The 60948-nt window shown below is 41.8% G+C and overlaps 2 protein-coding genes across 2 annotated transcripts in view; both read right to left on the bottom strand.

The window, feature by feature from the left end:
* Positions 1-2551: 2551 nt before the first annotated feature.
* On the bottom strand, positions 2552-32171 carry LOC105006898 (heterogeneous nuclear ribonucleoprotein L-like). The gene is made up of 13 exons (XM_010865628.5): positions 31791-32171; positions 16286-16404; positions 15271-15508; positions 13165-13250; positions 12876-12972; positions 12683-12755; positions 7914-7985; positions 6779-6993; positions 6469-6590; positions 6142-6343; positions 5731-5788; positions 5289-5387; positions 2552-4169 (listed from the first exon to the last, which is right to left on the bottom strand). The coding sequence occupies exons 1-13, from the start codon at positions 31986-31988 to the stop codon at positions 4114-4116; spliced, it is 1635 nt and encodes a 544-aa protein (XP_010863930.3). The 5' UTR covers positions 31989-32171; the 3' UTR covers positions 2552-4113.
* A 9772-nt stretch (positions 32172-41943) lies between these two features.
* galm (galactose mutarotase) overlaps positions 41944-60948 on the bottom strand; it is a 24328-nt gene continuing 5323 nt past the window's right edge. Inside the window, exons 3-7 of the mRNA XM_013134184.4 lie at positions 60277-60483; positions 59679-59760; positions 55118-55259; positions 54842-55016; positions 41944-42936 (exon numbers count right to left, since the gene is read on the bottom strand). Of these exons, the coding sequence (XP_012989638.1) occupies positions 42859-42936; positions 54842-55016; positions 55118-55259; positions 59679-59760; positions 60277-60483 (684 nt within the window). The 3' untranslated portion in view covers positions 41944-42858. The remainder of the gene's footprint in view (positions 42937-54841; positions 55017-55117; positions 55260-59678; positions 59761-60276; positions 60484-60948) is intronic.

Below are 60948 nucleotides of genomic sequence, written 5' to 3'. Positions count from 1 at the left end.
TGTACATATACGCTGTACATACACGCTGTACCTACACACTGTAAATACACACTGTACCTACACACTGTACCTACACGCTGTACCTACACAATGTACCTACACACTGTACCTATACATTGTACCTATACACTGTACCTATACACTGTACATATACACTGTACATACACGCTGTACCTACACACTGTAAATACACACTGTACCTACACACTGTACCTACACACTGTACCTACACGCTGTACCTACACACTGTACCTACACACTGTACCTACACACTGTACATATACACTGTACCTACACGCTGTACCTACATACTGTACCTACACACTGTACCTACACACTGTACATATACACTGTACCTACACACTGTACCTACACACTGTACATATACACTTTACCTACACACTGTACCTACACACTGTACCTACACACTGTACATATACACTGTACCTACACACTGTACCTACACACTGTACCTACACACTGTACCTACACACTGTACATATACACTGTACCTACACACTGTACCTACACACTGTACATATACACTGTACCTACACACTGTACCTACACGCTGTACCTACACACTGTACCTACACGCTGTACCTACACACTGTACCTACACGCTGTAAATACACACTGTACCTACACACTGTACCTACACACTGTACCTACACGCTGTACCTACACACTGTACCTACACACTGTAAATACACACTGTACCTACACACTGTAAATACACACTGTAAATACACACTGTACCTACACGCTGTACCTACACACTGTACCTACACGCTGTACCTACACACTGTACCTACACACTGTAAATACACACTGTACCTACACACTGTACCTACACACTGTACCTACACACTGTAAATACACACTGTACCTACACACTGTAAATACACACTGTACCTACACACTGTACCTACACGCTGTACCTACACACTGTACCTACACACTGTACCTACACACTGTAAATACACACTGTACCTACACACTGTAAATACACACTGTACCTACACACTGTACCTACACACTGTACCTACACAATGTACCTATACACTGTACCTACACACTGTACCTACACACTGAAGAAAGCAGCAACGCCGAAATGTTTGCGTAGACTACCCCGATCCTTTAAAAAAAGAGAAACGAAAGAAGTTCTATGCAACATGTTTTTCTGCTCAGCTAAACAGTTTCACCATGTGACAAGGTCTTAGCCAGAGGTCACTGGTCAGCAACACTGAACTGGTGACATGTGACTCTGGCGGATGGCTCAAGGCGGGATTCACAGCTGCGCTCAAATATCCCCACACAGAGTTTACTAGACCTGAGATGGACTGTGATATATTAACCGAATCAGTGGCACTGTGACAACACACACTCTCAGGATACAGGAAACACAGCGGACTTCACGCACGCACACACATTACGTGTGTGTGTGTGTGACAGCTAGCTAGGAGGCCAGGACAGCTAGCTAGGAGATCCCTCTACCGTCACAGGAAAAAATGGCACATTATGGCTCTCCTGAAGGACTTTTTCACTGTGTGCAACATATTCTTCTGCAGGTCCAACGTGCCATACAGAACGAGTGGTTTTCAGGTACAGAGACTCTGAGTTAACAGGCAGTTTACAGGATCACATTTGAGGATATTATCGCAGTGGAATGGTTACTGGGAAGGACATAAATAAAAATAAAAAGATCCCTGGTGTGTCTATAGGCTGAGGGGCACCTGTTTACAGAGATAACTCTGGCTCACCTAGAAAACTAGGCCACAAAGAGCTGGAGGACATCTGGGCTAATTTTGACTTTCTCATTAGAGTTCTGTCTGTGCACCAGCGTGTCAGGTCGTTCCAGCTGATACCTTCATCCTAAAACCTTGCTCTTGGCTCATATAACCTATATCACTATTAATACTACTATGGAGTGTTGACCATAAGACCCAGTGGTGATAAAAACATCCCTCTACATCCACAATATGGAAATTAGCCTGTGACATGCACTCTATTCTACAGAGTGATGAGGAGGAGGCTAAATAAAGAAAATCAGGAAACTAGAAAAGGCCCCAGCAGAGAAGTACCCTCCGAGACTCAGGCCAGGCTAATCTGTGCCACAGCACTCTATTCTTAGAGTGTTGCAGCAGCTTCAGAAATACGAGAGACCCACACAGGGACAGCAGCAGGTCGCTGTAAATTTAGAGGGTCACTACAGAGACCAGTAAGCCAGCCCCCCCACCCAGCGGATTACGGGGAGCCGGGGAGGTGTGGCGTGGTGCCAGGGAGGTGTGGTGCGGAGCCGGGGAGGTGTGGCGTGGAGCCGGGGAGGTGTGGCGTGGAGCCGGGGAGGTGTGGCGTGGAGCCAGGGAGGTGTGGCGTGGAGCCGGGGAGGTGTGGCGCGTGCAGCAAAGCTACTGTAGTTCAGAGGTGTTTCAGTGTCCGCCCACTTGTGTTTTGTCCGAGATACATTCATGTGCAAATATTTTCTGATGTTTGTTGTATATGAATTGGGAGTATTCAAAGTTCATATGGCTGGAGACTGAACAATGGCTAGTGAGCATGAAGATTTTATTCCAGTGACTGTCTATGGCACAGAGCACCAAACTCCACAAAACCCAGCACAAAGCAATAAACACAAGGGCACTGAATGACCAGTCAGACATGGACATTATGGGCACCATCCACCTGAACATGCGCATAGTGAGATTTTAAGAGCCTTCTTGTCTTACATTTGTTTATTCTTGGCCTAACTTCAGGCATTATGCTGAACAATTGTGGGCTCATAGGATGTACATAGACCTGAAGACTACTGAATGTTTAATGAATGCCATGCTCTCAGGATGCATCCAGAACCAACTGACCTGTGATCCTGTGCCTAGATAAACTTTCCCTGCAGTGACAAACAGGATTGTGGTTTGAATTACATTTACAGTATTGTAAAACAATATAAGCTTCCAGGAACTGTACCAGAATTGACCCCTACCTTGGTGGCAAATATTAAAAACTGCTACTGTACTCACTTAAAATAAAACTTCAAGTACAGTGTGTGTATATATTAGCTCTTTATAAAGTACTAGAGTTACCCATGAAATTATGTGTTAAAATGTGCTTTCCTTATTTTGTTGTGCAAAGCATTTTGTACAATCATGTCATCTGTTACCCTCTTTGGCAAGGCTGTTCCCAAATAACCTTAGTTAGTTTGAGGGATTAGAAAATTAGAAAATTTCCATGACATTATTTTTCATATCAGACTAAGAGCTACTCTAAGAGTCATGTACAATGATTCTGGATAGAGACAAACTGTGAACATGAGACATGTTGCCATTCCACTAAACATCAAAACAGTCTGAATGTGCAAAACTACTGACACTGAACCAGGTGAGTCATGATACTAACACTGAACCCAGAAACTGACAGTACAGACAAACTACACAGATCCTCCGTGTGTAAAGAACTTACAAATACAGTGTTTACAACGCATAATTAAACGGTCCACTTCAAAGCAACCCTCCTGCTGACAACGTCCCCACATAAGATTTATATTACCCCCCCATCTGACCCCTTTATAGCAGAACTTCAAATTCAGTTCTATACACATTTACATTACAGTGCGCTTTCATATTTGTATTGACACATTTCACTAGTAGGGACTAAGATATTGCCGCTCAACTGTATTTAAGCAGCACTTAAATATAGTGACCATCTTGAATAGTCTTCACCAGTATGGGCATATTGGATGTCTTGAGCCTTAACATAGTCCTCTCATTCTGTCCACAACAAGTCTTTTCAGTGGTCACCTGTTATGGTACCACTCTCAGGCCCAATGGATGCTGGGAAGAGAGAAGCTGTTGTCTCTGTTTTCATTTCTAATGGTCTCTCTCTATAGAACGACAACAAAAGAGAGAACTTAAAATAAGAGTGCAAGAGAACGTGTTCAGCAATCTCCAGTGTATAATACTACAGTGTCTCAGTAGTCTTCTCCATTTCAAGGGGAGACAATGTGGACAAGGGCCCTCTTTCGCAGTATCTTGTTAGCTCAGCTGTCCTCTTTTTTCTCTCTCTCTCCCTCCCTCGTTTCTGGTCAGTCCTGCTAGTGCCCTGATCCTGAGGTCTTCAGAGGTGAGAGGATGTAGAGAAGCACAGTTTCAGAGTGTAGGGGTTAGAGCCATCTGGAAAGGATACAAGACACATTGGGTTACACACACACACACACACACGTTCGTAGAATCTCTCCACATTAACACACATCATACGGCAAGCCGGCACATGTACGCCCTGCTGGGAACACGGACAGGGCTACTGCTGAACACAGCAACCTAATATCCGGTCCGGGAAGAGACAGAGTTTGCAGCAGATGGTGTACAGGCGTCTGTCCTAGTGTGGTCTCTGTCTCATGACAGGAAAGCAAGCACACACAAACAGATACACACATATACACACATACTTAATCTCCATCTCTGATAGGGACTGACTCCAAAGAGCCAGGTTGAAACAATGTGAAAATCAACCACCTGCTGCTAGAACAGCCAGCATTCACAGGTTTCTCCCACGTTGGATTTTAGAACATGTCCCTCATGCTATTTAACGTAGGAAAAAAAAATAGATTGGCAATAAGAAACGCTATTTCAGTAAAGAAAAGGGACCGATTAAAATGATGAGGCCCTAGTTCAGATTTAAATGTGTTTCATTAAAAAGGATTCAGGGGGATACATAATTTTAGCAAGCCTTTAGTTCTTCATGTTAGCAGGTATAAATCCAAATGTTGAGACAGTTCATCTGACTGTATAGTATGTGACATAGTTCTCAAAAGGTGTTCCATGCTAGTGTGCAGGTTATCTTATTTGGTATTCTGCTAGTGTGCAGGTTATCTTATTTGGTATTCTGCTAGTGTGCAGGTTATCTTATTTGGTATTCTGCTAGTGTGCAGGTTATCTTATTTGGTATTCTGCTAGTGTGCAGGTCATCTTATTTGGTATTCTGCTAGTGTGCAGGTCATCTTATTTGGTATTCTGCTAGTGTGCAGGTTATCTTATTTGGTATTCTGCTAGTGTGCAGGTCATCTTATTTGGTATTCTGCTAGTGTGCAGGTTATCTTATTTGGTATTCTGCTAGTGTGCAGGTTATCTTATTTGGTATTCTGCTAGTGTGCAGGTCATCTTATTTGGTATTCTGCTAGTGTGCAGGTTATCTTATTTGGTATTCTGCTAGTGTGCAGGTTATCTTATTTGGTATTCTGCTAGTGTGCAGGTCATCTTATTTGGTATTCTGCCAGTGTGCAGGTCACTTACTTGGTATTCTGATCTGGTAGTGGTTTAGGACGGTCAAGACCTCGACTGCATGTGTCTTGGAGTCAAACTCTAACAACCCAGATATGGTTTTGGAGGACGCTGATGAGAGAAGGACAACTTGAGTACGCGTGTAGATTTAAATCAACTGAAATTAGATGTGTAAATAGAAACATTTCCGCATAAAGTCATTCTAGTTTTATGGCAACCGAACCTCTTCTTAAAAAAACCTTTACTTATCTTAGATTCATTTAGTCAATTTTAAGATTGTGACACAAGCATCCTGCACCAGTAACTGCCACTTCCAAACCGCCAAGACGAAAAAATATTTTGTAATCTTTTATGAGGAAAACAAAACACATGCAGAACCAATACGTCCATTGTGCTTCCGTTGTTCTTTAGCTAAATACACACAAAGTGAATAAATAATAAAAGCCAAACTTACGCTTTGCATCAAACATCTTGAACTTGGTGAAACCTGGCACATCATGTTCTGAGCATAACTGTAAGAAGAAAAAAAGAACAAAACAACAGTCAACAGTTGACAGATGGTTATGGGAAAATAGAGATTTTTGATCATCTCAACCAGATACCCGAAATCCAGCAGGCTAACTGAAATATAGCCGAGGGGGGTATGTGATAGCACGCAGGAGATTGAATGTTAAACCCTCAAAAAACCCTCCCCCAGGTCTGGAAGAGCAGTTGTAGCAGTGCAGTCATACAGGATGGAGGCTAGCTAAACAAACCTTCCAATGCTACATATATCCTATCCACGTAGCCTTGACGCTCAACCCAGACGGCCGGCCATGGTCATACCCCAGTCCCTACTCTCCCACAGACCCAATAAGAGCCCTACCCTCAGTAACTGGTCCTCCGAGATGCAGGGGGGGACGTTGTAGTAGTGAAGGACACAGGAGGGTGGCTGGATGATATTCTTGGAGGCTTGGCCCTGGCTAGTGAAGCGGTTATTCCTGGTCATGGCAAAGTCCTTGTAGCTGCTGCTGCCGTCCTCCAGCTCAAACACCTGGCTAGGGATGACAGCGTGCTGCTTGGAAACACTGGAGAGAGGGAGAGATGAAAAAGATAAGGAGAGATGCGAAAGACAGAGAAAGAGTTCTAAGACACTAGATGGAATAACAATTATTCTGAGGTTGAATGCGGTGCATCTATAGAGGAGATTTACCAGACGTTGAGCCTTTTGCCAAAGACCTTGATGCTGTTGAGGTGAGTGATGGCCCTGTCTACAGCATACTCATCCCCCATCTCTACCAGAGCAGTACCTGGGACACTCTTCATGAACTTCACCTGCCACATTTACAGATTCACAGTCATAATGCATAGCCAACCACAAACACCTTCAGCAGCACCTACTTCAAATGGAATAATACCAACCAACAGAAACAAATTAATCAAAGATTAATCACTTTCTCGTAAACAATCAAAAACAAAGACCCAGACATGGCTGCCCCCCAGCGGTCCATCTCCCTGCTGACCTTCTCGATGTTGCCATAGAGACAAAAGAGGTTGAAGATGCGCGTGCAGTTCATCTTGGTGGGGTGCAGGCCGCTCACCATGGCGACAGAGCTGGAGGCGTGGTTGTTGTAGGCGGAGCTCTGGGGCAGTGGGTAGGACACTACTTCAGGGACATCGTGGGAGCTCAGCTTGTACCTGCTGTTCCCCGGCAGAGGCAGCAGGGGGCAGTGTGACCCTGCAATACATCAACAAAAAAAAAATACTTGCATCTTATATGATATTTCTACACTATTTCATTTTCATTTTAGTTAATTAACTCTTTTCCAAAGAGACTTACAGTTGTGAGGGCATACATTCTCACAGTTTTTTCAATAAAATATTTTTGTATTGCCCCCCATGGGAATCCCAAAACTCTGATGTTGCAAGTGCAAAGCTCAACCAACTCAATGAGGTCAAAGCAACAATCTGAAACATACGATAATGGTCTTTTTGTGTAAGAGGTCTTAAAAAAAAAAAAAAGTTTTGGTGGGATGGTACTGTACTTCCTGTCAACTGCATGATGTCACAAGGCGGATTTGGTTATTATACACAGAAGACTGTTCAAGTATTCATTGTCACCCAATCGAGTCGGTATATGTAAACTATCTTCACATAGGTTTCCTAATGGCCACACAATCAGACAGAGCATCTCAAGGGCCAAAGGAGGTTCAGGGAATCAATTAATATATATATATATTAAAATAATGACTAAAAGCCTTGCACAGGGACATTAAACCTGGCTTGTGTTCAGAAGGCACTAATCAAAATAAAACAATTTGAAAGAGAGGTCCGCTACTACTTTCGTGCCCCTTCCAGCCCTTCTGAACCAAACCCAGATGGTGAAAGGAGCGTGGCGTGGGTTACATACAGCAAGCCTCTTGAGACAAAGCAGGTTCCCCTATCACCTTCAAATAGGGCAGGGAATCTACACCCTCCATCTGAGGCAATGGCATAGGGGAGGAGGTAGGGTTTCTCCTGAGGAGTGGGGAGTGTGGACAGAGGGTGGATACTTAAGAAGTCTGTGTGCCGTGGAGATGAAAGAGGTAGCTATGGTTGGCACCCTGAGTGACACATTGGGTGGTGTTTTGGATCTGGTGCTGATGGGGGGGGTTTTACCGTATCCATTGTCTCCATAAGAGGAGGGGTGCTCCCCCAGTATGGCCTGTCTCTGCCGGCCCTTCCCACGCTCTGAAACGGGAACACATTTACAGCACAGGGAGAAGGTATGAGGAAACACATGGAAATAGGACATATTCAACTGCAGACACGGCGATAAAAAAGGTCATTGTGGACAACAAACTGGTAATTGTGGATAACAGAAACACTGTGGGATTACAGGGAAACCCTTCCTCACTTGATTTCGTACATTACATGTTCAGGTAGAAAGAGCGATACAGCCACTACAAGGCATACAGCACAATGATGAATAATCCCAGCTACATGAGGAATATTTTTTTACTGGTAACATGGTGATAAAAATATCCTAACAGGTAGTAACAGCTGTCATAACTTGTCATAACCAGTCGCAATATCATCATAACACTGCTATGACACTCACCCGTGACAAAGATGCCAAATAAAGGCTGTATGCCGTTATTAATCTAGAACATGGAATATCACATCAATGATTCAAGGGAATCAAGCAAAATTAACGTCTACAAATATAACCCCCACCCCCTAAAAAAACATGTCAACATTATTGGTGCCCTTGTTTTCAGTACGTTGAGGAGCCCTTGTGAAAAGAACGGCACAGAGAATTTTCCTATACCATCTGATGGGTACAGATCCTACCCCAATGACCTGTAGCTGATGACTGGGCTGAAGGCAGGAGCAGGAGATGTCCTCAGCTACAGAGCTCTGGGACAGGTCCATATCTGACCTCAACGTATTTTCAGTGACAATGATAACCCCATGTCACTTCCTGAATAAACATTCTATTACCAAGTATGGTTAAATGGTATGGTTTGTCTTGCATAGTAGGTTTTCTGGGCTATGTGACTTTGACTTAGTGGTCAAAAACAACCAAACAATAACAATGTACACTACTATGACAACACTAAGAGAGGTTGTGAGACATTATGTCAGCTGTTATTAGTTGTTACGGCATGACAGTCATAACATGTTAAGACGCTATGCTTCATATAGTGTTCTGCAAAAAATTATATTAACCAACATACATTAGACAAGGCCCCATGCAATAATCTGCATAATAAAGAATACAATGCATCAACAGCAGTACCTTCACCACACATTCTGAACAGTAGTACTATTACACAAACAGAAAATCAGATTCCAATACATGTCCTAAGTACTGTTAACTACACAATACCAGTTTACTTCATAAAATACAATTCTTCAGCAATATAGAGACAAGGAACAGTAGGGAGAATATTTAGAAAGAAACAACATTGTAAACAGGGGGAAAAACATTTAAAAATTACAAAAATATGTGAAGAAACAGTACCTGAATACCATCACTAGCGTGAACAGTCAGCAACCCTCTCACTGAGGTCTTGGCTTTACTGGCACAGGTTGTCTCTTTGAGTGCACAACATCAACCTGTGTTACATCATCATACAGTCAGTTCACATCTGTCACAGAATCACAGGGAGAGACATGGAGACACAGTGTGGACAAAGAGCAGCCGCAGTTCCATTTCCCACATGAGCAGTTCCAACACAAAGAGCAGTTCCTAACACAGTTGAACTGATCAAGAACACTTTGACTAATCAAAGCTCCTGTCCATCTACATGGAAGCCAATTATATCATTTTATAATAGCTTACCTATACAACTGAAAAGCCTGGATATAAGTTAGATAACAATGTCCTTTTTCAGTAGGAAATCCCCCAATACATTACACACTGTAGCTTATAGTAGCCCATTTCTAACTATAGTGGCCATGGCACATTGCAAGCCGCCTCGAAGTAGAGTGGAGCAAACACAGCAGAGTGCAAGATTTTTCATCATATAATGGGCAGAACTGGCGGACTTTGGAGAGCATATAATGGAGGCAAAAATCTGATTTGTGAATGTAAGAGATGTTTGACTCTGTTTTGTGGCTAGTTTAATAATCATATAAATAAACCCATAGGTGAGCCAGATATACACAACAATCAGATCTGAAAGTTAAATAATGTGAACAGTGTCAAAAACCACAAAGAGCAAAGGAAGTGAAGGAGACTTTCATTCCAATTAGCATGTTGTCACGTTCACTCTGACAATTTGAAAATAATCTAACCGCCAATAATTGCCTTATCGGTGCATACCTAATAGCTATTATAGTCAGGTCACCTCTGTGGTCGGGGCAGTGACGGCCTTAGCCATTTGGGGGCCCTAAGCAAAATTTGATTTGGGGGACACCTCTTCCCTAGCGACCCAGGGCTAACTAGCAGTCTGGGGCCCCCTAGCAGTTGGGGCCCCTAAGCAATGGCTTATGTCGCTTATGCCTAGGGCCGGCCCTGGGTCAGGGGTTTGGGTGACACCGCCCGGGTCTCAAGTCACTGTCACACACAATCACCTGAGGTGCTGCCTGAGTGTAAAATGATATGGGGGATTATCAAAAAAGAGTCCACTCAGAGACCTTCAATCCCAGACGCAGGGTATCCAGCTGGGTTTACATTCGGTTTGCTGCGCTAGTGGAACATATCTACCACCTCCCCCTGCTCCCCCGCTCACAAAATCAGGCTTCCAACACCCTCTATTATTATCCCCTGAGATCCGCAACACTCCTCCCACCTCCTCACCAAACAACAATTTTCTGTCCTTTTGTCCTCTGGGGCAAGAGCAGGGAAAACTATCCCTCGTTAAGAACTCCCTCAGAGACACTGCAAACCCCTGCTGTCCACTCAACCTTTATTGATCCAGGCAGAGCTAATGGAGAATGGTTGTTTTGGCAATCATATTTCCACCGCCAAATGGGATACAAAACATTAGAACAACAAATTGCTGCTTCTCTCCTTGGCTGCATCTCTCCATTTATGAGGAGATTGCCATAATCATTTCTGTTTAAACAGGGAGTTATTACCCCTCCAAACCCAGTGCTATTTCCTCCGGAACACAGACACCTTGAGGACAACCACATCAACCCCGCCGTGCCTACGACACTTCCCTGAGCATGCGTTGTCACAGAAACCCCGTCGGGCTGGTCCCCTCGGGATGTGGCACGTTGCCGCCGCGGGTAGAGCGCTGTGTTGTTAACGCCGTGTTAACGCAGGCAGGTCACACTGGTAACACTGTGTTGTTAACGCCTGTCCCTTAACGGCAGGCAGGTCGTTTCTGTATGAGGTGACCAGATAATACTACACACAGAGGGTAACCTCCCTCTCTAACTGACAGAGCTATGAATTGTCTGGGTGATACCCAATGCAATAGCCAGTACTAGAGCAGTCTGAGGCAGCTTTAAAGTGGATAAAATACGAGTTCCTGGCAGGTAAGTGGGGAGCGGCGGGGGTTGTACAGGAGCTGTCAGACTGGAGGCCAGGTTAGACATCTCCACAGAGGAGGGATATATTGGAATGCTGTGAGAACGCCATCACGGCAGGAGATTAAATCATTCTCACCGGGCTTTGAAATACAACATCTTGTTTTAGGTTTTCTCACTTCTGCCACACAGTAAAGGGAGACATCTGTGACAATGGACACCTCCTCCTAAGCGGGCGACTTTGCCCATCGGTTCGTCTGAGAGGACGGGCGCACTGTAGAAGAGAGAGGGCTGTGACTCACAGATCAGTGACTTTCAGACGGAGAAACTGGGCACCTGATAGGGGGTGTCCAGTTCTCACCGGCTGTGACGCTACCAGGGACGTAACTCTAAGACTCAGGACTGCAGTAGCTGGGACCCTCAAAGAAGGAAATGTGACTCTCTTTATCCACAAAATGTCCTCCATTAACAGAGCATTCGATGATAGACATGATGACGTCTACACAGTTCTCTCGGCTACAGCAGGCACTTACACACTTTGTATCCTATCAAGTAGAGCTTCCAGGAGAAGATACTGTAAACATTGTGTTTATGAGTGTAACAGAGCAGAGAGTCATTCTTAACAGACGAAAGTAGGTCCGGTCTAAAGTCTAACAGCAGTCTGTCCTCCAGCCATGAGATGGCACTGGTGGGTTCTCCTGGGCGTGTTGATGTTGAGGTTGCATGAGGTCAGGATGAATGAGTAGTCTCTCCCCCTCTCTCTCGAGGTTTGGGAAAAGATGGATGCATGTAGTTGTGCAGGGTCAGCCTGTCGTCCGTCCCTCTTTCTTTTTCCCTGTCTCTCTATTCCCATGGGAGGCCGGTACAGGCTTGTGAGAGACGGATGTGAGAGTGTGTCGCTTGGAGAAGGATGTGCAGTGGGTCGCTCTCGTGTTGGCTTGGTTGACTGGAGGTCTGTGGTCCTTACTGCTCCTTAAGCACCTCCCAATAGGGGGCGCTAATGTCACCATGATGACTTCACATAGACAGGGTGGGTTGGGGGGGTATAGTAAAGAGGGGCAGGCAATAACAGGCCATAACTCCGCTCTCTTTTCACCTTCACTACTTAAACATTCTTTATACAGTTATATAATCACTGTACTCTCCTCTGCCTCTGATTAGTATCTTATCCAGCAAGCACATTCAGCACAGTATAAAGACAATAAGTTACAGCATTTCTCTTTGTTGTCTCAGCTGAAGCAGACTAGACTCTGGACAGTTAGGCTCCCTATGCATCCCTACCTCTGACAGCTCAGAGCTGAGTTATCTACAGTCTGTGAGGAAGGAGAAAAGAGAAGAAGATGCAGCCTGGGCAGTTCTGGGATGAAGCGACTAAGCGGGATGAAAACCTGACTATGTCTGGCTTTGTGTAGCACTAACACAGCAGCTTCTACACAACGACAGTGCAAAGAGCAGATTCTCACCTCGGCGGACCAGGTAAGGCTTTGTGTAGTCCCAGCTCTCATTGTCATTTCTGATCACGTTCAAGCGAGTTGGCTACAGGAGGGAGACACAACAAATATGTTGCATGCCAACAAGAAAGTGCTCTGACATTTTAAAGAACATCCACTAGCTAAGCATTAAATGTGTGACCTTATGCAGTAAATAAAGACTCACCCGGGCATATTCTATTTTTAAGGTGCAGCAGCCAGCATAGATGTCGGCTCCATTCAGAGCGGCTTTAGCTTTCTGGGCGCACTCAACGGACTCAAACGTGAGGGGCGGTTAAGGGAAACACTGACACAAGCGAGGAACCTCAAACATCGAATGCACCATCACCAAGCCCCCAAATGCCTCCGAACATCAGCGAAAAAACCACTTCAGTAACTAGACCTGGAGGTGCTTTTGTTCCCGGTCACATCCTGCACCGCCAATCGCCTGCCAGAGGCCTGGACTGAAAGGATATTCCACCATGGCCTGGATGCCGTTGCGTTTGAAGATGACGATCCGCATCACGCTGCCGACTGGGTTGCACACCGTGTAGAGGACATCCTTGGAGACAGAGGACGAGACAGAATGTGTCAGCTCTCACCAGGGCTTTGCCGGTGGAAGATAGAAGATCCAGTTAACGCCGCGTCTCTCCCTGACACATACAGCAACCAAGAGCGTTCACCGGGCTGTGACACTTGCTTGGAATATTCTCCTAGGTTTCTGTTTGAGGCCGGTGGAATAATAATAAAATGGAGAGTTTAGGCAAGACTTTTCTGGTGTCGTGTGTGAGTGTGTGTGCGCTTAAGAGGTGAGGGGATGACATCTAATACATTAGGAACCCATAAATTATACATTTGAAAGTACCATTGGTCTTGATATATGAAACTATACTATGGCGTTGCGTATACTAAAGATGCTAACACCTGCAAATGTTGTATTTGTCCAATGCACTGAAGCTAACGCGGTTTGTCATCTCAGGCAAACCGTTGTCCCACAACAGATCTACCACACCAGACACGTTTATGTAGTCTGTCCACCAGGGATTCATCTCTAAGGTAGCATGCATACGGATGTCTGAGTCATTTCGTGAGTGTTTATACTTTCCACACGCTCATGTGTTCAAAACACAGGGACAGTGTCTCTCTAAGAAGGCGATAAAGCTCTGTTGGACTCAATAACAACACTATTCAACCCTGTTTAGGTGTCCATTATCCACTTGCAGGGCTGCCCATTCATCTTAGTTGTATTGTGATGTATTTCCTCTGCTCAGCTGAGTCACAGGGGAGCGACACTAGGCTGGATGCTTTCTCACTATATTTCTGCATCCATGCGTGAGGAAGACTGATATACAAGTGATCTTTCTGGTATTCTGGCAAATGCTATCTGAACATGGTCTACAGGTGACATGTGGAGTCAGCTCTACATATCAGTACAACCTGAGAGAGGGGGAGAGAGAGGAGGAAAGAGAAGAGGGACAGGAGATGCAATAAACATTGAAACAGCCACAGGATGTGTGGCTGTTGGTCGGTTCCCATGAAACAACAGGCAGAGGAGCCTCCAGAGAACATGCAAAAATTTCAGTCAGCATACATTTAATTATCTCTTAATGTATGCCAATTAATAAAAATAAAAAAACATTTGCCAAAACACCAAGATTAATTATTTTGCCAAAATAAGACATCCTGTAAATTGTTTCTGGGGGTCGTTCAATCGGCGAACAACCTCAGATAATCCCAGGACAATCAACATCCAATAGGATCCCAAAGATTCCAGACAAGTAACATTTATTTGTTATTGCCCTGGTGCGCCGTAGAGGAAGGTCACACTGAAAATGGCTCCACAATCCACTGATGTCGTGTGCCGTGTCCCAAGACTTTCATTGTTCAGAATGATGCTATGTTATTCTGTGTATTAGATAAATAAAAGTCTTTGACTTGGGCATACAGATAAGAGCATAGGGCAAAGCAATGGAGTAGTGTGCCCTCTGCAGTTTGACATTCATCACATAAAGCAGAGGTATAATAGTGTAATCTGTGTAATATTTTATGAAGTGTATAAGACAATGTCTGGAGTTGATGGAAGAGGTATAAATGTACTTCAAGCTGTACTCTCAATCCGCAATGGAAAGGTCTGTGCCTAGCAGCTCCTCATATTTTGCCTGGATGGCATCTGAAATGTGTCATATAAATCAGGTGTAAGTTTGCTTGAGGTGGGGCTCATTTTCACCCAGCCGTCAAACAAAGAAGGTCCAGCAATTTAAAATGCATTAACTATCTTTTCCGGAAGACGTACACAGGTATCTGAATAAATCATGCACACATGAGATAAGAGGACGAGAGCTGTAGCCACATGAACGCAATTGGCCATTAGATGACGCGTTCTCAGGATGGTTGAGCTCAGTATTTCGACATTTGCAGAGAAAGATAAAGGGCAACAAAGATTGAGAGGAAACGAGAGAGCAAGATATCCTGCAGTCGTTTTAGAATATCCAAAGCTTTCGATTTCTATTCACCAGCCTACTACATGAGAAATAATGATGTGTTTTTAGCCATGGCTTCACGAGCTGTCATCGTGTGGTTACCGTGGTGATGGGGTACAGGGGATTTTGGATGGACAGCAGCAGGACTTTGTTGCCACTGTTGGGGTTGTCTGAGTTAGTGGGCCTGGTGATCCTCTTGCTGGTGGAGTAGTTGAAGAAGGCCTGCTGGCCCGCGATGTAGACCGCCTCGCTGCCGCCACATGAAACGCACTTGTCGGCCCCCTCCACCATCTCAAACTCCACCAGCGCCTGCCGCTTGAAGGGCATCATCATCACGTAGCTGCCGTGAAAGTAGAAAAACCACCACGTCAATTAGAACTCAATTAACTCGGCCCATTACAGTTAGCAACAGCAGTAACTCGGTCCGTTACTCTAAACGGGCTGCGGCTCAAATCGCACGGCAATTCCCCGCATCCTTGCCGCCGCGCTGAAACGGTCGGCAGGCGCAGTGGAGAATATTACCCTCTGAGGTTTCTTAGACGAGAGCCTGTGCCATAAAATGACTGCAAAAACTGGATTGTAAAACGCCTAGCCAATAGTGTATTATCATACAGTATGTGTACCCAAGAGGGGAGAAAGTGCTGCCCTGCTCCTGTGATCGGAGAGTTAATAGGATAGACAGATGGAAAAATAAACACTGAAATAGCCACAACGTTTGATTTTCTGGATTTTTGTTTTAGATTCCGTCACTCACAGCTGAAGTGTACCTATGATAAAAAATTACAGACCTCTACATGCTTTGTAAGTGGGAAGACCTGCAGAATTGTCAGTGTATCAAATACTTGTTCTCCCCACTGTATGTGTGTGTGTTTATGTGTGTGTGTGTGTGTCTATATGTGTGTGTCTATGTACAGTTTCTACACTATGATACATTTAACCTAAACTCCAGTGTCTTCCAACTCCCAGTTCAGTGCATTCAGTGCATCTTCCACCTTTTCCTTTTCCTACACACTGTCCTAGTAACTCTTCTAGTGGTCAACTAGTACATGGCTTTTGTTTAAGGGCCTCACAGTAATTGAAACAGGGAGCAGTGGTTAAGGGGTGCACGTATTCTTACCATATGGGCCCAAACTTCTCCAGGGCCTCCACCAAGTCTGCCTCCACCACAGCCTCACACAGGCCCCTGACATGGACCACTGGGGACTGGGCTATTCTGTGGGCTTCCTCTCCATTATCCTGGAACACACACACATGACAAAAAACTGTGAATGGATGGAGGGAGGTTCTAGGCTGTATAAATTAACTGCAGCTCAAAATGGATGAGCTCCAGTACACGCCGACCTACCCTAACTGGGACTGCATCCTCCCTCTATGTCACCTTTAATGGGAGGTAAATTGCTTCAGGGATTTCCCATCTGAACTGAAGGGTTTAAAATCCTTTTAGTCCCAGAGGTGAAGATCGTCAAATGAGCAAAAAAGCGCTCACTTTATTGGCAGCGTAAGCAAGTAGACAATATGAAATATTTTGAAGAAAAAACTTGCCGTGATCTGGGAATCTCTGACTTCAAGTTGGCGTAACATAATTGATCTGCGATCTAATAGGCTCAGGATAAAACTGGGTTGGTCTGAGCTAGCTTTCTCCTGTAGTAGTGGGATTTATGTTTAGATATTTATATCATTGTTGTTTAATACCCATTCAATATTTGGTATACAGACCTATGTGCTAAAAACACAGTGATTTTTGGAGCATAGAATAAAAGCAAACTGTTGACTTTTAACCACTTCTCTCTGCCTGCTGTTGTGTATTCCACTCAAGAACAGCAGGAGAGAGCAAAAGAACAAATAGAAAATAAGCTAGAATGAGGAAGTTGAATGAAGTAAAAACAGTGACACATGAAGATTGAGGGGCAAAAGGTTTTTAGTTTTACAAATGGAGAGAAAGAAAGGGACTAGAGACTGTGAAGACAGATTCTGGACAAGGCAGTGAGATGAAATTCTTGCTGGTAGCATCTGACTCCAAATTCAGACTAATTTCAAATGGCCCACAATGAAGTCCCTGTGGACAACGATAATGCATCGTTTTGACTCATATTAAAACATGAAATATATATTTATATATATCATATTAATAAAATAGTATTTTTTGCATTACCAGGGAAGGTATTTCAGTCCTTTCACATTTCCTTGTGTTATAAATTTATAATTACCTCTATTTTCATAGGACTTTCTGTATTTAGAATATTAACTTCCAAGCATTGTATAATATAAAATTAAAGAAAGATAGAATTTATTATTATAAAATGTTTCATCATCAGACATTTTTTTTATCTAAATATATTAAAGAATAGCTTTTCCATGATTTAATCTGCACTTGAAATTAGAAGCATATACAGAAGATTTTTATTAGTAAACTTATACCAATCAGTATCAACCTTGGCCGATTGTGTGATAGGAACATTGGTACCATTTTTCTTATCATGGCATCCCTAACAAATACCTTGGTATATGGCTGAACAATAAACTGTCCTATTCATCCTCATTAACATAATATTCTTATAAGGAGAAGAACAACACATTTTGAAAATTGTGCTTAAACCTGACTTCTGTTGGACTGTCCGTCACACACTGAGAGAGTGGTAGAGCAAGAAGGTCATAAACCAATCCCCACTCACTGTAGTGGTACATATAACTCTTTTAATACAGACAATATACAAAAGTAAAAATCCTCTGTCACAGAGAACATACAAAATTGTGGAAGTACAAGAAATTGTGAAAAATGACCTACATTTATTTTGACAAATTTGGGAAAGCACTTTACATTTAGCAAGTATTTGGGACGAAGTCAAAAAAATTATTTTTGCTGTATACTCACGGAAAAGTAAAATATGATTTAAAGCAAGCAAATGTATTTATATAGCACAATTCATACATCAAAGCAATTCAATGTGCTTTACAAAGAAAAATAAAAACATATAGAAATACAATATCATAAAAACAAATACTCAAATATCAAAACTTCAATAACACATAGAATAAGAAAATAGAATAGAATAAAAACAGGATAAAAACATAGGAAGCTATAAGGCTAAACAATGTGGTTAAGTTTAAGTGCTCAGTCATAGGCACGTGAAAAGAGAAGTGTTTTTAAAAAGCGTATTCTTACTTTCATGACACCAAAAACACTAACTAACATAAAACAACACAGTCAGATAAGGCAGCTTTACACATTCATAATTCAGCCCAACCCTGTTCTAGCACCTGCGTACTTAGGTAGATAAGCTACATTAGCAATCAAGCTTCATCAAGCCTGCAATAATTACAGGCTTCTCTTTTGCCTTGTCACAACCATTGATTATGAGTATGCATCTGGCAATGTAAGACATTCATGAATAATAATTGAATTCAGCTGTAGTAAACATGTTTTTCCAAAATATTACAATCCTACCCACTAATACTAAACCTAACATTAATAACCTAATCTTATGCATATCCTAGCTTATGCTAGCCCAAAAACCTAATCCCAACCAGTAGTGCCTAAAAATCAAACACTTAATTAATGAATTTTAATTAGGGGTAAAAGGATCGACCAAACTCATGGTTTGGTGCGATACGGTTGAGTGGTGTAACGGTTTGGAATGGTTTCGATACTACAAAATACAAAATAAATCTACATAATAAATTCCTGAGAAATATGTAATTTGTATTTTCCACTAACTATAATAGTAACCATGGGTAGCTTGAATTCCTAAGAGCATATGGAAATAAAGGGACAACAGAAAACAGCTGTGCCTGCCTATTAAAATGAAATAAAATAGTCATTTAAAACCAAACTTCAACAAGAGTGCATAACCCAGTGGCATATATTAATATTGAGTCACATAGAAGTGCCTTAAACAAAATATGACCACTTGAAGTATGTTACTACCACGAAGAAAACATTATTTTTTTGGTAATAATCAAGCCAAAGAATAAGAACACTTGCATGTAATTTGATTAAATCAGTCTAGACAGCATCAGGCGACAATCAACTAACATCAAATACCAAACATTTATAACAGTGGTGGGCTTTTTCAAGTCCAGCATAAACTTCAATGCTTAAGTTCATCCCAGACATATCAGTTTTGAGAGAAGCACCAAAAGACGAAAGGCCTAACTTCATTTTGGTGTTGTAGGTTTGCTTTTCAATCTTTATGGTGATGTTCTCTTTGTCATGGTATTGTACACACTGTGGCCAGGATCTCCCTGAAGAGCTGTGTATGTGTCTTCCTGTAAGTTAACATACTCATCAGGGTCAGCATAGATATTTTCTCTACTCTCACTCTCATTCACAATGATTTTTGAGGCATGACTTCTGACAGAGTGTCCTCTCTGGGTATCAGAATGTAATGTCTGTGTATCAGCTCTGAGTTGGCTTTCTCTGTGGTGTCGTCTCTTCAGTATGTAGTAGCCAAAGACTAGAAGGGTTCCAGTAGTTAGGACAGCCACGACCACCAGTACAGAAATCATTAAAGACGATTGTGTAACATCTTCGACTATGTCCCAGGTTGAGTTTTGAGCTCCAATCTTATTATGAGCCTCACAAAAGTACTGGTTCTTCAGACTGACAACTGAGTTTATGTACCTTTTTGTTTCTCCCTGTAAAACGCTGACTGCAGATCCATTCCGTTTGTACCAGATGTATTTATCTACAGGTGGGTTGGCATCACTGTCACAGGTCAGAATTACTGAACTGCTTCCCAAAACTGTCTTCTGAGACCGGCTGACTTTCACAGTGGTGGACCTTGGAGGATAGTTCACAATGAGCGTAGCTGCAAGGGCACGGTAATGCTCAAGGCCTAACAATGCACAGGAGTAAATGCCTGCATCATCACTGCTGACTGGTTTAAGATCCATCCATCTTTTGTCTAGAAGGGGCAGGTGAACGTTGTCTTTATAGAAGATGAAACCAGTAGAGTTGCGCTTTGGAATGCAGGACACTTTGCAATAGATCCAGACTGGCTCTCCCTCTGTGGCGACACTAGGATTAATCATTACTTGTATGTCAGTGACAGACAGAGTTACCTTGAATGGGCCACTGTAACTCATCTGTTGTGTTTTGAAGCTGAAACTGTACTTGGCTGAGTCGCTCTTTCTCAGCTCTTTGAGTCTCAGGGTGCAGTCAGTCTCATTATCCCCATGGTACTGCACAACATCTCCATACTCCAAGTCTTTAGGTGTCCTGCTTGGATCCACTGTTTTTGACCAAAGAGTCTGTGTGATGGTCTGACCACTGGGGTATGTATAAGTGCAAGGCAGGTCCACAGATGACCCCTCTATGGCACAGATGGTCTTATTGTATCTCACATCCCAACAGTTATCCAGGAGACAAAGTGCTGGAGAATGGATGTCATTTACAGCACAGGTGTAACTGCCAGAATCCATAGTGCTGAATGAATCTAGGTACAGGCTGTTATTTATAGTCCTTGAGTTGGTTAGTCGTTGTCCATTCTTGTACCAGATGTAAGTCGGGTTGGAGTTGCCACTCAGAGTACATTTAGTGTCACAGGTGAGTGTTACTCTCTGTCCTTCTTGCACGGTGTCTGGATTACTCCTCACCTTCAGAACAGTGACATCAACAGTTGATCCATATTCACTGTTCTTCCATCCTGATGTATGGGTGTTAACTCTACACTTATAATCACCAGAGTCTGTTGGTCTTAAATCTGTGATAACAAGCATCTCTCTATAACCACCACCACCTCCCACACCACCACCTTGCAAACGTCCGTAATACTCTTCATCTTTCAACACAGACTCTGGAATGGTTGTGTCCTTCCATTTCATCTTGTTGTTGTTGTTAAAAAAGAAGACATTTTTTAATCTGTCATTTTTAATAGAAAAACTGCAGGACACTTCTACAGATGATCCTTCTAAGACACAAAACGTATTTTCCTTACCAAACTCAACCACCCCATCTGCAAGTGTGGCAAACATACTTGTTGACAATGTCCACAGATACCTAGATATTCTGGACGCGCAGTTAAACTAAATGTTATGTGATGCTGTTAATTTTGTGTGGTAGGCAGAGTGAACTCTTCTTGTGCAAGTCTTGCTTCCTTCCATTAAGATAAAGTAAATTGATGAAAAAACAAGAATAAGTGTGGGGAAAAAAGGCGGGGCCCCGGTTTCCCAAAGCACTAAGATGATCTTAAGATGCAAGTGTCTCGTTTTTATCAGTGCATTTTCCAAAAGCATTGTTAATTAACAGCGCCTCCCTCAACATACGAGGAGGGATTGCAAATAGTTAATATTAAGGCAACAGAACAAATAGAAATTATCAAAACAGCTTTAATTTAGACAACTTAATTTAGACAAATTATATAAGTGAGTGGATGTGAATGTAATTGAATGCAATAATCAACTGAACATACGTAAAACAATAAATAAGAAAAAGGATCCCCGGCTTGGTCCAGGACTAGAGCAAAGATGTACTCCTCATCAGAGACCAGCTCTTTGTCTCCAAGGAGTTCCCCCATGGTCCAGCTCTGCTGGGTCCTGTTGCGGGCGGTCATTCTGTCACGGTTGAGTCATGACACGAGGCACAGAGCTACAGAACATCCTTTTAATGCTTCTTTCTCATAAGGTTGAACACAAAACAACAAAAGGAGAGTCAAACTGTAAACTGAAGGGCCACACACACAAAGCTAACCCCATACAATGACCAACAAACTGAAAGGCTAACAGGTAAAGGGTAAACAACAAGGTTCAGCTGTCTCTAATTAGGCAGAACAGAAAACAGAAATGCTGAGATGCCTAAAGGCACCTCTGCGGTCAGGTCCTGACTGTGGCCCCCATGCATCTAAAGATGCCTAGAGGCCCCCATCCAGGACTTGACAATCATACCCAGGTCAGTAAAGCCACAGTGTTTGCTTTATCACTTCTTGTATATATAGAAAATGAAAAAGAAATTCCCAACCAAATGTTTTCTTTAAACATGTCACATTTCAAAGGAGGGAGACGGAGCCAGGCGCAGAGGTTTGAGGCATCTTTCAATGAACACAAAAGCAGAGAAACAAAAGGAGTGCCGGGCACTACAACATACTCTCAGACGTCAGGAACGCAGAAACATGCCACACACAATGACCGACAAGGACAGGGAGAAAATGGCTAAACTAAAAACACAGACTAACAAGGACAGAAACAGGTGGGGGCTAAACACAGGTGAAAGGAATAAATTAACTGAAACAACTACAGGAAAGACCATACAAGGACAAGACAAGCCAAGGACAAACAGAAAACACGACAGTCCCCCTCAGGCTGGGACCGTTACAAAACGCAATAAAGAAATAAACATTATCTTAAGATATTCAGCTCAATTATCTCATCTTACATCCCCTGTCCTTTCTGACCGGAGACTGCATTATCAAGGTTGCCAAACTCACATGGCTAACATCAACAGAAACCTCACCTAGCTAGTTAGTCAGAAAAAGATCATATTGATTCCCTATCTGATGGGTCAAGGCTGTGAACTCATATGGCTAAAGTTAACAGAAACCTCACCCCGCCGTGCCCAGGTATGATGCCTGCATGAATGGATTTCAAATGACGTGTTTCTGTAAAATGTAAGCAGTTTTGCAGTAATGGCAGTCAATCCAGTATGTGCTTAAAAGCGTGACACGTTCTCAGACTTTTGTAATTTCTGCCATTTTTCCAGGACCATCAGGAGTTAAGTTACTTCATGAATCGCGAAGCCCTAATCAACATATTCTTCAGGGTAACCATGGATATTATCTCCACTTTGACATCTGAGTTTTTCCTAGCCACTGTGCATCAACCCTGTTGTTGCTTGCTCTTTGGAGTTTCAGGCTAGGGGCTTGTAAAAGCACTTTGTGACAACTGCAGGCAATTTCATTGATTTGATTGAATTACTCGTTTTATGCCATTTTGGATGAGAGCAGTCCTGTTGTTATCTGAACACAACGTAACATTTTTGTGGTGTTTTCCTGATGCCTGTCAGGTTTTCCTGATGCTTCACTAAGGCCACACGACCCATTCATTCTGCTGGAACACAGTAGGAGGGCAGCTGTTGTGAATTCACTTGCTACTTAAATCTTGCTGCATGAATTGCTTTTATTTTATTTTATTCCACTCTTGCTTGCGCCATTAATTCTTTCAGTTAACAAAACGAGTGTGCAAACACTTTGAATGGCCTACGGTTATGAATGGAATTGGGCTCTATGAAACACAATGGCTTAACAAGGATTCTTTAAGAATGTCAACACTAATAGTGACAAAACAATAAATTCCTGGTTTCTCTTTGCCAACAATATATTTTCTGTGCTATAATTGAAGGTTTGAGAAAAAAAAAATGAACTGTGTAACGTAACCAGTTCCTAGCGGTTTGTCCTTACTGGTATTGCCTCAGCTATCTCCATTCACTGACAAGGAACGTTATAATCAAGTGACATCCAAATAAACGACTCGTAACCATACAGTGCTAATTCAAAACGGGTCTTCAGATACCTATGGGTGATGTCACGGTTACTACGTCCATATTTTTTTTACAGTCTATGAACGTAACCCACCCACTGAGGTGAATTCTGAGTCTCGACCCAAGGTTCAACATTTAAAAACCATACACAGATTTAATAGTAACTAAATTAAAGATGACTAATACCAAAAACTATGCAAAACACATAACTGGTGATACATAAACTGTCATTTATTTTTCACACCTCTCCAGAGAGGCAATGTGAAATCAAACTAATTATTTTCCCTGTTATAGTGCTGGTACGAGTGGAAGACATGGGAGACCGTAGGAGACGTCAGGAGGTCAGATCACAGCCTGTAGGAGGGAAACAGGAGCACTCATCAGAGAACACGGTGTAGTTCCCCGTCACACTCTCTATAACCTCTCTCTGACCGTGAAGAATGCTGAGATGAGAAGACAGAGGAAAGGAGTGTGGAGAGTTTGGAGTGTGAGAGTCTGGAGTGTGTCACAGAGAAGTCTCCGGGAGGAGGCTGTCATAAGGTGCTGCTTCTTCTATAAAGTGATGAGTGTAAGCAGCAAGCCACACGCACACATGCACATTCAAGGACTCTCTGTCAGCATTGCAAGAACAACACAGGGCATTAGAGTAATTTGCACCATTACAAGAGTGCCTTTAAGAGGCAAACACAAAAGACATACGCCTAAAAATAAAAATGTGTGTTAGAGCAATGCAAGGTGTCAAAGAAAGGTAAGGAATATCATTAGGGACCTTGGCCAAACTATAAGCTCTCAGCTAAGGAAGCACCAAGGCAGCATTTGTGGCACCACTGAGTCCGACAATCACATATAATCCCACACTCTGAATAGCTGTCTACCAGCTTGATACTCTGTCCTGCAGCCTTGTGTGCCACACAAAGTGTGATGATAGAAATACATTCTCAGGCTCATACACCTAATTAATCTTAATTGTTGTAGTGTGACATTTAGTCACAGACTTATTCATCCATCCGTCGGTGTGCTCATGGGGACCCCACCCACTTTCTGTAAACTTTCTGAATAAAACAATGTGTGTCTCCCACTCTTCAACACCTCTCTCTCTAACTCTTTTTCTCTTCCCTTTTTCTTCTGCTCACAGCGGTTTTTCACTAGCAGTCCCAGCTGTCATATTATAAGTTCTGATGACTCAGAACACACTGGAGGTCACCGCCAGCCTCAGTCCATTTGACCCTGTCACACTGCATCACACTTGGCAGCACCCAGACCAGAACACACACACACACAAACTGCAGGCAAACCTGGTCTGTTTGTGGTCCACACTTCCTGCAAGGTTGCTAACACAAGCATGCAGACAAAAACACTCCGGAAAAATGCACACACACACCTATACTTCTGCAATGAAGAGACGACCCAACCCTACTGCTTTCCGCATTCCATAGAAAATATAATAAAATTAAATTAAAATCAATATCCAATATCCAATATCTTATATATTGATATTCCAGACACTGTTCATGGAAAGAAATATCTGGAATGAGAATGAGAAGCGTTGTTGATTCCAGGTATAACCTAACCCTAACTATGCTCAGCATCAGCATCCAGTAATCGGACAGGACTCATCAGTGGGCCTACTATCCTAAACTAGTCAAAAATCTAATGCCTCTTTCAAAGCACATTTCGCCAAGCCATTTGGATTTTTTTCACACTGCTAGCTCAAGAATTTTTTTTTGTTAGTAAACAGGCATTCGAGGTGAACTCATTCCCCAGCCAAAAAACACCAGCAACTGGTTAAATACCAGACATACCACCAAGAGTTACTAGAGTGTGAAATTACAAAGAAGCCTTGTACAATTTGCGGCCGGTTCATGCTGGACCCTTGGGCATTGTCTGTACGGCGCAACCAGGATTTGATCCCCTCAACATAATGACGCAACTGTGCGATGGGCCAGTACACCATCTAATTTAAAGACAGGCCGTGTCAATTCTAGCCTTGGCCTAGGGACTAACACAAGGGCGTTCTGAACTTGATGTTTGTACTATGGTCTGAATGTAGCTGTTGCTCGTCCATCTGATATTGAAGCATTTGTTATGAAAGGGTGCAGAAACCACATCAGCATGACAACAGGCTGCAGAATTGTATTGCTGACGGCAGACACCGAGCATCTCCTTGGTGATAAGGGAAAAAGCCGATCAACAGCCCACAGATATGCACCGCCCAAGCTAGCAAAGACCAGAACGTTGCATCTCTAATCTAGATAATGTGCTCTAGTCCTCCCCAGGCCAGGACCAGCCTCATGATAATCTGCTGAGATGGTGTAGCAGAGATACACACAGAGCAGATAGATGGTTTCTCTCCACATATGGTTGCCTGCTGTGGATCTCAAAGCACATACTGGGCTGCATTAAACTGATCATACACGAAAAACAGGATGCTCATTGTCAGTGAATTATTCTGAGTAGCCATCCCTGAAATTTTGGAGAAGGCAAAGGATAAATCATGGGCAAAGATGAAGGTCATCACGGACAGTGCTGACAGCCACTGTGACAGAGGCCATGGTGGTGTGCCATGTCTGGAATTCAGGCTGGTTATGGTCCTGGAGACGGTTCGGACAGTGGTAACCAGAGAGCTGGACCGAGGAGGGTTTTGGAAAGGAAGGACAGACGAAATACCAGCCTGTAGGTTGTTTTCATGAAGAGTGAAGAGACTCTAGTCATCTTGAAGTCAGAGGGGATGCAGCCTGTTGTCAGGAATTAGTTGGTGAGGGATGTGAGCAATGGGAAAGGGTCTTCGGAGATGATCTGGAGGAGGGATAATTGAATATGTTGGAGGAGACCAGACATTACCAGAGCAAGGAAAAAGAGGTTAATGCATAGATGAGTTTGGGGAGTGAGGGACCAGTGGATGAGGTTTGGATGTCATCAACCTTCTTTCAAAAGAGGTTGACAAAGTCATCCGTAAAGAGGAAAGATGGACGATTAAAGAGAGAAAAGAAAGCGGCAAAGATATTCCTGGGGTTAAAGGAAGAAGTTTGAAATTTGGAGGAATGGAAAGTGGCTTCAGATGCAGGGGACAAGAAGGTAGCAGGGAAGGAGTGAAAGGGTGACAGGTCATTCTGCATTTTGTTATCCTCCATTTTCTCTCAGCTGCCTGCAGGCCTGTTCTGTCATCTCACAGTGAGACTTAGCCACGGTGCAGTAGGGGAAGACCGAGTCGGTGCAGTGGAAAGGAGACAGTGAGTCATAGGACGTAGAACTGGAGGAGTGCAAAGTCATAACGCAGAAGGGTTTAGCAGATGAGAGCTGGACAGAAGAGAACCTGGGAAGAGAGAACGAAGATGACTTTCCTTATTTGATTAACTCCACAGAACAACAATACTTGACAAGTATTGTCCCGCTTTAAAATTAAAATAAGAAGTACAAGGCTGCCGCAGTGTGACAGGATTTCTTGATCCTACATAAGGCCAGGTGTTTTTCCCTGAGTAAAAAAAAATTGCCTTGAGTTTTACCTGCTTACGAAAAGTACTGGCCTCATAACGATTTGTTTCTTGTAACACCACTCTGTGATCTGTGGTGCTCCAACTGTCTGACATTGTTAAAAAGGTACAAATTAAGGATATTTTATTCAAGGTCAGTACCAGGAAATGCTGGTCTTGAGGAAGTTGTAGTTTTACTCAACCTATGTTAGCACAGAAACATGAAATCGGAAACCTACCAACTTTACTATAAACTATTCTTGCCCAAAATGGGTCACAATTAGAGTATGTCAACACCTACAAATAACTTGGTATACCCCTGCACTCATTCCACACCCATGTCACCCACCTACAGTCTAATGCTTATTTCACTGGTTTCTCGGCATAACTAAACCACCCTCCCAAGTACACCCTGGTACAAAAGACCATCCTGCCAATCCTTGACTACGGCAACCTTACAAATACATGTAATTAGCAATCAGATGTAATATACTCCCATTCACTTTGTCCTAAGCTTCACACCCAGGTCAACTAGTCCTCATTACACACCCTTCGCCAAACTCACACGGATTTCTTTACGAGTCCCTCTTAGGCAAGACTCTTATCATGTGCTATTCTAATAGAAAACAGACGCAGGCACTTGGTTAGATATCTAACACTGGTCACTCCTAATGCCCACACTTCCTTTAGTCGTCAGTCAGTTCAATTCTCCATTGCCAATGACTGGAACAAATAACAAACTTGACACTTAAACTTGACATTTTGAAAACATCTTTCCCTTTCAAAAGCACAGTAACCAGGCTGCTATCAGATCAATGTGTCTGCTGAGCCACAGATCGGTCCATACGTTTGTCTTGTCCAAGGCAATCTCATGATTATTTATTTTGTTGTATTTTTCGTAAATACTGTTTATTTGTATTTTTACATTATTCATGTTGTCTCTGTGTTGTGCTGTCTTCCACCTGTCATTGTTGAAAGTTACTTATCTGGTTAAAAATGTTTTATGAATGTAAATAAATTACATGACATGGGTGTCAGGCGACTATTGGTTGTCTTACTGCTAATTAGCAGGGACGAGATGCTGACCGATTAAAATGAAATATGAATGTAATTATATAATAACCAAGAAAACTGTTTATTAGCCCAATTGTTTTATTCTGTGTTGTTGACAGCATTCAGCCCACTGTTAGTGTCATGACAAAGAGAGTATTTCCTGAGGGAGCGGGAAAGAACACATGCTCAGGGTTGATAGGAGTAGAATTAGAAGAAAGGTCTCTGTCAGCATTACATCAGATTTTTGGAGAAGATAGAAAGGGGAACAGAAATCTGCAGTGAAGGTCTAGCTCAGCCCTAATGTGTGTGCTTTGTGTCACCATAGCATCATAAGGGACTTCTAGGGCTGGTTCGCCCTCCACTGGTTGAGAGGACAACATGTACCTCTCTATTATAGTGAAAGAAGAATTGGTGAATATCTGTAAGCACAAAAATAGTCTCTATCTGAAACGTGATGGTTGGTTAACTATTCTTTTAAAATGTAAACAGGTGACATTGAGATGGTTTGGGATGTTTTGGACTGCAGAGTGAAGGAAAAACAGGCAAAAGGTGCTCAGCATATGTGGGAACTCCTTCAAGACTGTTAGAAAAACATTCCAGGTGACTACCTCATGAAGCTGGTTTAGAGACCGCCAAGAGTGTGCAAAGCTGTCATTAAGGCAAAGGGTGGATACTTTGAAGCATGAAAGATATAAATGTATTTTGATTTGTTAAAAAAGAATGTTGGTTAATACATGATTCCATGTGTTATTTCATAGTTTTGATATCTTCACTATTTATCCACAATGTGTACATGTGTCCAAACCTTTGACTGTAACTGTATAAAACGTCAATATGTCTTGCCATAAAAGTTCCCTGTGGCCTCTTGCTAGCCTCTTTATTAGACTCCAACTTGCTGAGTCATCCAGTTTGGAAGGATAACCCGAACTAGACAGGGTCTTTGTGAATCTACTCTACTTCATAACTGTCTTGACCATGTTTCAAAAGAATACTCAAGGCCGTTCAAGCCTTACATCGATCCTGTACTTTTTCTACCACTGTTCCTTAGTTTCTTTGCAAGGTCCTTGGCGCTTATGGTTGAGTGTTTGTTTTTCAATTCATATCTTACAGATACTGCTGAAATTATTAAAGCTCAACAGAGGTGAAGTCTCTATCAAATAGAACATAAAAATGCCCCAAATATATAGAATATACAGCATATAAAAAAACAGTTATTTACAATGTTATAACAATACAGTTGAGAGAAATTACCTGCAAAAGGCACCTATAGTTTGGTCTGATCTTCATGCCGTAACAACACATAAACACAGGGCCTTAACAAGAACACACATAATTGTGCACTTTTACATGTCTTCATTAAACCCACTGGTCCAACATGTTCAGAATATACTGGAATAAATACGTGAACCTCAAGGATGATGACATCTTCCAATCTGGGTAACTGAAGTAAGGTGTTCCAATCAATGTGATTACATTCTAGTCAGGATTACAGTTCACCTTTCATACAAAACCAGAAAAGGAACCAGGAAAGCCTAATTCAGCTGGCCCGCAATAAAAAATCGTGAATGTTGTTGCTCTCAGTGGATTTGAACCTGGGTCTCCCATGTGAGAGGTTATGTCTTCAACCACTACACCACAGAGATATACATTGGCCATGTGTCGGTATCGCGTCTCGATGTTAGATAAAAGTTAAACTGACTAAAATTTTTTATTCAGTTTACCTACACCACAAATAACGTCTATAAACTAAGGCTTTTGCCACTGGCCGTTTTAGCCAGTAATTAGCCAGTAATAGGCTTACTAATATCTACTAACTTGGAAGAGTCATAAGAATTGAGCAATTGCTAGCGAGACTGAAGATGAACTTTACACTGCCAAAGCTATTTCATTTCATGACACAAAATATGTTTGTTTTTCTTTCATTCGTGAATGACATTGATACAATAACTATCAATATAGATGACGATAACTGCTTTTTACTATAACGTAGCTACTGAAGATCGTAGCCAACAAATCCTAAGGCAGAATTAGTTTTGACTGCGACAAGCCTTGAACACAGGACCTCTTACACAATATTCTGCATCTCTAACCACTATACTATTTAACGAGGGGTAGTCAGTCAGTCACTAACTCTGACTGACTACCCCTTGAGTCATTTACATGGTCCGGCAAAAACACAGTTTTTTCCCAATTAAGTCGGCCCCTCAAATCAGAAATCTGTTGATGTGGAATATGGCCCAGTCAAAATAAATATAAAAAAAAACCCAGGAGTAGAGCGGTTTAGGCTCAAAGGCCTAGATAAGGCTATAAAGGCATTTCAAAAGAGAACAGACTAATGTACTGTAGAAAGGTCAGTGCTATTGCAACGATCCTAGGAGTGAGCATACAGCAAAGATCACAGCAAGAGCAAGTTGTATAAGGGTCAAGGTGACAAATAATTCAAAATAACATGTGTCCATAAGTCCACAATAAGGAAGACACAAAACAAGTGTTTGATTAATGGGAAGATACCATATGGGAAACTAGTACTTTCCAAAAATTAAATTGATGCCTGTTTCAGGTTTGCCATAAACCAGCAGGATGTTCCACCACACTATCACAATAATGCTTTATGAACAGACAACTCAAAAATGTTAGCACAATGCTACCTTTGAAAGAGACAAAATACAGCATCATGGTTTAGGTCTGTTTTGTTGTCTAAGTGCCTGGATGGCTTACAGTCATTGAGGAAACAATTCATTCGAACTTGTATCAGGAAATTCTACAGGACAATATCCATCTGAAGCTTAAAAGAGGCTGGTTCATGACGAACGCCAATGACCCTAAACACAAAACTTGACATAGAACAAAATATGTGCTTCTTGGAATTGCCTAGTCGAGAGTCCTGACCTAACCCTACTGATTGATATGTTCTGGTATGAACTGAAGCAATCTGTTAATGAAAGATGCCCCAACAATAATCTCTATTGTTATCACTTAGATGAAGATTAAACTATATTTTAGGAGCCATTTATATAGTTAGCGTTCACAAACCTGTTCTCGCTACTGTATAACAACGCAAGAAATATGCAATGATTTAGGCTTGGAAAATGCTTTAAAATGCCAAATGCATCCCAGTGCTGGCTTGCTTCTGAAGCTATGCTGAATGGGACAAAAACATCTGAAAATGGTCCTAACAGTACAGGGCAGTAAACAGGACACTGCCTTGCCTATGGTGCTTCTCCTGGATGAGACACTGTCCCGACAACATTTTCAATCTGGCCCCCTCATAATCACAGAAACCAGATAACGCCTAGGCTCCAAATGGCTTATTCATCCCCTATCCTCCCTCAGTAAAAAAAACAAAAACATTGTAAAGTATTCTAAATTTATGTTGTCAATAAGATACGTAAATCGCTCTAGATAAGAGCATGAGCTATGACTAAAATATCAAATGTAAAAAGGTTAAACTGACATATTTACTGCAACCTCATTAATAGCAAAGGAATCCAGTGAATGAACAGCCAATATGGACTAAGATACTCTAACAGTAGCAAATAGACTCCGTTGCAATAAATTACAATTATCTTAGCATTCCAATCTTGGAACTGATTTTCGTATTTATGATTCCGAGTGCGCACTTCCCTTACCCGTCTTGCAGGTCCGTATTTCGTTGCGGTCCACCTTTTCTCGGCTCCTACATTCTCCACATCACCGAGCAGCCCTGCAGATTCAGAGTCCGAGTCCTCTCCTTCCTCCAGCTCCTCGCCCTCCTCCACCTCTGCCGTCTTCAGTCGCTTTGGCGCCCTCCCATACTCGCCTTCCTCGTATTCTTCATTGAGCGACATTGCTCTTCAGATGGACAGCAACTTAAACCTTCTTTATCTGTAAACAGAGCGCAAAGACGGACTAGTGGTATGTCGTAAGCTCACTGTCGTGGTTTTAGTAGGGTCTCTGGAGTACTGTGTATCAAGAAAACCTGTATATCATCATGTTACGCGCCCTCCTCCGTGGTTCTGTACCAGCACTGCCCAGAGAAGGTGTGAGTGGATATTTGGAGAACCACCCTGCAAGCCATTCATTGGACAGCCTGCGCTTGCTACTAGGAATACTGCTACGGATTGGTCATTATATGTGTGTCAACAGAGAAAGCAAGCGCTCTCCAAATTCTGCAGTGAAGTGGACTACGCAGAGGTGTCATTGTCACTATTCGGCTCAATTATATAAAAATCAGTGTCTCCTTGGAAATCTGCAATATTCTAACCATTTGGCATCAGTTTCATGCCAATCACGACCACGTGAATATGTTATAAAAGTCCTTAAACCCAATCTTCTGAATAAAAAGTTTATTAGCCTACAGCATGTGAAACATATCTGCTAAAATAATATGCCATTTAGCTGTGTCAACAGAATAATTTTCCTCAAATCATAAACAGCTATGTTCAAATGCTGAATCTCCCCAAACCTCTTAATACACATTTAATAAAAGCCTTATAATCCTACCAATAATAATGTAACCAGCAGATCCTACTGTTTAGAATAATAATGATACAATCTCCATTCTTTTTTGGCAGTCATGAATTGGAATCATACTTCAGTCTGAGAATAGTTTCAGCATGCCTATTTCACCCTGTTTAAATAGTGGGGTGGAGCTGGAAATGGAAATTGGGCCTTCTCACTCCTTGGGTTTTGTATGAGTGTGCTGTATATCCCAGGTTCTTTCAGGTTTCATCCTGTTTTGTCACATCCAGTGCCCAATGCACTTAGTGTCAATCAAGACCTCATTTGTGCCAGCTACATTGATACTAGACAATGTTGTTGACTAACCATAACAATATTGGTTGGATAGTTTTGCTTTGGATTTAAACTTTTCATGATACATCCTAGGTTATCATGTTATTTAAAACACTTTGTCTCAAATCGGGGTGCTGGTTAGGGGCAAAAGGTTAGTTTACCACTTTTTGGTCTTCAGGAGTGAATCATTCTGTTGCGTAAACAGATGAAGGTATTTTACACACAATGTTTCTTTCCTTTTCACTACCTTATGCAAACACATGGATTGTTATGACAAAATAGGAAAATCTGATTTCATGGATCAACCCGATAAGCCACAAGCAGACAGGTTTGGCAGGATTGTCTTGAGATTGACATTGTGCAAAGAGAGAATTACAACATGTGGGTAGAGTGATACAGGAGCATGTATTAAAGCTACTACTCAGTAAAAATCACCAGCCAACCATTGATTGTAGGACTTTTATTAATTCATCAGCTTTGCTGTGAGCTTAGCTATAGAAACGTGTGTGAAGCATGCTAGTCACCTTTCCTGAAGTTATTTAATTGTAAAGAGATAAGACAAAGAAAGAAAAGGAAAGAATTTGTATGTATTTTGGAATGCATTTGTAATTCAAGACAACTGTGCATTATGACTCAACTCTAATACACAGGAAGTGCAAGTGAAAGAACAAAAGAGGAAGTGCAGCAATAGATGTCTTTCTTCTGTACACCTACCATTTATTAACTGGTGTGAAATCCAGGCCCAGTTCCATGGGGGGGAGCAAAAAGGGGTGCTTGGATACATGCAAGCAGCCATGCGCCCGTCGGCTTCCTCGTGACTGTCAGCTTCCGCGATGCGCATTACTCAGACGGACTGTTAATGCCTGTCTGCTGAAGGGACGAGAGCGCCAGCGCGATGACCAATGGCCAAAACGGGAACATGTTAAGTCTGAGGGGAAAAGGGCAGATGCTCGAGACTCCCTGTAGTCTATCTGAGCACGTGCCTGCACAAAGGAAGGCCATCAGAGCCATCAGATCCACCTAGTAGAGTACTCTGAAGCCCACATCATCCCGTACCTGACAAGTTTATCAAAAGGGAGTGGTTGTAAACAGGCCTGAAGAGATTTGAATATCACAATATACCCACACAATAAAATCTGCCTATGCATACCTAAAACACAAAACCTCAAATATGTGTAGTACACTGCACCGTTGTGGGAGAATCATGCACGGTTTTAAGCTTCCATCTGAATTACGTTGAATATCCTTTTAATGTGTCATACTTCAATGAGATCAGTTGTCCAACTCTGCCCTCCACCCTGCACCATTCAATCTAGGCCTAGAAAACAGAACAATCCAGAACATGTCAATGCAGCATATGCTTTGCTTTGTGCAAGTGTGTAATGCCACACTTACCCTGACTCACTGGGCATGGTTAGAAACAAAATGGCCAAAAGTAAAGTTTTATTTAAAGAGACAGGTTAAAGGAAAAGCCCACTTGGTTGGTCTTCTCTGAGGATGATCAAGAGGAGGGTATTTCTGATCCTTTTAAAGGGTCTAATGTGGACTGTGGCATGGTTTTCTCAGGGCTTGCCTGTTCATGTTTTTAGCCTGGGATGCAAGGAACATCTTTGCAATGGTATCACCAACTAATGTGTGTTTGTGAAATTCCCTTTATAGTCCTTTGGATTTCACAATTTTCAATTGTTACAGCGTAGTTATCCACAGTCAATTACAAATAGGGCACATATATAAAAACAGAACAGTAACAGCCTATAAAAAGTAGAACAATTACTAAAAGGTTAAAGTACAAATTGGCACTATTATTTGTTTACATAATGGTTTACCCATTTAGAAATCACAAGACTTTCTTTTCACATAGCCCTTGTAACTCAGGCCTCCTTTCAGACTGCAAAGGAAAACAATAATTAAACCAAACGTTTCTCTACATTGTTAGTGAAGCTCAACTTCTCATCCACACATATACACTCACCTAAAGGATTATCAGGAACACCATACTAATACTGTGTTTGACCCCCTTTCGCCTTCAGAACTGCCTTAATTCTACGTGGCATTGATTCAACAAGGTGCTGAAAGCATTCTTTAGAAATGTTGGCCCATATTGATAGGATAGCATCTTGCAGTTGATGGAGATTTGTGGGATGCACATCCAGGGCACGAAGCTCCCGTTCCACCACATCCAAAAGATGCTCTATTGGGTTGAGCTCTGGTGACTGTGGGGGCCATTTCAGTACAGTGAACTCATTGTCATGTTCAAGAAACCAATTTGAAATGATTCGAGCTTTGTGACATGGTGCATTATCCTGCTGGAAGTAGCCATCAGAGGATGGGTACATTGTGGTAATAAAGGGATGGACATGGTCAGAAACAATGCTCAGGTAGGCCGTGGCATTTAAACGATGCCCAATTGGCACTAAGGGGCCTAAAGTGTGCCAAGAAAACATCCCCCACACCATTACACCACCACCACCAGCCTGCACAGTGGTAACAAGGCATGATGGATCCATGTTCTCATTCTGTTTATGCCAAATTCTGACTCTACCATCTGAATGTCTCAAAACAAATCGAGACTCATCAGACCAGGCAACATTCTTCCAGTATTCAATTGTCCAATTTTGATGAGCTCGTGCAAATTGTAGCCTCTTTTTCCTATTTGTAGTGGAGATGAGTGGTACCCGGTGGGGTCTTCTGCTGTTATAGCCCATCCGCCTCAAGGTTGTGCGTGTTGTGGCGTCACAAATGCTTTGCTGCATACCTCGGTTCTAACGAGTGGTTATTTCAGTCAAAGTTGCTCTTCTATCAGCTTGAATCAGTCGGCCCATTCTCCTCTGACCTCTAGCATCCACAAGGCATTTTCGCCCACAGGACTGCCGCATACTGGATGTTTGTAAACCCTAGAAATGGTTGTGCGTGAAAATCCCAGTAACTGAGCAGATTGTGAAATACTCAGACCGGCCCGTCTGGCACCAACAACCATGCCACGCTCAAAATTGCTTAAATCACCTTTCTTTCCCATTCTGACATTCAGTTTGGAGTTCAGGAGATTGTCTTGACCAGGACCACACTCCTAAATGCATTGAAGCAACTGCCATGTGATTGGTTGGTTAGATAATTGCATTAATGAGAAATTGAACAGGTGTTCCTAATAATCCTTTAGGTGAGTGTATTTTAGTTTTGACTTGATCTATGTATTGTCCTTCCAAGGTTATAATTACAGTATATTAATTACAGATATACTTGTGATGGTCCATATCAGCTCAGTTTAGGAGTTTGAATGCTGGCCCTGTCCAGAGGCTCTCTGATTCCCTCTGCTTGCTGTCGATGCAGCTTGATGTTGAAAGATATCGCCATTGTTCACACCCTCTCTTATCTGGTTACCCGGTGTTGTAACTACAATGTGAAATAAACTCTTATAGACGGAAAACTCATTATTTGACCTTGTGTGTTATACTCAGTCATATAAAATGTACTGACATTTTTGAGGAAATAAAATATTATTCGAAGATCTGTTGTGTTTCTTTGATTAAGAGTTGTGATAAATGACCACATACTTGTGAAAATAATACCAAAGCAACAATAAATCAGTCCCCAAACAGATACTAGTTATGGCGTACAATATATTAGCTATGGAATACAGTATGAGAACAGAGACATGGTAATAGTACACTTAACATAGTGAAAATATTCCCATATAGGCATGTTTTACATCTAAGTTTACTAGGCTATTTAATGTATGTCATATTCCTTATTTCATATATAATGACTAATTCTTTGGTCATCATCCAGTTTTATGCAACCCTGTTTCCAAAGAAGTTGGGACGCTGTGTAAAACGTTATGCAACAGAATGCAATGATGTGCAAATCATTCAAACCCTATATTCAATAGAAAATAGTACCAAGAAAATGCCAGTAACATGTTTCAAAAAAGCTGGGACAGAGGCACCAAAAGACTGGAAAGGTGTAATGCTAAAAACCTAAACCTGGTGGAATATCACACAACTAATTAGGTCAATATCACAACATAAAATTGCAAAGAGTTTAGGGATCTCATAATCTATGGTACACAATATTATTAAAAGACTCTGGAGAAATCTCTGTGCACAAGGGACAAGTGTGAAAACCAATATTGGATGGTCATGATCTTCGCGCCCTCAGGCGGCACTGCATTAAAAACAGACACAATTCTATAGTGGACATCACTGCATGGGCTCAGGAACACTTCTGAAAACCAGAAGTCTGTAAACATAGTACATTGCTGCATCTACAAATGCAAATTACATTTCTACCTTGCAAAGAAGAAACAATACACAAAAAACATCCAGAAACACCAGCACGTTCTCTGGGCCCGAGCTCATTTCAAATGGACTGATAACTGTCCTGTGGTCAAACAAATAAAAATGTGAGATTATTTTCGGGAATAATGGACGCTGCGTCCTCCAGGCTAAAGAGGAGAGGGACCATCCGGCTTGTTATCAGCGCACAGTTCAAAAGCCATCATCCGTGATGGTACAGGGGTGCATTAGTGCACATGGCATCTGTGAAGGCCGCATTAATGCTGAACAATAGATACAGGTTTTGGAGCTGCCATCCAGACAACATCTTTTTCAGGGAAGGCCATGCTTATTTCAGCAGGACAATGCCAAACCACATTCTGCACATTTAACAACAGCATGGCTCCGTAGTGACCTGTCCCGTCCTGAAAACATTTGGCGCATTATGAAATGACAAGTACAGCAAAGGAGACCCTGAACTGTTGACCAGCAATCCTATATCCAGCCAGAATGGGACAACATTTCACATTCAAAACTATAGCAATTGGTCTCCTCATTTCCCAAACGTTTACAGACAGTTGTTAAAAGAAGGGGTGATGCAACTCAGTGGTAAACATGCCCGTCCCAACGTTTTTGACGGGATGCTGGCATCAAATTCAAAATGGCCATGTCATTTTCCAAACATTCGTTATGTTGCCTTTGTACTATTTTCAATAAAATACAGCGGAAAATGACACAATTGAATTCTGTTTATATTTGGATTTTTACAGAGTCAACTTTTTTGAAACGGGCTTGTACATATATGTGTAACAGTTGTGAAATGTGTAGCCAGTTAATGTTGAGGTTGGTGCTGATAGCATCGGTTAAGTCTCTCACTCTGAGACCATAAAGTAGTTGTTTCCCATGTCGTATTTGTATTCAGAGCTTCGCTGGGGTTTCGGCCCACATAGGGCGGTCGGAGCAAAACAGTTACACAAGCAAATATGAGATCAAACAAACATATTTACTGACATGGTCTCTTTCTAATCCCTTAGAGAGCACCACCAGTGTGTTGATGAGGTTTGCATAAAAACCACAGTAACTTTGACACTTCCATCTGCCCACTCACTCATCTGCATTCTAAAGGGTGGGCATGACGTCATTCCTCAAACCGGGATAATGGATTTTCTCTCGTAAACAAATCATGTCTTAACTTTCCCCGGGTTTACTTATATAAACACTGCCTAACTGGCATGATTGTCATTATTCACGTCTGGATGTTGCCTCAGCTGTGACAGACAAAAGCACAACACTTTGACACATCTTACACAGTCTTAAGCTTCTATGTTTGAAAGACTAAAGACCAATAGTAGCAATAAGGAGGTGATATGAGGGAATTAGGGATCATGGTTGTCAGAATATTTTAAGGGTTATTGTAGATGCAGTATTTCAGAAAACATAATGTGTCTTGAAACATAGTGCTCCACAGCAGCAATATACAAGGTTCCAAAGGTTCAAAAAATTCCAGATGACGATAAAAGTTCATAAAGGTGGGCATTCATTCCAAATCATGAGATTAAACACATCTAATATAGTGGAAAGCTGAGCATGGCAAAGACTAGTGCATTTTATGCAAATCACACGTGTAGATGTGTACAGGCATCTATGTATAGACTGGCCCTCCTGTCTGCACAAACCCCACCAACGGCCTGATGCAAATTAAAATGTTCACAAAGTCAAACTAATCTAATTCAATCCAGCCCAACTATCCTCAAGTCTTCTTCCTGCATACAGGGAAGATGAACAGCGAAGCAAAGGGAGATTTAGCAATCTGTTAGAATTAAACACCCTATCTCACAAAGAGAGTAAAAAGGCTTTGGGCTAAATTGTAAAGGTTGACCAAAGGAGAGTTACCACTACAGCCACACTGCTGTTAATGGCGTCTGAGTCAAGTCTGAACAGATTTTACAAAAAGGTAGAAGTCATTATGTTCAGATGAGGATTATTTCAGATTGCTTACAGCTAAATTAACCACAAATTGAAATAGGATGAACGTGATGTGGATTCCAATGTTTAACAGGCACAGACAAAAACATATTTGGAATGCACCTATTGCGCCGTGTTAATTACATTTCTGTGATTCACATTTCCACAAACCGGCCACCGGGTGTTGGGTGCCCCAAAGCTCATCGATGCACGAAGGCGACGAAGGCTATCCTGTCTGGACCAAATCGACCAAGTCTACTGTGGCACAAGTCACAGAGAAGTTGAATGATGGTTATGGGAGGAATGTGTCACTACACACAGCGCATCACACCCTGCTGTGTATGGGGCTGTGTAGCCCCCCGACTGGTCAGAGAGCCCATGATGACCCCTGTCCACAATCAAAGGCACCTACAATGGGCCCAAAAGTGTCAGACCTGGACATTGGAGCAGTGGAAGAAGGTTGCCTGATCCGATGAGTCCCATGTTCTTTTCCATCACGTGGACAGCAGTGTATGTGTGTGTCTTTTCCCTGGGGAAGTGATGGCACCAGGACGCACTGTGTGTGATGCTCTGGGCGATGTTCTGTTGGGAAACCCTGGATCCGGGCATTCATGTGGATGTCAATTTGACTCGTGCCACCTACCTAAACATCATTGCCGACCAGGGACTCCCATTCATGGCAATGGTACTCCCTGATGGCAGTGGCTTCTTTCAGCAGGATAATGTGCCTTGCCACACTGCACACGTTGTTCGGGAATGGTTTGAGGAACATTATGAACAGATCAAGGTGTTTCCCTGGCCTCAAAATCCCCCAGATCTCAATCCGATGAAGCATTTGTGGGATGTGCTGGACAAACAAGTCCACGGTGTCTCCATCACGTAACTTACTGGACTTGAAGGGTCTGCGGCTAATGTCCTGGAGCCAGATACCACATGACACCTTCAGGGGTCTAGTGGAGTCCATGCCTTAGCAGGACCTATAACATATTAGGCAGGAGGTCATAATGTTTTGGCACATTAGTGTACACACAAATAATAATAACAACAAAACCACAATTCCCAACACCAGGTCGTAGCTCAAGTAAAATCATACTCCGATCAAGACCATTTGTCTGGGACGGGAAAAACGGGTCAGAATCACACGGGGCACGCCTGGCATTAGTCTCGCTCCCAGTACTGAATCCAATTATCATACACATAGCCCTTGGGCACTCGTTACCATCAGCAGCAGCAAATGGGCCAGCTGCGTCAATGCTACACTGACAAAGAACATACCGGTTAACAGGCAGTTGGTGCTTTATTAATTAAAATGTGTTCATTGTGATAAAATAATGTTACTACTACTGGTGAAAAGGAACATGGCCATGAGTCTTGTAGCTGGTTAGCTTTCACTTTTGTTTCACATGTAGTGGCTGGCTCAGGATGTGTGATGCAATGTTACCGGTCTAGTGTTTGTGTGTACTTCCTAAAGTAAGAAATGCTGCTAACTGAAGCGATAACCTGTTCAGCTAGATGTAGTCACAAGACTAGGACCTTGTTTGTACAACCTTTCTTAAAATGTCTTGAGAAATTGTGATTTTCTACGTGACATGCTGAGACTCCAAGAGGAGACAAGAGGGGAAGACATGGAAAGCAATACCGCTAAAGAATAAACGAGGACAACCACTAGAATTATAAGGTCACCACCACCAGGATGATAGGTCGTTCACAATAGCCTAGGATGATTTTAAGCACATCTAATATAGTGGAAAGACGGGCATGGCAAAGACTATTGCATTTTATGCAAATCACACGTGTATATGTGGATGTACAGGCATCTATGTCTTCTTCCTGCATACAGGGAAGATGAACAGCGAAGCAAAGGGAGATTTATCTTTTAGAATTAAACACCCTATCTCACAAAGAGAGTAAAAAGGCTTTGGGCCAAATTGTAAAGGTTGACCAAAGGAGAGTTACCACTACAGCCACACTGCTGTCAATGGCGTCGGAGTCAAGTCTGAACAGATTTTACAAAAAGGTAGAAGTCATTTTGTTCAGATGAGGATTATTTCACAATGCTTTCAGCTAAATTAACCACAAATTGAAGTCTGACAGGCACAGAAAAAAACAAGAATACTGTGATCATTCAGCCTGCTGACGAAACTTAGTTTAATAGGCAAATTATTTGGGATGGATCTGTTTGCAAAGTGTCAATAAAATTTCTGTGATTCACATTTCAGTCATTTAGCAGCCACTCTTAAAGTCATTTACCGGAGCCATTGTGATATGCCTTGCTCAAGGGCTCAAACAACAGATTTTCCTCTCTCAGCCTATATAGGTTAGATAGGTAGGTGTTATCGCCTGATTTCCCTACTCAATGTCTTTTTAGGCTTTCTCCGTCAGCACAGCAATGTGATGCCATTTTCATAATGGATGCAGCTTTTAGTGCTTCGCCAAAGTATTTTCTGCAGTTCTGCATAAATTTGACCTAGAATGTGCTCAGATATTCATCAAGTGCTAATAAAACACACATAATACAAAACAGACCCAAAACAAAAAACACACATAACATACACAACAAAAACCATACACGACACACAAATAACAGACATAACACAAAACAGACAAATAACACAAAAAAAACCCAAGTACACCAATGCATCCAAATAGTTTCTAGAGTTACAAGCTTGATCTAGCTGCACAGAAAGAATATTAAAACAAAATACTAAAATTCTCACTCATAATTAATCTAGTGGTCTACATACATTGTCCAATAAAGAAACTCAATCTTGGATCAATTAACTCAAAGTCAAAAGCACTATTTATTTAGTGGCCCAAACGGCGGCATGGGAAGGTCCTTCCATTCAGCTGTGTGAAACATATTGAGGACTTTTTGGGTAGGAAACAACAGGAATAAGTTCATGTAATATTATATGGATCCATTCAAACACATTCAGTTCAGGCGTTAATGGAATTGCAACACAAAGAACTCAATGATATCATTACATGTTACACCAATGCTTCGAAGTGCATTCTAGTTGTAACGTCTTAGTACACTCCCATTTCCCCCCTCTTAAGAGCGTTCATCGTGAAGTCAGAAATCTGGACTAAATAAAGGCCAGAGGAAACAATGGCCAGAGGTACACAAAAGTAGAAAGCAAAGAAAAGAACATAAGCGTCCCACAAATCTAATGTCTTGAATGTTCAATGACTAGAAACACATTAACGTTGAAGTGGTAATTGAATGGTTGTTTTCATTAAATTGCATTTAACATGAGTCCCATAATCATTCGAGTGAATATCAATGAGACACTAAATGAATACACTCCAGGGATAATACACACAAGTAACAGCACAAAAGAACCATAGTGAAAAATGTATGCAAGTATAATTAGGTTGGGTTAAAAGTACTATGTAGTGCCTAATTTGAAAAACTCAAACTTAATGCCACATGAATCTAGTTGAAATCGCCATGCTTAATTAAATCCCAATGTTAGTCAACTTCCATTAATATGGAGCCACTCATCGTCATCATTTACATTTTATTTACCATGTAACATTATCACCTGTCCAACTCTTTTTCAAAATCATCCCTCGGATTTTAGACGTTGTTTTCCGTTGTCCCTCCTTTCACAAAGGACCCGCTCATCATCAGGGGTCAGGCTTCTGACTTGTCGGCCACAGCAGGAGGCAGACACGGGCCTCATCATCAGGCTGTGGAGAAGACGAAGCGGGTGATGTGACGGTACTCCTCCCCTGGTCTCAGCAAGGTGTCGGGGAAGGAGGCCTGTTCACAAACACACATCACAACAGTCAAGGTCACACCTGAAGGATGAAGGCCATTCAGCTTAATGTCAGAATCAAGGTTTCTGCAGCCTGTCGTTGGTGGGGGTGCTTTTGGTAGAACTGTAAGCAGGATAAATCTGGTTGCAGGATGAATACAGTATTGATTTGTGACTAAAGGTTGTTGAGCTGCACAAATCCGAAAACGGCTATAAAAAAATAGTTGAAATAGGTTGACAAAAGTCATTTCCAACATGTTAGGATCAAGTGCCAGCAGATATTCAATCAAAACCTGACTACCTCTGCCAGGGGGGTTAAACTGGGTCGTGGTTGGGTCTCTCAGCAGGCCAAAGCACTGACAACAGAAGGAAAGTTTTGCCTTGGCAATCACAGTCCCCTGAACCAAACCCCATGGAAACCCTCTTGGATGAGCTGAAGAGGTCCATTTCAGCACACTCTCTTCATTCCCATGTTCTCTCCTCTACCATTAAAGCATATACTGATGCCAAAACATCACGACCACTTACAGGTGAAGCAAATAACGTTGTTGGTTGGAACCAGCTCTCGGAGCACTGTTGGAACTAGCTTTCGGCAGATGGACACTGTTTGGGTGGCTCGCGGAGCACCTATAGCATATTAGGCAGGTGGTCATTATGTTTTGACTCATCAGTGTACACACCCCAAAACAAAAAAAATGCATAGAAGACAAGACTTCTATGTACAAAACTTAGACAAGCCCTTGAGACTGGCTCGTTTTTCGGGCTCTTTAGCGGGGTTTGAGTTTCTATGGTGTGTTCAAACTGTTCAAAGAAGTAAACACACAGAGTTCACAAAAATGTCTGAGTTGCGAAAATAACCTTGATGTGAGAGAGTCTTCAGTGTACGTGCCGAATGAACAAACAGAAAAACGAGCGAGCAGTGTGTCTCATCACATAGACATGACAAGGTCAGGTTTAAGGATCTGGAGAAGAACCATCTGAATACCAAAAATTAACAGAAGAGGCAGTTCAAACCTTCTTCAGAGAGGGAGGGAAGAGCGAGAGAGAGAGAGAGAGAGAGAGAGGAAAGACAGAGAGGAGCATGTATCTTTTTGTGTGTACTCTCTCATCTCTTTGACTCATCCTGCCCCTGTCCTCCCACCCACATGCTCCCTCCCTCCCACCCACATGCTCCCTCCCTCCCTCACACTCTGCCTGCTCCGACGGCAGTGTTCTCGTGCTCCTGTACGCGCAGCAGTTTGATATGGATGCAAATGTAAGTGCCTCTCAATGTCATTTGCCTGCACACTTTGTTCTTCAGCTCAATTCAATGCAAATGGCCATCTCTTTGTGGGGGCCTCGGCCTCTCATACAGTAGAGTACAGAAGGGCAGGAGCAGGGCTGTAACCAGAGCTATAGCGCAAGTAAACACTGACCCACGTAGGGACAACTGAAAGGGCTGTAATTATTGCCTGGCCCACCTACTGGCAGCCATTATACTCTCAAGTTGATGGCACTTTTGCCTAGTTTTTGATACAGCTCTATTCATTGATATCAATTAATCTACAAATAGGGGCATATTTAGAAAATATATCTAACATATGTAATTTCACCTTTTTTGGTTCCTGTACCAAGAACATACATTTTGAATATCCGATAATGTTATGTAAATGTAATGGATGCTTCTAAATTAACCTGTGGGCAATGTAAATAACGTGTGGTAAATATGAGGGCTGTTAAATGCTAGCTGAAAGCACTATGAGTCACATTGGGTCATGGTTCCTGAAAGAAACTTAGCTTACAGCACACATGAGAACAGGTCTTAAAATAAAGGCAACTCTGGTGGTTGTTATTGACTGGTGCAGCAATGCAGTGGTGGATCGTTCCATTGTAATGCAGCTGTCCAAGACACCACCATTTATGGAAAAAATAGATTTTGGTGAGAAATTAAACAATATGCTCTTTTTATCAGAATTATTGATTTCTTTATATGCTTGTGTGTTTGTGCGTAGCATACAGTGCTCAAACGTTTGCATACTCTAGGAGAATTGGTAATGTATGTACCATTTTTAAAGAAAACATGAGTGAGCAAAAAACATACATTTCTTATGGGATTCATATTCAACTGTAGAATATGAATATCAATCATATGAATATCAATCATAAAACAAATCATGGCAATAAAGAAAAAAATGAAATTTAAAAGTCTGCATACCCTTAGTTCTTAATACTGTGTATTGCCCCCTTTAGCATCAATGACAGCATGAAGACTTTTGTAATAGTTGTCTATGAGGCCCCGAATTCTTTCAGGTGGTATAGCTGCCCATTCGTCTTGGCAAAAGGCCTCCAGGTCATGCAAAGTCTTTGGTCTTCTTTCATGAACCACACGTTTGAGATCTCCGCAGAGTGGCTCGATGATATTGTCACCTTTTTCTGCTGTAACCACTGGAGGGTCAACTTGGCCTTGTGCTTAGGGTCATTGTCATGTGGGAAAATCCAAGAGCATCTCATGCGCAGCTTTCATGCAGAAGCATAAATTGTCTGCCAGTATTTTCTGATAACATGCTGCATTCAACTTGCCATCAATTTTCACAAGATTCCCTGTGTCTTTAGAGCTCACACACCCCCAAAACATCAGTGAGCCACCACCATGCTTCACAGTGGGGATGGTATTCTGTTCCCTATAGGCCTTGTTGACCCCTCTCCAAACATAGCACTTCTGGTTGTGACCATATAGCAGAAGGTGTGAGGCGTGTCAAGGGCTTGGTTGTAACAGTACTTTTCTGTGGCATTGGCTTCTTTGGGGCAACATGACCATGCAGCTAATTTTTGTTCAAGAATTGTCGTATTGTGCTCCTTGAAACAACCACACTGTCTTTTTCCAGAGCAGCCTGTATTTCTCCTGAGGTTACCCGTGGGTTTTACTTTGTATCCTGAACAATTCTTCTGGCAGTTTTGGCTGAAATCTTTCTCAGTCTACCAGACCGTGGCTTGGTATCAAGAGATCCCTGAATATTCCACTTCTTAATAAGTGATTGAACAGTACTGACTGGAATTTGCAAGGATTTGGATATATTTTTATATCCTTTTCCATCTTTATAAAGTTCCATTAACTTGATACACAGGTCTTTTGACAGTTCTTTTCTGCTACCCAAGAAAGTATCTAGCCTGCTCAGTGCATCCACATGAGAGCTAACAAACTCAAATTATTTATACACAGACATTAATTGCAATTTCAAAACCCACAGGTGTGGGAAATTCACCTTTAATTGCCATTTTGTGTGTCTGTAACAAGGACAAACAATAAAGGGTATGTAAACTTTTGATCAGGACCGTTTGAGTGATTTCTGTGATCATTATGATTTAAAAAGGAGCCAAACAACTATGTGATAATAAATGGCTTCCTATGATCACTATCCTTAAATAAAAGACAGTTTTTTGCATGATCAGTCATATTTTTTAAATCAATTTTTCTTTGTAAACCCTAGAAATGGTTGTGCGTGAAAATCCCAGTAACTGAGCAGATTGTGAAATACTCAGACCGGCCCGTCTGGCACCAACAACCATGCCACGCTCAAAATTGCTTAAATCACCTTTTTTTCCCATTCTGACATTCAGTTTGGAGTTCAGGAGATTGTCTTGACCAGGACCACACCCATAAATGCATTGAAGCAACTGCCATGTGATTGGTTGATTAGATAATTGCATTAATGAGAAATTGAACAGGTGTTCCTAATAATCCTTTAGGTGAGTGTATATATATATATATATATATATATAGCTCCGGAAAAAATTAAGAGAACACTGCATCTTTTTCTTTTTTTTCCAAACAAGTTGAAAAGGAAAGGTTTGAGTGAGGAACTCAAGCATTTGCAGTGGTCTGTTAATTTTAACCATTCTGTTCCTTCCTTTTTGACTTTTTTGGAAAGGAAAGAAAAAGATGCAGTGGTCTCCTAATTATTTCCGGAGCTGTATATTAGGGCTGTCACAGTTAACAGGTTAACATGTGTAATTACTTTTAGTCGCTGTTAGCACATTGTTCTATTTTGTGCCAGCGCTTCACTCGAGCGGGAGCGGTCACTTACTGTTTTGGAACAGTGTACCAGTAACTTCCTTAGTGCTGACTTTCGCCGGAGCTGTCCAGAGTGCAGTACACATCCATTAATACATAGAATGCGCTGTTCTAAGTCGTTGGAAAGTAGCATCTCTCCTTGCGCCCCACATCCCTGTCTCCCTCCAAAAACCCAGGAAATGAGAAGGTCAGCGGTACCTCCGCTATATAGAGACATACTCACAGTAGCTAATTGATTGTAAAAGTTGTTCCGCTGAGTTTCTCAAAGACGGACAGAGTGGAAGTCCCCGTGTCCATTCGTTCATATGTGTTTATTATTAATCAAATTCTTGTCATGTTTTCTATCACTGTTTGCTCATTCCATTGAATAACCAGATCTAGTAACTTGTGACATGAAGGCTCTAGCATTAATTTCGGCTCCTACACACACACACCACAAAATCAGTCGGACTGGATTTCAATCCCTAGATTTAGCCAATTCCTTATACTTTGGATTAACATTATTATTCTCTTAGAGTTTTGAACTATATATATAATGAATATGAAGTTAATAGACTGAATTTATTAAATATTAAAGCTTTAGACCTCACTATAACCTACTTACTCAAAAGTTCTACCTTAACCTGAACCGGTTCTCCTGTAGACTACTGAAAGGATCTCATCCCTGAGAGAATAAAGTATATTTTGTTTCGGTGCAGAAAACCTTGTCGGACTAATATCCAGTTGATTGAAAATGTTACTTTATTCAAAGTATCTACCTCCTAAACACACAATAAAAAAGCTGGTTACAATTTACATTTCCTCTCTCAGAAAAAGATTAACTATTAGTCTTGGTCAAATATAATAATAGGTACTGCTACAAACTGAACATAAACTATTTATTGTAGATTGGCACAGCCCTCTTCAGATCACCCAAAAGATGTTCAATTGGATTCAGCTCTGGGCTCTGGCTGGGCCATTCCAAAACAATCTTCTGGTGAAGCCATGCTTTTGTGGATTTGGATGTGTGCTTTGGGTCGTCGTGCTGAAAGGTGAACTTCCTCTTCATCTTCAGCTTTCTAACGAACGCCTGGAGGTTTTGTTCCAAAATTGCCTGGTATTTGGAACTGTTCATAATTCCCTCCACCCTGACTAAGGCCCCGGTTGCACCTGAAGAAAAACAGCCCCAAAAGCCTGCCACCACCATGCTTCACTGTGGGTATGGCATTCTTTGAGTGATGTGCAGTGTTGTTTCTGTGCCAAACATACCTTTTGGAATTGTGGCCATAACACATCAGGCCATAACACATTTTCCCACGTGCTTTTGGGGGACTCAGACGGGCATGGATGTTTTTCTTTGTAAGAAAAGGCTTCCGTTTTGCCACCCTACCCCATTCACATGAAGAATGTGGGAGATTGTTGTCACATGTTGCACACAGCCAGTACTTGCCAGAAATTCCTGCAGTTCCTTTAATGTTGCTGTAGGCCTCTTGGAAGCCTCCCTGACCAGTTTTCATCTGGTCTTTTCATCAATTTTGGAGGGACGTCCAGTTCTTGGTAATGTCTCTGTTGTGCCATATTTTGTCTTCACTGTCTTCACTGTGTTCCATGAAGGGCTTGACATTGGCACCCGCCCACCCGCCAAATCTGGGTAAAATTCGACTGTGGCGTGTAACAGTCACTCTTACTAGCCACTTTGGCGAGTGGCATTCTAAATATCTATACACAGGAGTTTTCCTGCATTCAAAGCTCAAAGGCGACAGCCTTCCCAAAATCTCACACCGCCTCGGTGTGTTTGCATGGTAAAACATGATTTTGCGCTCATATATAAAATACCAGCGAAACACTGAAGCTAAAATGACGGTAGGAGGAAACTTTTACCATGCCAGGTGGGGTGTGTTTCCTCAAGTTATTTTTCCCCCATCTTTGCCTTGACGCCACATTTTAATCTCCCTCGACTTCCTTCGGCTGTACTAGGCTCTACTGTGTTTCCTAATAATTGGGCTATTATTAATGGGCTTTGGTGGGTCGATTTTTTCTGGAGTCTGCGGCAGAATACAGGTTACGGTGAATTAAATCTGGCAACCTTTCATACAGGACCACACCGGTCCAGACATCGCAGAGATGAGTAATGTCGGGAAAACAAGTGGATCCTAGTTCTTTTACACCCAAGCATGTCAAAATATTCCATTAAAACTTTACCTCAAACTACATATAATTCGCATAAGATATTTTTCAGGTGATATCTTGTAGCCTAGAATTACAAATTTGTTTTCAAAGAGAGATTGCGTGACAAAAACATAAGGCTATATATGCAATATATAGGGTATAAAAATATATAATTACACAGCTCTCTGGTCTTGGCCATTGTGGAGAGGTTGGAGTCTGTTTGACTGAGTGTGTGGACAGGTGTCTTTTATACAGGTAACGAGTTCAAACAGGTTCAGTTAATACAGGTAATGAGTGGAGAACAGGAGGGCTTCTTAAAGAAAAACGAACAGGTCTGTGAGAGCCGGAATTCTTACTGGTTGGTAGGTGATCAAATACTTATGTCAACTAATTATATTAAAATCATACAATGTGATTTTCAGGATTTTTGTTTTAGATTCCGTCACTCACAGTTGAAGAGTACCCATGATAAAATTACAGACTTCTACATGCTTTGTAAGTAGAAAAACCTGCAAAATTGGCAGTTTATCAAATACTTGTTCTCCCCATTGTATTTACATACTTATGTGGTTCTTTTTAAGTTACGCTTTGTCTCCACTATATACATACATGTATACTCATACAAATTAAATTCCTGTTTCTTTTTGTGGTGGAATGACTTTGTTAAAGGTGCATAATTGTGTTTGTATCTACCACCAATCTAAAAACTGAAGAAAGCCTTGTATTGATTCACCACATACAGTAATTTGGTCGACTGGTTCTACAGTATGTAATATTGATGTGGTCTGTGTGCGCGTGCCTACATTGATTACCTTTACTTAAACCAGCATTGTTAGCCATGTTCCCAACAGTCTCTTCCTGCCTATTCTAATTCCCACATACAAAACCATTTAAAAACCACAGAACAGGGACTCACAGACCTGTAGAGTGTACTGGGCCGCTCTCCTGTACATATTTAATGCTCTCTACTGACACTGTGGGCAAGATGAGAGCCAAGAGAAAAAAAAAGGTACCGGATTTATGGAAATCCACAACCTTATGCAGTATTTCAAAAAAGCAGGTCTGGATGAAAAGACAAAGGGAGCCTACAGTGAAAGACGGATCGAGTTAATGCAATTAAGTGCAAGGCAGGAAAAAAAGAGAAAGAGAAAGGCAGATAGGGAAAAGAGAAAAGTAGCGGTCTAGGCTAGAGACACTAAGGAGAGGAGTGCCCAGTGAATATTTCATGGCCTCTGTAGCGGGCACTCTCATTATATGCTGATGCTGTGATTACTCAAACAACAATTACTGCCATAAATCTGCCGGCCGCAGTGTGGACCTGCAGAAAGAGAGCTGGAGTGCTTGAACTACACAGGAGGAGAGGACACTGGACAGAGGGTTTGTAATATGGTTCTAAGTGCAGCACGTGTGGCCATATACACTTGCATGATGCGCTGAATGGGTATGATTGTCTCCAGCAAGGACAGGGGAGACCAGATAAAAAGTAAGAGGATAACGGTCGTCAGTCCTGTGAAAATGTTCAGTGAAACAATGACAAAATGATTATGCCAAAGACACACCAGAATGTCTTTCCAACAGGTACTGACCCAGAAACCAGCTGCCGCTTTTCAGATTTGGAAGCAGGATCCCATTTCCATGCAGATGAGCCTTCTCACAACCTTTAAGTTACTTCATAGCTCAATGCATTACACTTACTTTCAGAAATAACTTGCATGATTCAATTGTAAAAGTCTTTAATGCTGGTTAGTCGAAACCCTTTACTTTCACTTAAATTAACCAGGAAAGGAACCAGGCAAGCCTAGTTCTGCCAGGTCTCGATAAGAAGGGATGATTGTTGTTGCCCCTGGCTGGATTTCATCTGTGGTTTCCAGCGCTTGACATTAACTTTTTTGCTCACCACCCACTGTGGCTAGTGGTTTTCTAAAGTTACTAGCCACTCAACATTTTCACTAGCCACCATTTTGTTGTTGGGGAATTACATTTTATTTGATAAAATTTGACTTTGGTGTGCTACATCTATAGCCTGTCATGTTCACTGGTTCAGTCGCTATTGGGCAAAAGTGGTACCCCACTCTACAGGACACCCCTCTGTGAAATACTTTACATAATGTGGCTACACACTTGAAAAAGACAACTATTATAGTGTTAAATCAGCCCTGTTGTCCATGTCCACTTGTGCAGCTAATGCACGCTACAATGTCCTCCCTAATATCAACCAAAATATTCAAGCAATATATATTTATTCTTAACATAGCCTAGAACCATTAACATGTTATTTAAAGATAAATATGAAATCACCCATCAGCTTTATAATTAATCACAGTTAATTTTATTGTTGTCTATTTTTGTTATGGTATGTTCTTGTTAATATAGACTTGCATAAAAAACGAAACAGCTTTCTCAAGTTATTTTTCCCCCATCTTTGCCTTGACGCCACATTTTAATCTCCCTCGACTTCCTTCGGCTGTACTAGGCTCTACTGCTGTCGCTGATCCAGTCTTCACGTTCATGTATTTATATTGTTAGTAACTTAAATAAGTTAATTATGTTTTATTCTATATACTGCATATATATATAGCCTAATGTTTTGAGTGATAGTACATACCCTAATCTTATAGTATTTTCACCTGTCATCTTCGTTTGTTTCGCGATCTCAATTTAAAAACAAATTTTGACATGCTTGGGTGTGAAAGAAAACTAGGATCCACTTGTTTTTCCGACATTACTCATCTCCGCGATGTCTGGAACCGTGTGGTCCTGCATGGTCCTGTATGCAAAGTTGACAGGTTTAATTGACCGTGAACTGTATTCTGCCGCTGTCTCCAGAAAAAAAATCGACTCGCCCAAGCCTTTAAAAATAGCCCTTTTATTAGGAAACACACCCCACCTGGCAACACTCAATATGGTAAAAGTTTCCTCCTACCGTCATTTTAGCTGCAGTGTTTCGTTGGTATTTTATATATGGGCGCAAAATCATGTTTTACCATGCCAACACAGAGGAGGTGCGATATGTTGTAAAGGATGTTGCCTATATGATCTCTGAATGCAGGAAAAACACTGTATAGATAAATAGAATGCTAGTAAGTGTGACTGCGTTACAGGCCACAGCCGAATTCTACTCACATTTGGCGGGTGGATGGGTGCCAATGTCAAGCCCGGGGGGTTTCTTATGTGGCAGACGGTCTCTAACCACAACACATTTAACAGTGGGTGTTGCATGTGTGAGATGTGTTGTCTGTTTACTTCTGCATTGTTAAACCAATTCTCGACAGACCTTGAAACAAGTTCCCTACATTAGCTTACATCCAAACCAACAACAGATATACTGTAACAGGGTCGCCACACTGCCTTCAATGTGTAACCCTTTAGACCCTATCAGAATTCTAGAATGCTGCTGTAGATTACATGAGAATTCTCAAAATAAATAATATTTTTTTCACACATTTCTAACAAACAGATATAGCACAAAAAAGAAAAATTACAAGTTAACTTTTATTTTAAAGATCACATCGTCTTCTTTAATTTGACACCACATCCATGTAACTTCAAGAAATATAGTTTTCTCCCATTTTGTAGACACTTGAAATAAATAAACGACCTCTAACTCTCCCTACTCCTCTCCCTCTGCTAGCGCAGCACCAGTTTGCCACTACACAATTTCTGTAATGGTCTGATAGACTAAACAGATAGTGAACTTACTTTAGCAAGCATTTGTGGTTGTTTCTATATTGCGGATCGGTGGAAACAAGAACGAACATCTAAGTTTGCATAACAAAACACTGCGACTTTTTTTAGGCACAACTAATGTGATCATAAAGTAAGCATAAGGCACACATCTAAAAACACTGAAAGTAGCCTGTGTGTAGGCAAATGCTGGTAATTATCATGATCAAGTGACGACGTCGTCAGAAAACCACATTACTGGCGCCAATCTTGGCTCTAGTGAAAGTGACAGCTCGTCGCCTCACTAAAGAAACATTTGCGGCCACACAACTTTTCCATAGTTTGACATATGACCTGAACCGGACAATTAGTTGTCCAGTTAGCTATTGAAGTTTGCATATATGAATGACATCGGAAGAAACGCGATAAAACATTCAAAGTAAGCCGACTACACAGCTAAATACTGCAACGTTTTCAATTACAAGAATGTGCTACAGCAAGCAACCATTCGTGCTCCACAGCTGATGCGATCGCCTATCAAGTTATCACGACAGAGTTAGTATTGTCATCTAAAAGATGTTACCAACATTTCACAGCATCAAATATATATACATATATATACACCAAACATATATCTGCAGTGAACTTACTCACCACGACATCATTATGACTTTCAAAGAGCAAGGACGTTTCCAACGTCGTATCATCAAACAACACAGAAACAGCCTCTTCTAACGTTAAAAAGTTGCGGCCGCTTTGCTGCTAGCATTGAGTAAATAAATTATAAAAACAAAAGAAAAGTCAAATGACACTTTTTCTGTTTTCTTATCAATGACAACAGCCACGGGAATACAGTAACACGTTTTATAAGGTATATTTTGTGATATTTACACACATATTATTGTAAAAGAAACACTGGAATCTGAAAGAAGGGCTTCGACGGACGCTATGGGATCTAAAGGGTTTTAACTTAGTGATTACTGTAGATGGCTAGCTAATAGCTATACAGTAATGAAAACAATTACTCCAATCACTCCATGGCTGGTTCCACAACGCTATGTGAACTAAGTGTAAATCAAAATCGAGGGAAATGTTTTCGTGGCACAGTTCGTCTACTGCAATATAACCATAAACAGTTTTACTTTAGACTTACTATAATGTAGCTATTGGAGCTTGTAGCCACTGAAGTTTTAGTCTGGCTATACAGTACCTACAATGAAAACAATGACTCCAATCACTCCATGGCTGGTTAGTTTCTTCAGAAAAGAATGACAGTTGAATAGCCACTATGTTATGTGAACTACGCTATGTAAATCGAAGTTGAGAGCAATATGTTCCTTGTCGGTGCAGTTCATCCATCGCAATATAACCATAAACAGTTTTATTTTAGGCTTACTATAATGTAGCTACTGAAGCTTGTAGCCAGTGAAGTTTTAGTCTATCCTGAACAAATCCTAATGCCTAATTAATTTTGTCTGTGGCAACGATTGAACCCAGGTTGCCTATGTGGGAGTCTGTGTCTCTAACCACTAGGCTATTTAACAATGGTCGGTCAGTCACACACTCACTCAGTAAGACACATTTGCTCTTCTAGGCCGGCTCTGCTTACACGGTCTGGCAAAAAGATCTGCATGTAACTAAACTGCTGAACACTTACAATGATAGATACAAACACTATCTAATGATTTTATAGGTGTAGTTGTTCAGTAGCAGGGTCATTAATCGTTTAGTAATGATCACATTGATGTTGTACCTTAACAGAAATAACTAAAAGAATACAAGAGAGAGTAATTTGGTGAGTCTTATTAAAGATAATGACTTGGGGAAATGGTGTGTATGTAGGTATTTTAATGTGTATCAGCAGCCTCCCTGTAATGCATTTGAACCATCCTCTCTCATCATAAATTGCAGATCAGTTCTAACAGAACAGAACTCCAAGTATTTCCATAGTTGAACCCTACTTCAGCCTAAACGGACTACTATTACAGACCTAGCTGGCTCTTGCTCTCCCCTATATGATGTATTTAGACCATTACAGGCCACCGTACCTGGTTAACAGCATCGGGCCAGTTCTGTGTCTCCAGGCAGAAGGCACTGTGTTTAGGGTAGGAGGCCCCCCCCTTCCCTTTGAAAGAGCCATCCAGGAAATTGGCTGTGTAGAATTGGACGCCGGGCTGGGTGGTGCTGACCTCCAGACTACGCCCACTTGCTGGATGAAACACTCTGATGAGACATAGGGAGGAGAGGAGGACAGAGGTGAGGGTAGAGACACAATCAACCCCCAACATATCCTGTCAGCATTCACAGTGGCCGTGTGACCTCACCTTGCACACACTCGCTCATCCCCAGCTGAAGACAGACAGAAGTTATGGTCAAAACCAGGCCCAGGTACTTCCTTCAAACGTTGGCCAATCAGAACGGGCCCCCGGAGGTCAAAGGGTGTATTTTCCGTTGGTTTGACCTCTCCTGTAGACAGAGCTGGTTACGTCAGTTTTTACAACTACGGCTGTGGACCTGGACAAATCTCTGAAGAGGAAAAATGGAACACCGGACTTGCATTGGAGTGTATGTCAAAGTGCGTGGCCACACACCCTCACGGAGGGCGAGGCAGAGCTGCACCACGAGCGCTGTCAATAGGATGTGCACCCTTCCCTCTTCACCGCGGCGCTACATAAAACCTTATAGAACACAGTAAAAACAAACAGCTAGAGGGTTGGTGGGGCACAGAACCAGTTGACGTAGCCCAGGCCTAGCTTCACCAAGCTCTTCCTGAGTGAGACAGTCCAACACTGTCAGAGTTCTGGCACATAGACGTTTCACACAACTGCTGTTGCCTCCCTTAAGTAACTGGCAAACATCCATCACGAACAGGCTACAGTTCATTAGACAGAGATAGGAACTAGATTGAAAAGCGCATGCATTTCTATTTAAACTAGATAATTGGATTATCTCAAACCATCTAAAATAAACCATAAATTGGGTCCAAATCCCTCTGAACGTATTCTCCCGTTCCTTCAGGAAATCCCTTATTAGTACCACCATACCAGTGATTAACCGTGATGTTGGGAGAAACAGCCTCTTTGTCCTTGTCAGCGTATAATGTCACATTCTATGTCTTATTAAACCCTGAACAACTCAAGACTTCTCGGATAGCCCCCCTGCCCCCAAACCACTTCCTGGAAGATCCCGCAGCAATTTCACAGGTCAAAAATATCACCATGACGAAGGTGACAGTGATTCAGATCCGCTTCCTCATTCATCCAGGGTCTTAACAAGAATTGAAACAGGAAATGAACCCAGTGAAGTGATACGTTGGGCCTTTCACATACACACTAAAATACTGGTGCAAGTGCTTAAAGATACTATGTAATTCACATTTTTAATAGTAGATATGAAACAGTCTTAAAACAGATTGTCAGTAGATGGCACAAGGACTGCAACTAAATGAAATATGTGCAACGTAAACCGATGACATTTAATTTATCATCAGTTTGAGAATGAGTTATGTCAAAATATAATTTTATGGAGATCTGTTGATATGTGACAATATTTACATTGAAGTCATTTAGCATACCTTGTGAACGAAAGCAACATCCAGTAGTGAGTAAAGACATTTGCATAGTGGTCTCCTGTGAGAGTTGAACCCACACCACCTGGTGTTACGCTGGGGTCTAGCTACTCCTTAGGATTTCTATTGTTTCTCGCATTTCTCTGAGAGATATGTCCCAATTCAACAAGTCATGAAATTCTCTTTATTCAAAGGGGAGATTTACACGCCTCCAGAAAGTTTTGCATGTTTAAAGAATTAGTATCTGCTTTACATGTATAAGGACTCATGAAACTGATGCTATCTATCACTGATGTCCTTGGGAATCTGCCCAGTAACAACCTTGATTTTGTGGATAGTATGGTTGCTCTCAATTTTACGCAGTTGTCTGGTCAGTAATGTGATCTTCACCAATCAACCGCATTACATAAATATTGGCTTAACCAACCCCGTACTTATTTCTAAATGCCATCTTTAACGTAGCAGTGGACACGTTCAAGGAAGTGTTTTTCTCAGCATTACATTTAGAAATGTTTCGCAACATTAAAGCTTCATTCTTCCCTGTTACACAGAGCAAAACATGGAGAGAGTGACAGCACACTGCGACAAAGCCACTAGTAGGATTGAAATAGTGCGGATGACTGTCTGACCTGTTGGCCAGGTGTGAATGTTTTTCAATATACCCTCACCTAAAGGATTATTAGGAACACCTGTTCAATTTCTCATTAATGCAATTATCTAATCAACCAATCACAGGGGGTGTGGTCCTGGTCAAGACAATCTCCTGAACTCCAAACTGAATGTCAGAATGGGAAAGAAAGGTGATATAAGCAATTCTGAGCATGGCATGGTTGTTGGTGCCAGACGGGCCGGTCTGAGTATTTCACAATCTGCTCAGTTACTGGGATTTTCACGCACAACCATTTCTAGGGTTTACAAAGAATGGTGTGAAAAGGGAAAAACATCCAGTATGCGGCAGTCCTGTGGGCGAAAATGCCTTGTTGATGCTAGAGGTAAGAGGAGAATGGGCCGACAGATTCAAGATAGATAGAAGAGTTTTTTTGGCACACTTTAGGTTCCTTAGTGCCAATTGGGCATCGTTTAAATGCCACGGCCTACCTGAGCATTGTTTCTGACCATGTCCATCCCTTTATGACCACCATGTACCCATCCTCTGATGGCTACTTCCAGCAGGATAATGCACCATGTCATAAAGCTCAAATGATTTCAAATTGGTTTCTTGAACATGACAGTGAGTTCACTGTACTGAAATGGCCCCCACAGTCACCAGATCCCAACCCAATAGAGCATCTTTGGGATGTGGTGGAACGGGAGCTTCGTGCCCTGGATGTGCATCCCACAAATCTCCATCAACTGCAAGATGCTATCCTATCAATATGGGCCAACATTTCTAAAGAATGCTTTCAGCACCTTGTTGAATCAATGCCACGTAGAATTAAGGCAGTTCTGAAGGCGAAAGGGGGTCAAACACAGTATTAGTATGGTGTTCCTAATAATCCTTTAGGTGAGTGTATGTATTAATTCAACCAGTTGGAATACAAACAATCAAACCAATTCCCTTAATGGACAGTCAGTAGGAATTTAGAATTTCTGAGATCATGATACCAATGCTGACAAAGTAAACTTTGATTAAATTTTTTTAGTAAACAATGTTCAGAGTCCCTGTTATATGTTATTCATTACTACCGTATGAAGGGATAATGGACTCAAGATTAGTATCTGGCTTTCAATTCTGCTTTTGATTTTACAAGGACACCATCTCTCATTTCCTCTCTCTGTCTGTCTGAAAGTAGGATTCCATCTGACCTCTAACCCCTTGGCCATTCAAAATAAATAACTCACAGGAGCTCCAACAGCCTCTTAGTCAAGATTTCCAATAAACAATAAGATGGAAGCATCAGCTGGACCAAGCAGCTAGACTCTGCATGGCCCAAAATGTACTCACAAGGGCTACGAATATACTCTAAAAATAACCAGTCATTAACTATTCTGTCTGGACCATTAGGCTGTCCCATGGGGTTGACTGGTAATTGAACTGTAATGAATGTGTTTATCTAAAAGTCTAAGAGAGCTCTGATAGGTTAATCTGGAGTATGTACTTGATTATTTAAAAACTCAACACAACAGTATTTGACCTCTGGCTAGTAGCAACCGACACTGATGGTCTCTCATCTTTGAGAGGATGAATAGAAACAAAAAGGTGAAAACGGGAGCAGACGGACAGTGACAGATAGTGGATAGAGATGTGGGAAGACCGAGAAAGAGAGAGAGAGCAGATAATAGATGTACTTAAGAGACAAACTGGCTGTCAGCCATCCTGCTATAATGGTCGTTTATCGCTCCCACAGACAAACAAAAAAAAGACTAGGAGGCAAAACTTGGAATATAATTTCCATTCAAACAAGCCTGGCAAAATCCCCCAAAGCCCTGACTTCAATTCTTTCCATTTGAAGAGAAAAGATTATTGATCTGTGCATACCATTGTAATATGAATATGACAGAGGGAGAAAAAAAAGATTGTTCAAATTGCTTTTTGCTTCATAACCTACTACATGAACAATTCAGGTAGTGGTTCCCCTCCCAGGCCCTGCAGTGTGAAGACCAATATATAGTGAAGACTGTTATTGACAACAAAGAACACTGTTCAAATGAATAATTCCACTAGGTGGTCCAATAAGATAATGAAGAAGTATGAAGATATGAAGCAGGAATATATGCAGATATGAATGAATATGACATTCTCTCTGCACAGGCCCCGCCTCCATCTGCAAGTGACATGATTCTCTCTGCACATGCCCCGCCTCCAAGCCTCCTTAAGTGACATAATTCTCTCTGCACAGGCCCCGCCTCCATGCCTCCTTAAGTGACATAATTCTCTCTGCACAGGCCCCGCCTCCATGCCTTGTAAGTGACAAGATCAAGGTGATTGAGGCAGAGACATCTGAAACATCTGACTCTCTAATATGCATCATTTAGAACAGTGTTTCTGAGTTCCGAGAAGCCTGTTATTATGTTTGCTCTTGAACAGGGCAGGATGTGAGTACAGAGTGGAGGTTAACATTGTCAGTGCAAACACTCGCTCTATTCCAATTAAGAATCTACCAGTGTTTTGAAAGCCTGCTGGCTTTTGAGAGGTTAGCCTGAGGACAGGGATGCAAATATTCTGTTCATGTACATAATTATCTTACCTACAATATCAATATATTCCTTCAATATCTTTAGGTATTTTATTACTAGGTCTACCTGAAAGATATATATATTTAGCTTTAGATAAAAATATAATTTGCAGACATTAAGATTTTATTTTAATGCATTACCAGTTGGAATCATGTTGTCATCCACAGGCAGATATGCTTGGGCACTGATGGAGACTTCATGGTCATATATGTCATCCGAGCCCTGGAGAAAAACACACACATACACCACACTCTACCAAATAGGCCTGATTGATGGACTGCTGAAGAGATTGAAGCCCTTTGGTTCTTAGTCAGCTCCCTAACCAAGGCCCTTCTAGCCGAGTTACATATCAAGGCCATGTGGCCAGCTCTAGAAAGACTTTTGGTGGTTCCAAGCTTCTTCCAATTCACAATGATGGATCCCACTGTGCTCCTGGGAACTTGAAATGATTTAGCAATTATTTATAACCTTCCCCATCTTGGAGGTGTATATAGAACTCCTTGGATTCATGGTTTGGTCTTTGCTTTGACATGCACTGTAAACGTAAGGACACATATAAAGTATAACTATTTCTAAAAACGTGATTTCGCTTTTGTCGTTACTGGGTAGGGTGTAGAATCCAGTACATGTTTAATCAATTATAAATGAAGTCTAAAACACAACAAAATGAAGAAAAAAGTAAAGGGGTCTGAATACTATCCCGGTAACTGTCAGAAAGACAACTCGTCATGGTCCTACCTGTCCAGCCAGGTTAAAGTAGGAGTGGTTGGTGAGGTTAATGGGAGTGGTTTTAGTTGTACGGGCCTGGTACTGGATGCTCAGTGTGTCCCCATCCAGGGTGTATGTGACAGAGGCCTGAACCTCCCCTGGGTAACCCTGGTCACCGTCTGGGCTAGTGAGAGTCAGACGAACTCCTCCTTCCACACCCTCACTCGTCCATATCACCTGGAACACAGCCAAGGGGAAATCAATATTTTAATGCTAAATACATATCGCCCATCCTTTGTAATGCATACAAAGAACACTCAATACAAGGTTTCGCTGACAGATTAAGCCTAGTTCTGGACAAAAAAAAAATCATGTTCAGCCCTACCTCAGATTCCTCAGTCCTACTTCAGATTTCTACATTTTAAATCAGTTCTTCCTCCGATTCCTCAGTCCTACCTTGGATTTCTAAATTGTAAATCAGTTCTAACTCAGATTCAAATCTCAAAAATGGAGCGCCTCCCAGCAGAAACGTGGGTTTGACTTTGATCTACCATCTACACGTTCAACAAGTGTTCTGATCCTTTAAGGCACAAACTGCTGCTCCAGGAACTAATGAGTGTGTAGGGGGTGTAGACTAAAGCATACATTGGAATGTAGATACATAAAGAGGGACATTAGAGCGAGGGGACAGAGAGGAGCGGA

This window comes from Esox lucius, chromosome 6, assembly GCF_011004845.1.
Source record: "Esox lucius isolate fEsoLuc1 chromosome 6, fEsoLuc1.pri, whole genome shotgun sequence".
Lineage (NCBI taxonomy): Eukaryota > Metazoa > Chordata > Actinopteri > Esociformes > Esocidae > Esox > Esox lucius.
This window is presented reverse-complemented; position numbering and strand designations above follow the sequence as displayed.

What these genes read in the sequence shown, in the direction of transcription:
- LOC105006898 (XM_010865628.5), bottom strand. Translation starts at nt 31,988, where the DNA reads ATGTCGCTCAATGAAGAATACGAGGAAGGCGAGTATGGGAGGGCGCCA. An exon ending in TTATGGAGACAATGGATACG is followed by an intron (nt 6,994 to 7,913) that starts GTAAAACCCCCC and finishes GATGTATTGCAG; the next exon opens with GGTCACACTGCCCCCTGCTG. An exon ending in GGCAAAAGGCTCAACGTCTG is followed by an intron (nt 6,344 to 6,468) that starts GTAAATCTCCTC and finishes CCCTCTCTCCAG; the next exon opens with TGTTTCCAAGCAGCACGCTG.